This window comes from Stegodyphus dumicola, chromosome 6 (assembly GCF_044657685.1).
Source record: "Stegodyphus dumicola isolate Sdum_Otavi_A_Nest chromosome 6, ASM4465768v1".
In the NCBI taxonomy this organism is placed as follows: domain Eukaryota; kingdom Metazoa; phylum Arthropoda; class Arachnida; order Araneae; family Eresidae; genus Stegodyphus; species Stegodyphus dumicola.
The window spans coordinates 142463268-142535356 of NC_140773.1; positions in this window are offsets into that span (position 1 = coordinate 142463268).

Genomic DNA, 72089 nt, shown 5'->3' on the forward strand with positions numbered 1-72089 from the left:
CTTAGTTAATACTACTATTCGCCCACAATAGCGAAACTTCTGCCGCCTACTGCGTATGAATGGATTTATTAATTTATTTGTAAACAAACTGATATGTCCAACACATGATCTGTCGCAAGTTCCATGGAATTGACAGAATAGCAATCAGCTTCATGTAAACTATCATTTACGATTAATCGTTAGTAAATAAAATTTAATTTGTTTCAAAAATTTTATGGCTTAACAATCAAATAATTTTTAAAAGCATCATATCTTTAGAATTCTCTGACAGAGTGATGTTACCATTCACTTATTTTTACATTTCATACATTATTTGCATTTGTCTTACTCTTTCGTTAAAAATAACACATTTGGTGGCAGTACACTTTCATTTAAAAAGTAATTTGTCAGAAATGTGCAACAAACACAAAATTAAGGTTCTTAATTCAATTATATCACTGCGAGAGTTCATCTTCATAATGAACTATTCTCGTACTATTTAACGCATTTCCAAGAAAAATTTATTACTTATGAGTTTAATATACTGCTCTCAATCACATATCTATTTTAAATGCCAAATTTGAGAAGTTTTGGATTATCACGCAATATATATTTTTTACAAATTCATCGCTTCAAGTAAAATATCACTTCCTGTTTATCAGTTTCATTTAAACTTTTACATGTTGTTCTCATGGATATAAGTCTTAAATACTAAACCTGACACACTTTAATTATAATTTACTATAGTTTTTCTTTTAGGGTCTCCAAATAAAGTACTACTTCGGGTTGCACATTAAATACTGTTATGGGCTTCCTTTCATGTATAATTTTTGGTTGTTCAATTTTACCTAAAATCTAATCAAATTTTACCTAAAATCATGTGTGTTGTATGAATATAGAAAGGATAAATACGGAAAATAGAACTTTTTTGAAGTTTCATATAAAAGGTATCGTAGACAAAAAATTCCTCACACATATGCACATAAATAGACAGACATCATTGTAAAAATAATTAATACGTGTTGGACATAAACTCGAATGCAGCAGAATGTTTTTGGAATTCTACTTGCTGAAGAAAGCTTAGTATTTAGCAAGGCTCAGATAGACCTAAGGTACCCACCTGAATGCACAGGTATCGATCTTATTTCAACCTGTATCTGTAACGAGTACTTAGGGAAGAAACTTAAAAGGCATGAAGGTTGAAGCCTTCATACATATTTACACATGCTTAAAAAATAAAGGGCTTTCGGAAAAGCCAGGAATTCAGATTAAAAGAGGATCTATATATATATATATATACCGTATATTTCAGCGTATAAGGCGCATTAGTGTACAATGTGCAGCAATAATTTCAAACTATATTTTTAAATTTTTAGGTATATACGTCGTATGACGCATACCCTTTCCTTTAAGAAGGAAACTGAAAGATACATGTGTGATGTTCTTATCTTTTGAAGTCGTTCATTCGAAGATATTTCCCAGACTTTTGAATAAAAGCATACATAACTGACAAGCGATAAGGGGAACAATATATGTGTGTGAAAACTGCTTGATGGAGTAAATAATTCTGCAAAGAGGGTGAGTTGTAGTATTTATAGCAGTTGTACACAAGAACACTATAGGGTTTCCAGAAAATGGGGACGTCATTAAGGATAAGAATACACTTCCGATCCGAATGAATTCGCGGCATTAGAAGTCTGACGTTTTCTCTGAATAAATGAAAGTACAATAATTAATATGAATATGCTTTATATAATGTAAGTTATCCGAGAATGAACATTTATAATTTCTTAAGGTCTGTCATTTCTTTTAAATAAAAATCTTTTAAGAGCACGTAGCAACCTAATTTCTGTATTCTCTTCTTTTCCTTATCTTTAAATGTATCAATTTTATATCCGCTGTATAACACGCACCAGTAAATTGCGAACTTAGAACAGATAAGAACGCTGGGCACTTCTAAGATTTCCTCCATGTGTGATATTGTAAAGACATTAGGATTCTTGGAAGCAGGCAAGATGAAAAATTAGCAACCGCCTTCGCCGGGAATCGAACCACGGACCTCTAAAGTACCGGCTTAGTGTGCTGACCACTACACCACAAAGGCACGCTAGGAAGGCGGGAGAAATACCTTATAATATCAATAGGAGTTTCCTTTACAAAACTTTCCACAAAGGCATCCTTATATTTTGCGGTAATCTAAAAGTTGCTTCTTTCACCTCTGTCCCGTAGTTTATACTCATCGTATTTAACATTTTCTTTTAGCTGTTTAAAGTTTTATTTTTTTATCTAAAAATACCAACGCATATGATCGAAATTTTAGCCTTAAGCAAACTATTCTCGCATTTATTTTTGCAATATTTTAAGGTAAATTCTATGGAATCATACAATAAAATGTTATGCTTCGAAAAATATGAGAAATAACTTTAATTTCTTAAAAGAGTTTCTTTGAATGTACTAAATGCCTTACAGGAAGATACAAACCAATTTCTTTACTTTCTAATAATGCTCTGAAATTTTTCCTAAGCAAATATTTAACACTTATAATTGAATCACAACAAAAGAGTTGATATTTTCGCTTTAATAGCTTTGTACAATAAATTTGTTTAATATGTTAGAAGTAGCTAGCACTCAGAAACAGCTGGTATTGATTTTTTCCCTCCTTCTTGGAATTCAACAGCACTTGAGAACTGTGAACGATTATTTGGGTAAACTTATTCGCATCGATTTGATAATGGAAAATACTGCCGAAGTTGAAAGGTTTCCTGGTTGCTTTTAAGGATTCGAAATAAGTTTCTTTGTTCCTTTTCTGCGAGAAAATTATCTTTCAAAAATTTTCGCAGTACAAGCTGTTTCGGAAATTTTTACTATTTCTGATGAAATTTGTTCCAAAAAATATTACTAAAATACACTTATAGTGAAACTTTGTAATGAATATTAGATAATACAATGCAAAATTTTATGTAAGAATTCATGAAGTATCTTGAACTTTGTAATTTTAAGCGGTTCGACATAAATTTTGTAAAAAACCGACTAGAACTTTAAATTGAATTATTGTATGCTACTTAATAGAAGGGAAAAGACATTATTTTTTCCTATTTTTTAAATTGTTACACATTTTTTTAAAGCAATGTGGAAACTGAAGAATTTTTATATAAAATAAAGGTTTTGTTTAAAATGCAAAGTACCTTTCTTACAACCGATGGAAAATTAGTTTTTTTTTTTACTTCTCTTTCAAACTATGAAGAAAATGTTTCCTTTTATAGTTATTTATGATGAAACATTTTAGGGGGCATAAGAATTAAATTAATAAAACGGATATTAAATTTTATAATACTGAAACTGAAACAAACTCATGAATTAGCCCCTCTCCCATGCCTTACAAATACAAAATTTATCCACATCTATTGAAAAGGCAAATATCAATGAAATAATCCATTTCTTCCAAGGAACCACGTCAAAACTGATCAGAATACTTATATTATGATCGACCAGATCCACAGCAAAGTAGATAAGAACCACGGTCCAACCAAAGTATAATATGTAAATAATATATCATGGTTGATCTGAACCACGACATCAGCAATATGCTTACGAATATTTTAGAGATCAAAGGGGAATGGAGACACATTGAAAATATTTTGACAAATCTTCACAAGAGAAAGGCAACTAGGTATTAAATTTCACAAGCGCATTTTATCCACCTTCGGACAAATTTTTGTTGAAATTCTCTCAAATAGGTTTCCAGTATAAGTAGCTTTGCCTATGATGCATATGTGCAGTATACGTGCTGTTTTCAATTACCAATACTTGGACACAGCTATCGATGCATTCATGGTATCGTAGGACAGGTACTCGTACTGCAGGTTTCAAAATGATTCGGTATACTTAAGGACCCTCAGGCATTCCCGTGGTACCAAAATATTTTCCACTTGCGCCAAATGTAAAAACCATGAAGTTACTACACAACATCTACTTAGTTGTATTGTCTTGGTGCATGAATATCTGCTGAAGAGACCAGTATCGTGTTGGAAGTTATGAAGGCGAATGAAGTTATGGATCTGATCTGATTATTCATATTATTAGAGAGATTAGTAAGAAGAAGAAGGATGTATGTTTATGCTTATGTAACCACAAAACAGGACACACTGAGTATCTCGAAACTTAAAATTCATCGTATTTGTATTCGTCTAAACTCCTGAAAGGCGCTCCTATGCAGCCCCAGGGAGTTGGCGCTTTTAGCGAGAAGAGGACGTAGGACGTATACCTGCTAACTCTGTTAGAGACCAGGTGTTCCCGCCCTCCGCTACCAGCCTACTAGTATTGTACTATTTTTGCACTGTACTACTTATTTATTTTACTACATATTTACTTTTTATGTATCTTAATATTGTACTACTTTTATATTTTGCGTTCTTTGTTTTATATTCTGGCACTGCAATATGTTTCTTTCATTTTCTGTCTCCAAAATTTTAGTCATTGTATCGCCACCTAGCCATGTAGCTTACCTAAATTCTTAAATTCTTCAATAAGTGCTAGATAGTGGAGGACGAGGAGCATACACCTTATCTCTGGTGACGCCAGGTGCCTCGTCTTCCGCTGCCTGTCACCTGAGTATCAAAAGCCGCCCAGCCTATATAATAACTCCTGGCCGAGGTTTATTTCATATATCAATGCAGAAATTGCTTAACCCAGCAAATGTCAACCACTATGTACCAGACCACAGCCCAGAAGAAATGCCGACAGGTTAGGTAGCATTTATTAAATCAAATAAATACAGATTAAAACCTGAATAAGACGTAATTGGCATCATGAAATTTGCGAATACAAAATGTAAATTCCGAATCTACATACTGCGCAGAATATGCATAGGTGACCGAGTAATATAAATTCTAAGGAGACATATATAAAATTCAAGCTATATAAATAAATATACACTATTATTACTAAATATAAATACAAGTTATCTAAATACATTCACGTGAATCATCACAGGGTCATTTTACTTGAGAAACAATTATCATCATCGAGATCTGAAAATTAAAACCCTAAGTGAAAACCTCAATAAAATTAACAATAACTTCTGCAGTGCAGCAAACTGCTCCGTTGCGAACATTCCTGAAAACCTAAATTATGAAATTATTCCGGAAGATCTACATATTCGACCATTTGCAGCTCACAGAATTAAGAAAGATAATTAAACCTCGTCATTATTCCTTCCTTCCCGATGAGTAGCCCCACCTGTGTTATCCAAAAGAATATTGTGGACTCGTACATATTTCCTTAAATTTTCGACACTGTGTTTCGGATCTTTATTCATGTACACCATACAGTTTATTATTCACTGAATTTTGCTTATCGCACGAATGACGTGAATATATGTATTAAACTCCGTACCCGAAGTTCCCCTCAAGGAACACTGCCAAGAACTTAAACAGGTAAAACGTCTTACCCAGCTTTTTGATTTCACGAATCACTCCTTGAGAGTGTAAGTAAGGACCCACCACTTTCGTCACTCACCATACTAGTACTACTTCAGGTTGCAGGAAAAAGGTTTTCCAGGTAGCTGATGCCTTTGACCATCAGAGTATCTAGTTAAACAGCTTGGAATACGGAGTTTTGAAGCACTAATTTCCATTTACATACATGTGTCACATCAGTCTCTACGAAAACACGAATCCCTCTTCCAGTGATTTATTGGTGTTTTAGAGCCATCCTTGTATACACCTTCTAACCCACTGATTTGCAGTATTCTGTTAAAGTGAATGATCGCGAGAAGATTGCTTTCAGCTGAATGGCAGGGGAGATAAGGTTTATGATCCTCATAGTCTATATAAATGTAGCAATGTTCCTTAAGACTCTTCATGGCGGCTGCGGCGATATATGAGGCTTGGCTGGCTTGGCTTACTTGGCGGCTTACTCGTGCTTTTTTCGTGCCTGGATTACTGTGATTACTATGTGATTACAAGTTTTTCAGTGTGTTTTGCGAATCTACAACGTGTGATTTGTGAAATTCTGTTCACTCATCATGAGTGAAGGTGATAATTGTGTGAAAATTATGGAAAAGGCTGCTCGGCAAATTGTTAATTTCTCTGAGGATTACATCAATTACGGTAACTCGGTATTAGGTGGAAACTGGTGTGACATTCTTCATAAAGAGGATTTCGGACCTAGAGATTACATCGCCTGTGTGCAATTTCGTGACAAAATCAAAGCGGATATTAACTCACAAGGTCGATATTGTGCAAACAGCCTAAGGATTATGACGGATGATACCCAGAAACAGATTGTGGAAGAAAACTACAGAAAGACCAGAGCGATTGCCGAAGGACGTATTTCTGCATGCATAGGTAAGTGCGAGTTCTTTAGTAGTCTGGATCCTGGTTTTGTTAATTGATTTAAGGAAAATGTAATTAATAGGAATCTTGATTTATCTGATATTTCTGATGTTTTGAATATGTGTAATGTTATTGATGCTCATAATACTACTGACAATGATAACAAACTTAAGCCCAAGGCTAGAAAAAACTCGGTCAAACGAGTTAAAAGATCAATTAATGATACTAGGGATGACGAGGGTTTTATTCTCCCGAAGAATACCTCCCGCCCTGTTAAATTAGTTAAAAACAATATTGATCTTTCTTTGGCCAATAAATTTGAAAAACTGTCTTGTGCAAATAATGATGCTAATGAAAATGTACCAAATAATTGTAATGAAAATGAAGTTGAAATTATTGAAATGGACACGCAACAGGGTTCTGACAGTGTCATACCACCAGCTCTATCGCCAAAAATTCGGCCTATCATGGTTAAGCCTGATATAAAATTCAGCGACTTCATTAAGATATTAAAAACTGACAGCAAAGCTGACTTTGTAGGCAAAGTCAGTGGAGAATTCCTGAAAATCTTCCCGGCTACAGAAAATGACCACAGAATTGTTACGAGCTACCTGGACTCTAAAAAAGTGGATCACTATGTTATACTCACAAAGCATGACAGACCGATCCAGGTGGTAATCAGAGGGTTGCCAATCGACTGCCCAGTGGAAGAGATAAGCGAAGCGCTGCAAGACCAAGGATTCAAGGTTCGACGAGTCGCTCAAATGCACAGAATAAAAACCAGAGTTCCTATGCCACTCTATCAGGCCCAAATTAACAATGTACCTGGTGTTGAGCAGGTGTATGACATTGTCAAGCTCCTGGGATTTTATGTTAAAGCGACTGCTTACCAATCAAACGGAAGTGTTGTGCAGTGTCACAACTGCCAACACTTCCATCATTCTTCAGATAACTGCAAATTTAAACCAAGATGTGTAAAGTGTGCTGGGCCACACAAATCTGCCGAATGCTCTGCCAAAAGGCTTGATATTGTTAAATGCTGTAACTGCTTACAAACAGGGCATACTGCTAATTATAGGGGGTGCCCTAAGTTCCCCGTCAACAACACTATTAAAAACAAAAATGCAGGTGCCAAAGTTGGCTCTGATACCCTAAGCGCTCCCAAGCAGAGCGAAACCAATGTTCAAAATTCTCATGTGTCTAATCGTCGTACCTTTGCTGCGGCAGTTAAAAATGTTATTTTTGATAATTCTGAAAATGTTGTAAATAAGCCATCTACTAAGCCTCGTAAAAATGAAAATGTACAATCTCATGTTGATATTGCTAAAAATTGTAACCCGTCTGCTGAGGGAGGCTTTAGTGCCATTATGGACATTTTTAAGTTATTGAAAGAATTAAGCTGTGTTTTTAAAGGCCTCTCAGTAGGCAATGTTATTAGTAAAATTAGTGCCAGGCTGCCAGAGTTACAAGCAGCTAATAATGCCATTGACAAGCTATTTGTTGTCTTTAACATTTGTGAGGACATATTTGGCTCTAATAATGTAAATAATGAATAACTTGATGAATAATTGTGTACATATTTTTACATGGAATGCGAATGGACTATCCCGTAAAATTCATGAACTTCGGGATTTTGTAAATAAGTACGACCCCGATATCTTCTTCCTACAGGAACACCGCCTTGGCCCTTCATCACCTATCTTTGTGCAGAATTATGCTGTACACAGATATAACAGAGCAGCTACAGATCAGAACCCTCATGGCGGGGGCACAGCACTTCTTATTAAACGCTGCATTCCTCACAACCCTGTTCCAATTCCACGGCTTTCAGCTATTGAGGCCTCAGCCATCTCACTCATAACAAGCAATAATATAACATACATTTTTGTCTCCACATACATTCCACCCACACGTAACCCTCAACTTGTCCGTATGGACTTGCAGGTTTTACTCTCACTTGGCACACATGTTATTATTGGTGGAGACCTTAACGCTAGACATCGCGCATGGAACTGCTATAATTCAAATGACATAGGACGTGTAGTTTTCAATTTGGCCAAATCGGCGAATCTACACATAGCAGCTCCCAAAACACCAACAAGGTATACTGCCCGTTCTACTAGAATCTTGGATTTCTTCCTGCTCAAAAATACCAGCGTTCCGCTGGATATTTCTGTGCTCGACGAACTCTCTTCTGATCACAATCCGGTCAGACTGATTATGAACGTCAGCAGCTATACTCCACCAGACACAAGAGTCTTTCGCACGGACTGGCGAGCCTTCGCCAAAACTCTAAACAACATGCACTACACAACCCCCACAGTACAATCGAGGGATGACATTGATAGTTTAAACAGGACTTTCACCGATGATATCACTTATGCTTACTCTGCAGCCAGAAAGCCTGTGCCGAAGGGTCACACTTACAGAAGCCAAGAGCTCAGACTACTCATCAGACAACGCAACGCTACCAGACGTCAGTTCCAGAGGTCCCGCAACCGAGACGACAAACAAAGATTCAACAGACTCTGCGGAGAGGTCAGATCTCTACTCAATACACAGGCACAACTCAGCTGGACCAGGTACCTTCAAAACCTCTCCACAGACGATAACTCGCTATGGAGAGCCATTAAAAGGTATACGAAATGCCACAACAACATTCCGCCCCTTGAAGGGCCTCAAGGGATCCATTACACCGAAATTGAGAAAGCAGAACTTTTAGCGCAGCATCTGGAATCTCAATTTCGCACTAACAACATTCATGACTCCACCACTGAAAGCACTGTTCAATACTTTCATTCCACTCTCTCTACAAGCCCACGCACTGACAACATTATTCCAACCTTACCTTCAGAAGTCTTAGCTATTATCAAGAAACTCAAAAACAGGAAGAGCCCTGGCATTGATAACATCACAAACATCATGCTTAAGAAGCCGCCAGTCAAAGTCATCTTCATTCTCACCAAAATCTGTAACATCATCCTGGAATGGCAATACTTTCCTGAGTGTTGGAAAAAGGCTAAAGTAGTCCCTATACTGAAGCCTAAAAAACCACCAAACAAACCAGAATCATACAGGCCTATAAGCTTGCTTTCGTCCATCAGCAAAGTGTTCGAAGCAGTCCTGCTCAAAAGAGTCAACGCACACCTGGAGGACAACAACATTCTGATTCCCCATCAGTTCGGAAGCAACTCTCCACGGCAAATCAGCTCTACAGGGTTGTTGAGACCATCGCTGAAGGAATGGCTAACAAGAGGATCACTGGTGGAATTTTTCTTGATATAGCAAAGGCTTTTGATAGAGTCTGGTTGGAAGCACTCACATACAAGTTACATGTTCTGGGTTTCCCAGAATACATCATTAACATCACCAATTCCTACCTAACAGGTAGATACTTTGTCGTTCATGTAGCAGGCACAAACTCAACTTTCCACCCCATCCATGCAGGGGTCCCTCAGGGGTCCTTGCTTGGACCTACATATTTTAACATTTACGTGAACGACATTCCCACCACACATGACACAACATTAGCTATGTATGCGGACGACACTGCGATCCTGGCACAAAGTGCATTTATTGGTCCAGCAAAACAACGGCTACAGAATCACATCCATGCACTAGAGACCTGGCTCACCCAGTGGAAGATTGCAGTTAATGTCGACAAAACCAAGGCCATCCTGTTCACAAGAAAACCAAGATCAAGAAAAATCTCCAGTTCTTTGGTACCACCATTCCCTGGGCCAAGCAAGTCCTATATCTTGGGGTGATCCTCAACAATACTCTCACATGGTCCCCACACATCACTTCTATTATCCAAAGGTTCCGGGTTCGTAAAGCGCAAATCAACCCCTTAATTGCTCGGAACAGTGTGTTATCTATAGACAACAAGTTACTTATTTACAAGTCCATTCTCAGACCATTACTCTGTTATGCCAGCCCTATCTGGGCCCACACACGCAAAACTAACAGAGGCAGGCTGCAGGCTTGTCAGAATATTGTTCTAAGGCAAATTACCAACGCAGAATGGTATATCAGGAATAATAGAATACATGAAGAGCTGGGCATGATGCAGCTCAGATCATTCTACTACAGGCTGCCCAAAAGATTTCACAGTAGGCAGCAAATTATTGACAATCCCTGCATCAAAATCTGTGAATATGATTATAACGATCTTGCGAATATTGATCGTCCCCTTGCTCAGCTCAATGTGTACATTATGTAATTTATTCCTGCTTTGTGTATACTCTTTCTCACCTTTTACCTGCCTCTGATGTCATGTATGTTCTTATTTTTATTATCTTCTAATGTATCATTAATTATTGCTCATATATTTTTTGAATCATGTATCATGTACTTAATGGATCCAGACTATTGACTTACTCACTTACCATCTTACCATGTAACTTTGTAGTCACGGCTCGACAGCTTTCCTGGGCTTCCACCATAACAGCAGTTTACCCTCTAAAGACCTAAAAATTTATATTAAAAAAAAATATTATTTTGGTAATTACTTATATGCTTATATTGAATGGTTAACTGTAAATATAATATTAAATGGAACCAGACATATTCTACAAGGGGTAAGGCCTCTGGCCTAGGCACCCTGGTGTTGCAAAAACTACTGGGTAAAAGGCTCTTCATTCATTATCAGTGGGAAACATTTACTATAGTCTCTTCTCTTTCAATTATAAGTCTAGAGGAGGCGTGCCTGCCATAATCTGCAGGGTTGCTATCAAAGTAGTACTGCATGCCGAGCATATCATATGAACCGATTGTCTCTGCACCATGAGTAGTGATCTCCTTATGTCTGCTGTGAAAGCATTTTCCAAATTGGTGCTAAATATAAAACAATTCTTACTATACTACATAGTACTTCAGTAGCTTTCCCGGGATTCTCCGCCTCGTTGAGGTTGTGAAAAGCATGCTACTAGTAAGAGTATTATTCCTAAGTTTTAGTCAGAAGATATGAGGTTGACAAGAAAGACTATTATCCAGGACTGTTCCCAAGTACTTGAGATCTTTAACACATTTAATAGATCAATCCAGGAGTCTGAGGCATAGATTCCTGTCCGGCGGAGGTCCTCGACCTATGATAAGTGTCTATGCCCTGTGGAAAACTAAAATGGAATCTGAAATTAAAACGTGCTCCTGAAATTAAAACAGACTGCTGTGTACATGGGTAAAAAATCAATATGAAACAACAGATAATTTTAGTTATACCTTCTAAAAGCACATAAATAAAAAAACCTGTAAATAGCATACTACGCGACAAACGAAAACTGTGTTTTACATATTTACATACTTTCAGATAAAAATAAAAAATTTTGTAAAAGGTATTAATATCTCATTAAGGAACACAAATTCAGAAAATATGTAAAACAATCTTAATTTTTTACATGAAGATTAATTCTAATCTATACAGTTTGTCCATGAGAATGGACGTTTTGATACCTTTATGTATTATATTGTTGTGTCGTATTTATGTATTGTATTTATGTATTACGTATCTTTTGTATTTATGTATTGTATTGTTATCTTTATGTATTGTTGTGTTGTTTTTTTGCGTTCCTGCCTTAACCCGTCACTTTAGCCCCTACATTCCTATACAAAAAGTGCATGTTTTAGTACGCTCTACCACCCCTCCAAGTTTGTCCCATGATCTGTGAAACACTCAGTATATTCACTGCAGGTGTTGATTTCATAACTAAGATGTAAAGGAGTAAATATATGTTTCATTTAATCATTAAAAATTGTCGAAAATCTTTGTGTAGTATGTTTTCAAAAAGCAAAAAAATATTGATATGAACGTTAAAATTACTTAAAGAATAGTGGGATGAGTAAAGCATTTTAATAACAGGTGGCATAGTATTATCCTTATTATTCATATTTGCTGCGACAAATTGCAATCACATGTACACAGACTATGGGTTTGAAATGCATATAATTAAAATTTTAAAATGTGTGTATGTTATGAAATATCTACGCATATATTTCAGTATGTAAGTCACATGTTAATCAGATTACTGCAACTCTTTAAGTAGACCTTTCTCTAAATACTAGTTTGAAACAACCTACCCCGAAGCTATACGAAATACGTATGTATATGTTTAAAACAATTTGTACCATATAATTTAGGTTCAAATAAAGACCCACCAGCAGCCGAGCGGTAAAGTCGTTGAACACTGGTAGTTCGGTCCGTAGGTTCGAATCTCGAGAACAGGCTGGCTGCATGGGTATTTTCGTGCTTTTCCGCATGTGTAACGTATATACGAGCCAGTTTCCCTTAGAAAGTTCTCCACGAAGGCATCCCTCGAGGCTTTGCCGTAATTAAATAACATAGGAAAAAACTAACCTTAGGTTCAAATAACATGGCGAATAATGATTATTGGAGAATTCAAACAACAAGAATCAGCGTAATATTTGTAAATTTTCTAGTGGAAGTTTCTTCTTTTCAAATATTACGCTGATTCTTCTTGTTTGATTTCTCCAATATTTTGCACCCTTTAAGAATATTTTAAATTAGTTTCTATGATCGAGCTAACAAGATTTAATACACCTTTGTTTAGATAAAATTAAATAAGCATATAAAACTGCAGGTTTATTTAACTTAAAATAGTAATAAATATGTTTGTTCCCATTCCCCGTACAAATTGTTATTCCCTTTTTAGTTCACCTTCCATTTTTTTAATTCCATCACTCGCTTTCCCTTTTAAAGGCAGACTTTGGGGAGCTTGATCTAAGGTGCTAAGAAATAATTATAGTCACCGACGAGACTTAAACAGGCCGACAAGCATCTTTCCTAAGCGTACCGGCTGTTCTGCCAGCAAAGAAACGAAAGCCATAAAGTTGCATATATATATATAAAATTAAAGAATTTTTAACACTATTCTCAGCTGAATATTAAAACATGAATTCGACACTAGCACTTCGAATATTTAAAAATTTAGCTGTCATCCAAAAGAGCTCTTTAAACGTAAATATCAGTAGGAATTATTAACAGACATAGCGCAAGTGGAATAGCGAATCATTTAATAGGATTTTAGATTAATATCCATTTAGACTAATATAGTAATATTATATCGCTTGCGTATTTGAAAAATGAAAACCATGCATCTCAATTCTGTAAAAATGCTGAATGATTCTAATTAGACATATCATGAATTAAATGCATTTTTCAATCACAAGAAAAGGGCAAAAAAATAATATCCTTAAGAACTATAGCGGTTGCTTTTAAATAGCTTAATTGTTTAATCAATAACAAGTAGTTCAATGGTGTATTTAATTATGGCAAAGCACACTAGGGCTATCTGCCTAAGGGGAGGGATAGCCTTCGTGGAGGACTTTCTAAGGGAAACTGGCTGGTATACACATTACACATGGGGAAAACCACGAAACGCCCATGCAGCCAGCCCGTTCGCGAGATTCGAACCTCGAACCGAACTACCAGTGTTCAGCGACTTTACCGCTCGGCCGCTGGTGAGCTTTATCCCTTTTAGGACCTTTTCGGCTAGTCAGAATTTAACGGACCTGAAATAGATCTTTAAATGTTTAATACGGTTTATCAGTGGAGATTATCAATTTAGCTGTCTAGATAGTTGATAGTTGATAGTTGACGGGGGACGTGTGCACCATCCCTTTACCGTAATGGTTAATTGGCATATGCAACACGTCCACCTCTATCTTGAGCCAGATGGACCACACAGGCGCCTCGCACCATACACCGAAACCCAGCGACCAGGCCATCCAGGTGGCAGTCCAAAAGACCAAAGAAGCCCCCAGAAGCATGTTCACACCAACCGCCCGGGCCTAGTATTTATTGAGTCAAAGTTCAACAAATACATGGCCAGACAAGGGCTCAAAAAAAATAAATAAATAAATAAATAAATAGATAAATAAAGGGTACATTTGAAGTTTTGACAAAGCATAAGATTACAAAGGTGCAAGTGCCAGTTTTGAATAAATACTAGAATCACATAGACATAATTAGAACAAAACACATACAGATAGCGATAACAATAGAAAACCAAAGGAGTAAACACCATTACAAAACTACTACTGCTACATACTACAATACTACAAAACTACTACTAGAATACTTACAAACAGTACTACAAACTGATACAATGCTAAATATTACAAAACTGCTACTGCTGCTACATACTAGGCTGATAATAATGCTGATAGCATGATATCGATGATGTAATGATCTTAATACTGATGGTAAGTTCAATACAATAGTTAGTGTACAAAGCAAGGATACAATACATAAATACATTATGCAACTATATAAATACCAATCCAAGGTAAAGAGGATACATTATACAACTATATATACACGCATACACACATATATACATACATACACATATACAGATATATACTAATACAAGGTAAAACGATACTAATGATTCTGTACGAGATGCAAGACAAGATAGATAATTGAATATAAGATCAATAAGCCATATTGTTCAATACAATAGTTAATGCAAAGTTAATAAAACACTATTTATATTACTATACCAACTGTATATTTCCTATATTAGTGCAATTTTATACGACGCATATCTATACGATGCTCACAATTTAATATATATTACACAGTACTGTATTGCAGGGAACTTATAATTCAATTTTATACAAGATGATACATATCTATACTATGCTCACAATTTAATGTATATATTATATAATACATTATACAGTACAATATGATTTACAACTAATACGTAAGATAATGGATGCTATATCATTCAATTACAAAAGTTAATGCAAAATTATTTATATTACGATACCAACTACACATTTCCTGTATTGCAGGGGACTTATAGTGCAATTTTATTATGTATACGATGCTCACAACATTGCAATTTCATATAAGATGATACACATCCATACATAGCTCACAATTTAATATATATATTATACAATACGGTTATACGATATAATATAATGTACTGCAAATACGTAAGATATGTGATACAATAGGTAAATTAACATGCTTACAGGGTTAGCATACAAGACACAACAATAGGTACAATACAATACTAAGAGTAAATAAATAGAGTATGTGACAGTATATAGACAAATGCAATGTAGAAAAATACATATTGTCAAGTAATTGGTAATAATTCTATGCAATATGCAATACAAGACATATGATACAGTATAAAATCGATAAGCTACGTCTATGATACTATTTATAATTTAATGGAATATTTAAAGCAAAAAGAGACCAAAATACTACTTTAACTTTCATACAGTATTTTAACACAATTGCTAGTTCAGTAAAATAATTAATACAATATTTAATTCAATACGTATCTCAGGGTATAAAAAGAAGTACAATATATATATTCTTAATAGTATGATGCCTATAAGACAATGTTCTTAATAACTAAAGCGAATTAAATGCAATACTTTGTATACAATACACAAAAGCAACACTTCAGTACAATACTGAGGATAAAAAGACATATTTTGCAACAGTATATATATACAAATGCAATGTATAAAAATACCTATGATCAATTCAGTATTATTAATTCTGTGCAATATGCGATACAATGCAACAATATAGTTATACCAATATAATGTATAAAAAATACTTATGATCAATTCAATATTAATAATTCTGTACAATATGCAAAACACGACATATAATTCAATATAATCAATAAACTAAATCTGAAATCTAAAGTCTAAAATTCTGCATGTAATTCAATAAAATAGTTAATGCCAAGTTGAATCAAGACTACTTATAACGTTATGCTAATAATCCAGTTTCTGTATTGCAAAGAATTTAATTTACAGTTCCATACTAAAGCATACATAGCGATACGATGTTCATAATTTCAATATGTTGCATCACATATTCTTAGGGTAGAGCTTGTAACTCAACATAATATTACATAACTACCAACTTAATACAATAATTAATGCAAGAATTAAAGTAATAATTAAATTAAGTTAATAGACTAGTTAGAATATAATGCAGTACTTAGAGTGCAAATATTGTATATTGTAATTATAATGAAATATGATACAATGCTAATAGTTTGATACAATAGTTATTACAATGCCCGATACAATATTTTTGATATATAACCAGATTAGAATACTTAATATGTAGCTTGTAATTCAGTAAGATAGTAATACCATATGTATAGTTTGAGGTTGCGAGTATAATACTTATTGTGCAATATCTTATAGTGCATTTAAAATACAATACAATTTTTAATAATATTTGTAACAATACTGGGACTATTAAAAAGAAAGAATATAGTTATAATATGTAAATAGACAAGAATGCAACTGGAGTGTACAAAAATACAATTGTATTATGAAAACACTATGTAAACAGACAAGAATGCAACTGGAGTGTACAAGAATACAGTTGTATTATGAAAACAGGAAAAAACCATTAACATTAGACAACCTGACATAGATCAGATCCATAACTGTGGAGAATGTCCATAATTTTTGAGAGTTTTCTGATAAGGTACTTCTGCTTAATTAAAAATTTACTAAATGCTAGTTGATTATCCACAGGGAAAGGAATGTGAAATTCCTCCGTTAACGGGCATGTAGTAATATAATGTTCAGGTATGCCTAGAGTTCCGCAGACACAATATTCACTATTTGCAATTCCATGCTTGTAAAAGTAGCTTGGAAATGGACCATGCCCCGAGATATATCTTACTAGTTGATGATTTGTTATCTGACGACATTGATCCACATACGTAATATGATTGTACGTTCGTCGACCAGTTTCATCAGTATCCCATTCTAGTTGCCATTGGGATATAACTTTTAAAAGAAGAGCTCGTTTTAAGTGAGATGTTGGCCACTTAAGAATCACTTCTTCAGCCTCGGCATCGGTATTTCGGCAGCTGATTTGGCTAACTTATCTGCCAAAGTATTACCGTGATCCCCAGCATGGCCCTTAGTCCAAGCTAGCGTGATGTTATTTCCCACTTGATTACGAAGTTCACATTGGATGTCCGAGATAAGCGAAGAAGAATGTCTGGGGTTTTGAATCGCTTGAAGCGACGAAAGACTATCAGTGATAATTATTGCCTCCATAGCACCACTTGTTTTACAGTGTTGAACTGCTTTGAGGATGGCTAGAGCCTCCGCTTGAAATACACTATTATTTCCATGGAGATGACCCAGCCACTGATAAATTGACTGACCATTATGAAAGGCTACAAGGGCACAGCCTGTCTGTTGATCTATTTTAGATCCATCAGTGTAATATTGAATGCTTGGGATAGGTGGCAGTGTTACGTCCTTAAGGAAAATCCGAAGTCCTGTTCCTTGAAGGACTGGATGCACATCCAAATGTTGTGAGGGTTGTTCATAGTGCAATGGTGTGAAAAGTTCATCAAATAGGATGAAAGGTTTTTTCAAAACCTTGACGGATTGTATTGCTGCTTCCTGCAGAATACGTAAATGAAGAGGTATCAGTCCCGCCATGACATTTAATGCACTGGATGAGGTAGTACGAAACGCCCTAGTTATCTGTAAGGCAAATTGACGCTGGAGACTTTGCAAGTGGCGCACTTTGCGACCCTGCATGGGTTCAGCCCATATAGCAGCCGCATAGGTGACCATTCTCTCGATAACGGTGAGATAAAGAACCTTTTGTATATAGGGACTAATTCCCCATCCACGACCCTGCATTTGACGCAATTTACATGCAATTATAACAGTTCGTCTCTTTAGTTCCAAAACATGCGGCATCCAGTTCAGTTTCTCGTCAAAGATAACGCCGAGAAATTTGAGCTGCGGTTTGATAGGTATACGTGTACCATGAATGGTGATTCGAGGCCGTCGAACCAAAGATCCTCCTTTTTTAGGGATTAATAAAATTTGCGATTTTGGTTCGGAAATTGTTAATTTAATTCTAGAACATAAGTTATAAAAGAGATCACAGGTTTCAATAGCATTTCTTTGCAACTCTTCTCGAGTTCGTCCTTGAATGATAAAAACTGTATCATCTGCATACGCATATGCCCGGGTATGTGCTGGCCAGTTTGCGGCAATAACAGAATTAAATGTTATATTCCATAAATCAGGGCCAGCACAAGAACCCTGCGGACAGCCTCTGTTTTGTTGTCTTGTAATAATGCCATGATTAGTGGAGTAGATAATTTTTCTTTCCGACAAGTAACTTTGAAATGCAAGAAATAAATTCTGAGGACAATCAGCTTGTCGAAGTGCCTCCAGTATTGCAGGCCACCACAGTGAGTCAAAAGCATTCTTAAGATCTATACTGATGAAAGCACTGTGGTGACCATTGTTGCGATTACGATGTATATCTTCTGTAATTTTTGATAATACTTGTAGGGTAGACCTACCTGGTCTAAAGCCATATTGGTGATCACTTAAAAAGTGAATTTTGTGAAGATAATGTTTTAAACGGTAGACAATTATGCTTTCATAAACTTTCCCCAGAGCAGATAATAGACATATAGGTCGATAAGATGTGGATAATTGCGGATCTTTGCCTTTTTTGAGAAAAAGAACCACTCTTCCAGCTTTGAAGATACGAGGAAATACACCATTAAGAAATAACTTATTAAAATAATCACAGAAAAAGAAGATGTGGGAATTAATGATTACACGAATTATAGAATAGTCAATCCCGTCGGGGCCTGGGGCCCGTTTTTTTGGAATACTTCGAAGAGTGGTTTTAATTTCTGTAATTGTAATCTGTGGATCATCCTCTGTGTTAGGAATAGAAGTTTGCTGCCTAATTGACAAGTGCTCTGGGGAGTCATCTGTAATATCATCCTGAGGAAGAACTGATGCTAGAATATCATTAATAGTATTTTCTATTGGGCTAGACCCAGCAAGTGATGATTCTGAAAGATACGTTGATGCAGGCTGGAAAAGCTTATCTCGAGCGATCTTATAGGGTAAGCCAAATATTTCTCTATTTGATGTGCAGTATTTTCCCCAAGCTTCTATTTTGCTCTGCATAATCATCCGTTTATACAGAGCACGCTCTCTTTGAAAAACTTGAAGAGTATTAGATGTTATTCCATTGCGTCGTTCAGATTTTAATCGTCGCCTAAGCGCACGACACTTCCGCTGCTGTATGCGAAGATCAGAGTTCCACCAATGTAAAGTATGGAGCTGCTTGGTAGTTCGCTTTGGAAGTATTTCGTGACAAATATCTTGAAGATTTTGCATTAAGGACTCTGAAAAACGTTCAATATCTTCAGATATGGTTAAAGAGTTGATTTGGTGACGAAGACGATTAAGAGTTCCACGAACTTTTCGACTAAACTGATTAATTTTCCTGCCAGGAAGATTATAACGAGGTAAGATAGGTAAAGAACTATGTTGTGTTATTTCAAAAGTGATATATTTATGGTCAGATAATGAAATCTCATCTCTGACCGTCCAATTACTTGTTAAGTGAGAGGTATTGGCGGATGTAAAGGTCAGGTCCGGCCAACCCACAGCATATAGTCTGTCGAAAGTAGGAATTGTATTCGTGGCGTTGAGTAATACATAATTTTTAGAAGATAAGAAGTGTTCTAACAGACGGCCTTTGGGGTCTGTTGTTCGATAGCCCCAGCAACAGAGTGAGCGTTAAAATCGCCGCTGATAATCTGATGTTTATTACCAAGAACTCTTGTATAGTGTTCCAGGAAAGAGATTGTAGTGCTGATATCATCTGAGGGACTGGAGTAGATCGAAAATAATGCTATAGTAAAATTTTCTAATTCTAATAAAAGTGCTACTTGATCTTTAGTAATAGTAATAATTGATGGAGAGAATTGAGGGTTACAATTAATTATTGCTGAGCGTGGAGGATCTTCTGAATTTTCTTGATGATATACAGTCCATAATAAAGGAAAACCAACCACTTTGCCATGTCTAGTATATGGCTCTTGAACGAGAAGAAAATCAATTTTGTTGCTTAACGCAAACTCTATTGCCTGGGCAGTTGCAACTTGAGCTTTCTGAAGATTAATTTGCAAGAATTTGATGTTAGGAACAGAATTACATGAAACATTATACTGGGCATCTCTACTCATAGGTGGTGATGCTTCGGATTCTGTCAATATTACTTTGGTAGCAGTAACAGGTGTTGGAGTTTGCTGCGTGGTCAATCGGGACTTGATATCTGCTGCCGTTGTTATAATCGATGCAATTGATGCATGCTGCTGTATCGGCATCGACCGAACAGTCCTTGGTATCGTGTTGTCCAGCACACAATGCGCAATAGTGGACGCTGCGGCAGTCTTTTTGCAGGTGCCCAAAACGTTGGCACTTGAAACATCTTTTGACATTAAAGTGCTCAGTGATAAGGTGGCCTTGCCAGCCGATGTAGATGCGAGGGTTGCACATGAAGGTTTGATATGCCCTTGGGCTGCACTCGGCAACCCACTTGACATTGCGTCGCTGATTTAGACGAAATATAAGTTTAACTTCGTCACTAGTGAGGCCAAAGTCTTCTTGTATGGTAAGCTGTAAATCCTCCTGTGTCAGATCTGGGGATAAATTATGAATTGCAATAAGGGGTTTTTTTGTTGTGGGATTCTTTACGTTAACAAATGTAGCTGCGCGATCAGACGTTAAAGTAGCTGCTAATTTTTTCCGATCTTCTTCCGACTGGCAGACCACCGCCAATCCACCCCGTTGGATAGGTTTGATCCGTTTAACTTGGACTCCAAGTTTCGGCAAAGGAAATTCTCGGGAAAGTTTATCTCTAAGCTTCCTGCTAGTTGTGTTCTCTTTTGGATATATTAGTAAAGTAGGTGTAAGAACTGACGGAAGGGATTGCTGTAATGCAGATGCGTAAGAGTGTCCAGGAGCTGGAGAAGGCAAAGCAGGGGGATTTGGAACTAAAGGAACTTGCTACAGAGATGAAATAATAGGTGGGTTATGAATAACTTCACAGCAGACCACTGTTGATGTATTCACCTCAGCCTCAACTGTGGCTGGTTTCGGGTTGTAATCCGGGCCCTGAAGAGCCAATTGCCGTAACGCATCTAATGAATGGAGCAATTTTTCTCGTGGTTCGAAAGGAAGTGTATACTTTTCTCCTCGATAGAGAGTTGCAATGGCACGAATATGATCGTATAACAAATTAACTTTGTCACTATAATTGTTATCAGTTGCAAGCAATGCAGTAGGATCAAAGTTGTCATTCACTGGATCATCCGTAAACGAAACTGATTGTTGAGGCATAGCGATGCGTGAATATTACATAAGCTCACACTAGGTAATTAATTTCCCATAAGAAACAGACTGGTATAATATAATTACAAATGACGTTAATATGCTTTATATCAGTAAAACATAATGAATGTTCAATATAAACAGAGAAATAATATATTATTATATAAAATAATATATAATCAATCAAAAATATGTATACGATATGTAAAGGCACACAGAAAAGGCTCAGAAAGATATAACACAGTTAAAATAACAGTAAACTGTTTTAAAAACTATGGAGAATACACTGTAAGGAGTTTGTCGAAATTGCACTCGACGACGTGAAGGAGTTGTGTCGAAATTCACAACGTTTCGACAAAATCAAGTATCATGTTTAAACTAGTATTCCGAGCCCAATGAACAGACCCTTTGGTGTTACTAGCATATTTTATAAAGTTTCAGACAGCAATCAGAAAATTAAGTTTATTTGGGTCCAGATTTTAGCTAGGTTCCAGAAAAGGTTAGTCTTAAGATGCTAATATCGAAGATAATGCAGTTATAGCCATATTGAAAATATAATATAATAGTATATGAAGAACTTACCAATTTGCCGAAAACCCGGTAATCCTAAGTGCATTAATTACGAAGATATTGATTTTTGAAAAGAAATCACAGATTTCTGGACTTAGAATTTTTTCGACGGACTTCCTAAGCCTAGTACGGCAACCACGTGGTGGCCAGGCGGCACCCTTCCGTTACAAGGACGGCATATGAGGTGAACAAAATTATTGAACACACTTTTTCACAAATTTTTTGAAAACTACGATGCACACATACTAATGCGATGTATCCTTGGATTCAGCTCACATTCACGCACAATTTGATTTATCACACGCACTTCGCACTGTGAAACTTCCACTTGAAAAATCAAAAAATAGCAGGAGCGCAACGCAGCGTGGTCTTCACAGGTCGACTGTCCAAACCGGCTCTAGCTGTCTAGATGGATACCGAAACATTATAAAATAATAGGTGACTATATAATTTAGACTTGAATGAGAGCGTTATATATCTTCACTATATTTTAAAGGCGGAAATACATATAACGTAATTCTGCAAAGATATTTAAGGTTTTCAACTAGAGATATCAAAAATTAAATGCATTTTTATTTAAAATAATTCAACGACTTTACCGCTCGGCCGCTGGTGGGCTCAATAACAAGTAGATTAAGTACGAAAGATAAATAATATAATTATAATTTTAATACACAAATATGATTATTATTATAATTTGCTCAATAGCATCAGACTCAAATGAAAAGTGAAAGAAACGAATTTACAGTGGATGATGCAAAATTGCGTTATATCTCTTTTGGGCTAAACATTTTGTGTATATTCTATGCACTTAGCTTTTAAACATTAATTTTCCATTATTTCAAGGAAGTATTTATAGCTTATAATTAATTAGTTTTTAACGTTGTTCAATTTGATAACAACAAAACAAATAATGTGATGAACACATTCATTTTGCATTAATTGAGACTCTAACTTCGCAGTATAAACCTTCGCTAATACACTTACTTAATACTATGACAATGGAAATGTTGCCAGAATTTTTTAGCATCATTTATCAGGCACCGAATATCCTGAACGTTAGTAACTGTCTTAAGCACGTCATAGATGATTGATGATGAAATGCTCACTGTATCTTGCCTTATTTATGCATTCATAATATTTATGAGCAAAACTTAACCCTTTTGCGTCTGAAGCTTAATAGATGATGAAGAAAATGTTTTCGGAAATGATAAATGAGATATGTATTCCAAGATATAGCAACACTTTGCTACCTTATATTTTAACGAAAATTAAATGTTATTAATCATATTTACTTCAGTAGCTCATTACATCTACTTTGCAACTAATATAAGATCTCGATGCTCTAAAGAATTGGATAATGCTTTAAATTAAAATGACCAACCAGTATACCTGTGTCCTGTCCAACTTCAACCCCTGTTTAAATATCCAGAGTTTTGCAAAGCAGTTCACAGAATACAAATCATAAAATTAGATCATATTAAAAAAAAAAAAAGAAAATTCTGAAAGGTTTCAGATTTTAAATAATATATAACAATCTATTAATTGCATTGCTGAAATATTAAAATTCATTATTTCAAATAAAATTAACATCTTACCGGTTCCCCAAACTAAGTCTTCAAAAATATTTAACCAGTTCAGAAAAAGAATGGGGACAAGCAGGAAAATCTCATTTTTATGAAATCTTAACTGAAAAAAATTATCTTGGAATCATGATAGTTCATTAACTTTTCTAAATTAATAAATGCATAACGCTCCACTTAATGCTGTTCCGTTTAACGCCGTTCCGCTTAACTTTGTTCTGTTTGATACCATTCCGCTTAAAGCTGTTTCAGGATAACGTAATAGTATTGGTATTCTCCGAAATCTTCCACGCATTTTTAACAGGTTATTAAACGCTACTACAAATTTAAAAAAGTAGAACCAAAAGCTTTACTCTTATAATGCACCAAGTCATCCATCGCCTATGTTCGACTTAACAGCATGCATTCTAGTAAAAGTCGGCCTATCAGTGTTTATTCCTCATAACTTATAATTCTTTAATTATATATAGCTTATAATTCTTTTTGCATTATTAATGTCTTGTGTGTTAATTTTAATTATTACATATCAAGTTTATCACATTTATGCTACTATTAAAAATTCTAGAGATATGCTGTTTTTAAATATTTTGTGATTGTATTGTTGAATGGAATTTATCTGACATAATCGCCATGAACGAGGTTTTTAAAAAACAAAGTAAACACTCGAAGCGTTAATAATAAAAGGAATGAAAAAAAGTATTTTTAAAGCCATCTTAATAAGAAAACTGAACATTGATCTGATGAACTGAGAAAAGACTGAAAAAAAGCAAAAAAACATATACCAACGCTTAACGCTGCGTCAGGAATTCTAAATGTATACTTCTATGTAGCTTTTAAATTTTCTGTAATTTTGCTGTTGAAATGTATATGGCGTAAGTGCGAAGAAAATAATGCTTAATAATAAAGCTAAAAGTAAAATGGCTTAGTAAGAATGAATCTAAGAGCAGTCTGTAGACAAGTAGATTAGAAAACTGTAGATTAGGTCGACTGCGCGCTCAGCAAGAGAGTTAAAAACTTTAACAAATTCTTTTCGGGGACCGTTAAAATCTGCAGTGTTTCATATTTTGATCTATTTAGTTTAATAATACAGTATTATAACATTTGGTAGTAACCATTTGAAATGTGGTTCGGACGGACACAAAAGTGATATGGACAGAAATTAAGAAAGTAATACTACCTCTGGTGAAAATAAGACATAAGGGAACTTTTCCGTTTTGCCGGCGCAGGCGATAAGGTCGCCAGTAATGGTGCATTTGATGCCAAATAGAATATCCTCTCTGGTAACCTTTTACGCCTCACTATAAAAATAGGTTGCGCACACCAGCAGCCGAGTGTAAAGACGCTGAACACTAGTAGTTCGGTCCGAGGTTCGAATCCCGCGAACGGGCTGGTTGCATGGGCGTTTTCGTGGTTTTCCCCATGTGTAACGTGTATACGAGACAGTTTCCCTTAGAAAGTCCCCCACGAAGGCATCCCTTTAGGCTGATAGGCCTCGTGTGCTTTGCCATACTTAAATAATCCAATCCAAAATAAGTCGCAGCCATTTCTTATCATATTGATTGTTTCTTTCAATACTATAATAAGTAATTCTGGAACTATCTGGTACAGAAGTTTTACCAGATAGTTCAATTTTATGCTCTAAGGCCATTCGCGGTAATTAAATCAATTAAGATGCAATCACACCTCTCACCGAAGGCGAAAATATAGAAAAGGCAAAGTCAAGGATTAAATTCATCAATTCTTATGAGAATGCACTAGCGAAGTAACGCACTGCGGTTTTACATAATTTCTGAGTAAGCTATTCGTATGAACTGAAATAATTCTTTCATTTAAACGTATATTCCAAATTAAGATTTAATTGAAATTAATAAAGATAATTACTGAGAGAATTATATTGTTGTAACGTAGTTTACGTGAAATGAGATCACTTGGGATCAAGTGATATGAACCGACGAGTCAGGATGTTGAACCATGAAAGCATAGTAAATTCTTAAATCAACGTCTTTTTACAAATTTATTGTCTTTATTTATTGCATTTTTACAAAATTTTAAACAATAATAAAATGTTTATGCCTTCAAAATAAAAAATTCTTAGAACTAACATTCGTTATAAATCAAGCTTCGAAAATGAAATGAAATATTTAACGAAACTCATATGGCGAAATTTTAATCTTAAAAAGAGAAACAAACCGGAAGAAGAAAACGCCGGTACAAAATCGCACATCATGGGGAAAACTGTGGCAGAAAAAAGAAAGCTTGTCTGCAGCTAATGCAATCCGAACTGAGATAACTCGATGAACAATGATTATTGGAGAAGCTAAAGAAAGAGAAAGCTAAAGGCAAAATCAGAATATGCAGTATTGTAACTCATGTAAGCATTTGCTTCAAAATGGTTGTAGGAAATCAAGTTTCTGAATAAAAGTATATAAAATTTAAATTTTTAGTTACTTAAATGTGCCTAATCCCTTAAAATTCTTTGAGATGAGGTCCGATATACAAAGCTGTAGGCCGAAAACCACTTATAAACGTCCCTTTCTCTAATTCTTTACAACATAATAAATATTGAAATTCTAAAAAGTATTTTGTAAATAACGAGCAATTTAAGTATAACTAATACCTTATAGAGTGTTCGTGTTCTTTTTGGTAGCATACAACGTGGACTCTACGTAGAAGACGAAATAACGAATGCTCGCTATGTTTTTGAAGAATAAATACTGAAGAAGGAGGTTTTAAATAACCTTTCTATTCGAACTAAAGTAAACAGATGCACACACTTGGTGCTCACAATTCACTATCACTGGGGGCTAACTAAATTAACAGAAAATCAGAATGTAAAATGCACATTAATTTAAGAGGGCTAACGACTGGCTCCTTATCTTAACCGAACGCTAAATCGGCTGCACACAGCAAAGCCGAGCCTAGAAAAATCGGTATAAACTGAACGTGTCTGAGACAGACTAGACAGCTAATTTCAAACACGCAGCATAAACTCGGAATTAACTTCGCTACTGCACCTCACAAACTCTTGAAATGCAGCTTAAATACTGCTTCTGAAACATACTTAGATTGGCCTCTACGTCATTAAAAATTTACATTCCAGCAGGAAACTTAAATCAGAACGGAAAGGAAAGTAAAACTAAAAATAATTGGCTAGAATAAATAAAGTCTATAATTTTTATTCAAAATTCCTTAAACAGCATTTGCATTTTATCTTACTATATATTTCTTTCATTATGGGATGCCCAAAATATTGGTCTTATACAAGTTAAATTAGGATCTTGAATTTTTTCCTAGAAAAAAACTGCCAGAAAGAGAAGAAGCTGAAGAATTTTTACTTGTTTTATAATGAACCATGAAAAATGTAATTACAGAGAGAAAACCAAAATAACCGAATTAAATTTCTATAAACGAAATTTATAAATAGAAGAACTTTGCAAATTTTATTACATTTAAAATAAGTTTGTAAAATTTTAATTATAATATTACAAGTCAAATTTTATAAGAGTGTAATGTGATTAAACTTTTATCAATTTAATAATCGAGTTATAGGGTTAGACCTTGATCTCATAATGCTGCTTAAGTCGCACAGCCCTAGCAGACGTGAAGCATTTTATTGCTGTGTCTGAGATAAACGGCAAAGTCTTACGAAGTTTATAACAACTTTTTAAATCAAACAGAACTTAGAACATAAGTTCACGCTCTTATGCTACAATAACCACAACTCGTAAAGATGCAAATAAATGGAATTGTCATTTTTTAAGTTAAACGTTGAACAGTATTTAAAGATTACACAATTAAATACTAAACTAGTAGCTGGCTCAATAACTTTACTATCCCGTCAGAATTAAAGTATCGGCACCAGAGAACTGCATAGCTGAGTAGTTACAACTAATAAAGCTGTCAGCAACTAACTACGTATTGTGAACTCTATGCCAGAAACATGAATGAAACTCAATCCATAATAACTGAAACTGAAATTCATAATGATTAGTTAATTAACATAAGTATAGATCAACGTTTAATTATATGAATGAGTCATATTATCAGTTTCAAACTATTCATGTATGTGTCAGTTTTCTCGTTAAAATTCACTTTATGTTTCTTTCTGATTTATTTTCAAATATCTTCCGATTTTTACTCTCATGAAGTTTACAGGTATTCAGTGATGATACAAATGTTTCATGCTCTCATTTAGGAGATTTATAAATTTTGCTTAGAAATCAGTTGCCTCCTGTCTCAGGTTGTATTATTAAGTAGTGAAAAGTCTGTGTGCGTGTATGTTTGTGTTTCTCATATTGTAGAATCCACCAAGTTTTAGATATACCTAATCCTCCTAAACGTGTCCACTCACCAAATTTTAAACTTCGAATTGGTTTTTGATTAGTCCTTATTTTGTGTAAATTTAATGAATTGTTGATAAGCAAACTCAGGAACTTAACAGTAATACGCAACCTCTCGAAAAAACGTAAGATATTTATTTTTTCAATTTAATCAATGATTATACTTCAAAGATACGTGTTGCTACTGTCAGAAATAAGAAAAAAATAACTCTTCTGCGCCGGTATGTTGCCTTGCAGCAAAGCATATTACTTAATTTTAATTACATATTACTGATTAGCAAACTGAAAAATTTAGAAAAAAATCAACCTAGTTCTTCATCCCAGCTATTACTAATCGCTAGCTGAACCTATAAAACTGTACTAGATGGGCTCATTAAAATCATTATATATTTTTTACTTTTAACTCAACTAATCAAGTAAACTATATCAAGTATTGTATTGAGTGATATCTGCAAATACGGACAGAATAACTGACTTCCAAAGGGGATTGCAAAATGGATTTACAATAGATTCAGAAGAGATTTTTTCCGTGATGTCTATACTTACTTACTGTATGTATCTCGCATAACTCAAAAACGAGTAGACTCAGAATGTTGGCATTTTATATATTTGATTGCCATAACATTTAGTTGTGCACCTTTCTTTTGGGTTGCAACAGGCTGCACCAGTAGAAAGCGTCTAATTATACTATAAATATATATGTATATAGTATAATTAGACACTATCTGTTACCCTATTCGGTGAACTCAGTTTATTAATTCTTATATGTTGGTAAATTGTCCATTTTTAACCAATTTAATGAAATTAATTTGTGCACCAATTTCAGAATGTTTTTGCCGAGTGGGTGCAAATGTAAACTTTCAGTTTTGGGCACCGGAAAATCTGTCTTCCTGCCTGCTGATCGAATTGCTTATTTTTGCGTAAACTGTAAATTTAACTGTAAAACTTTTTTTTAAACTGTATTTAACTGTACCTGGGGTTTATTTTTCCTGCATGTTACAATTTTTAATGAAGATGCTTTGAGTTTATATCTATTTTTGCTTTGCCGCGAAGTCAGAATTGAATCAGTAGGAAATAAGTTTAAATGAAGCGCAGCAAAAATTGGGTATAATTTAATACCGTACAAAAAGTCATGTGGTATCTACATCAGATATTTAAAAATAACTAGTTTAGGCAAACGTGTAGTTCTGGCTCGGTGCAACAAAGATGATGAGTAGACGCTATTCAAAATGCAGATATATCAAGGTCAGATTTCCTTGCAGTTAGTTATCTTCATAAATTTTCCCTCATGGACCCCACACATTAGAATTATTATCCAGGAGTTTCGAACGCTTAACTGCTCGCAATATTGAATATATTGTATATTAATAATGCGTTACACATTTATAAATCTTTTCTGCGTCCCATGCTCTGTTATGACTGTCCAGTCGGGGCTTATTCTTGCAAAAACAACAGACTATAACCGGAGTCTGTCCAGAATAGTAACTGAGACTAATTACAGGTTCTTCTGGTATATTAGTAAGAACAGGATATATGAGGAACTAAGAAATGTTTAACTAAGGACTTAAAACTATCATCCAGCTAAAGGTTTCCAAGAAAACCAGGATAGAATCAATAATTTTGAAATAGAAATCTGCACCTAAATTAATAGTTCAAATAACTCCTAAAGCTCAATAGGCATCTTAAAAACCCAAATAACTGTGCAATATATATATATATATATATATATATGTTGTATTACGTTATTATTGTGTATTTTTCTAAATTATTTGTTGTGTATTTTCGGCGCTATTTGATTAACTACCTGCCGCCCAGATGGGGAAGTGGTTACAGGTGTACCGACGTACTGAATGCCGTACCGAAATGGCCCGAGTTTAATTCCCGGAGAAAGTATGGGTGTTTGTAAATGTATAGTGTCTGTGCGGGATGGGGCACTCAGAATACGCAGAAGCCAAATGTCTTCTCGAGAGGTTGGCTGTAGGGGAAGAGGGATGGGAGACACTCGGACCTATCTCCCGGGATGCTGTCCTTCAAAACTAGGGCATAACTTAGTGAAGGTGTACTGTCACCTGCGTGGTGCTCAAGGCTCTATTGCCTTGTTATTGTTTAGTCACCGGTTCTGTCAAGGTAGATATCTTTCTGTACCGTAATTTATGTTACGTAGCTGCCATTTAATTTTTTCTTTCCGTATATCTAATATAACCGTGTATCTTATAACGGCATTTGGATCATGAGTCAATATATTATCAGACAAGTTAAAACAGTCAAATTAACAGTCAAGTTAAAACAGAGGTATCTTCGATTGTGGTGCTATTTCTTTCGACTACGTTGGTGCTTCTTGAGTTATCGCTTGGACAATGCAATGGCTTTGAAAAATATTTCTGACGCTACTGTGAATTCGGATAATGATTTGGACAATGATATTCTTAAACTGCACTTTCCTGATAAAGATGAGTTACAACAAGAGTTATTGGGCAAGTATGTTTTCGAATAGGAGAGCTTTATTAATGCGGAGAAGGTTCTTCGATACATGAACGGAAAAACTGGACATATTTGTATAGCTGTGAAGCATCCTTAAACAAAATCCCTCAAATGGATCGGATTTCTCACTATATGATTCTTGAAGGTCAATCTGCCAGCTTGAAAGATAGAACTGAGGAACTTAGAGATAAGGCTGTTAGATTCATGGCCCGTAATAAGGCTATTTTAAATTCTTGTAAAAATGTTTCTCTGAAACTTATTCTGATGTTATCAAACAAGGTGTTGATAATTGTGTTTGTGCCCCTTGGTTTCTGTTAAAAAAATTTCAGGTGAGACTAAAAAGATAGTTAAAGATATTGTTGGCAAAGATGGATTTGTCTCCTCAATTTAAACTGCCAGCCCCAGTAAAATGTTAAAAAATAATGTTGATATTAATTTAAACAGATTCAGTGTATTAAGTAATACGAAGGATGATGGCAATGCTGATGTAACTAATGTTGATTCTAGTAATGTTCTTGATATGACTCAACCTGAGCGTGTTCCTCCTTCGGCGAGAATAAAACTAGTAATGATGATTCTACCGCTTAGGTTTAACGAGCTTATAAAGTAATTATGCAGTGAAACTAACTTTATATTCAAGCCAAATACTGCGGGTGAATTTATTAAGATATTTTGCATGGATAGTGATTATCATAGGTCACTGAGTAGATATTTTGAAGAAAATGGAATTCAGCACTACGTAGCGCACAATATTACTGCGAAGCCAATTAAGGTCGTTCTTAAAAGCCTTCCTTCGGACCGCACAACCGATGAAATTAAGCAAGGATTGTTAGATGACGGTTTCAGTGTGATTAAGGAATTTCCGATGTACTGATTTCGAGCCAGAGCCCTCATGCTTTTTTTTCAGGTTTATCTAGTTAACGAGCCGGGATCCGGGCTTATCTACGGTATTAAGTAATTAATTTTTCGATATTACAGTGGATGCTGACAGATTTAACAGTGGTGTGGCTCAGTGTCCAAACTGCCAGTATATTTACCACTCTTCTGAACAGTGTACGTTAGCCCGTCCATGTGTAGAGTGCTCCTTTACCGCATGAAAGTTTGGAATGTGAAGCCAAGTGGATTCCAAACCTTAGGTGTTGTAATTGTGAACAATCACGTGCTGCAAACTTTAAGAAATGCCCTCTAAATGCAGCTAATCTCAAGAAAAAATTATATGATAAGAAAAATGACTCAGCTGACATGTCGTAACCACGAGGTGAATCCCATGGCTAGAAAACTGCAAAAGGTACTAATCAGAAACAGAATTAGTCAACACAATGAGATTGCTAAAATTTCGGAAAATAACCGAAGCCTTTTTCTGAAGATCCATCCGAGGAAAAAATATCAAGAAATTGGAAATTAATAATAATAATAAAATAATAATAATAATTTCGAAAGTAACTTTCGTGCTGTTAATTATTTCGTCAAAATAATCAAGGAAGTTCCTGCCACTTTTCTCGCTGTTTTCAATTACGGATATTCTTAGTACACTTGCCGAAAAGATGAATGAAATTAGAAAAGTTCAAGAACCTATAGATAATCTGTTCGTAATGTTTAATATTTTAAAGGAAATCTTAAAAGGGAACTCTCTCACTAACTGGAATAATCAATATGAATTTCATAAATTCTTTTCTTATTCGTGGTGTATTGGTAAGCTTGGAGAAATATTGTGCTTATTTTCGGTTGCTTTGCTCGTTAATTCTCGTAAGGGTTGGCTTCAGATTTCGTATTACATTCAGAATCTTGGATTATATTTTATATTTTGGCATAACTCTTACCATACTTTTAGCCTCAATGGGAGTGAGCACGGATGGGCTCGAAACGGGATTTGGCGGCGTATTGCATTAAATATCTGAATCAATTTTCAAATTGTTGCCACGAAATATTTTCGCCGTGTATTGTTTTAAAGAAACTAAATAATGAAGAATCTGCACAAATGTGTGTATATTTTTTGCACGGAGAAAAAAAAAAAAAAAAAAACAGTAGTACCTAGGGCCATCAAATCCTCAATAACGTCATTCTCCACCCGAACATGGGCACCTGGAAAGTGAATTTTGAACTTCGAATTTTATATTTCATATTTTGTAAAACTTTAATGAATTTTTAACAAACTCAGCTATTTGAAAGTTAGGGTAGGCAAACATTGCACGGATTCAAACATTGTTATCTCCAGCGTGCGAGACTGTCTATCGGATATTCGGAAGATATGCTTTTTTTAAATATTTTGTGATATTGCTGTTGAATCGAATTTTATGAGGCGTAAGTGCCAATAACGTAAACACACAAAATTTTAATAATGAAAAAAATATAAAAAAATGTTTTGTAAATCCATCTTAATAAGAAAACTGAACACTGATAAAATTAACTGTGAAAAGACTGAAAAGAACAGAAACATTTCTGCCAGCACTTTACGCTGCATCGGGAAATAAATGAATATTTCTATCCTACTTTTTGTAATTTTGCTTTGTTAAAATGGATATGGCATAAGTGCGAAAAAATTATTCTTAATAATATGGATAAAAGGAAAATAAGAAATCGGTTGGCAGGAGAGTGCAATAATAGACTGGTAGATTGCGAGCACAGCAAGAATATAGAAAAACTTTAACAAACCCCCTTTGTATCTTACATATTTGGTGTATTTAATTATGGAAAAGCACACTAGGGCTATCTGCCTAAGAGGAGGGATGCCTTAGTGGTAGAATTTCTTCCAGTTGCTTCTGTAATTTTGAGTTTTGATGTGTACTGAAAGAACTTTTAGCAGGAACCTCATGCCATCAGCTTATTCCCGCGCATAAGACACCTGTTAAATCTTATGCGCGGGAAAATATCCTTACAATTCGTTTAATTGTGAGGCAACTACATATCATCAAAAATTATTCGTACCATACTATATTTCGTAAACATCAATCAATTTCGATTAAGGTTGGGCCTCGCTTCCATGTCCTCCTGTGCTAACACCGCTTCTTACACCTTGAAGTGTCAGCCTGTTGCTAACTATAGAAAAATCCAAGAATGAGATGCACATACAATGCTTACATTTGCTAAACTCAAGACGGGAGGCATTAAGCTCTCATGATGTCATGACTAATCAGATGACAGGCAAACAAAAGAACAGAAAGAAAAGTTTTCATTTCTCTGTGTTGTATCAGGTTCTATGATACATTGAAAACATTCTTAGTCTAGTCTATTCATTCAGGTATCGCCGGGATATCGCGCGGAGCGTGACGTATCCGGCTCAGTAACAATTTTGCCATAGGCCGATGACGTAGGGTAGTCTAAACAAATTGCAGAAAGGTCAAAGGTGAGAAGAATGGGGGTGACCCTGACCATGCATCACAAAGGCTCTAAGAGCCAACCCAGATAGAAAGCGAACAATGTGAAAACATTTCAAAACATCTCTAGTGCAAATTATGTGGTTTGCTACGTGATAGGAAGCAGCCAATGAAACACTTTGGGAGTTACCATTCAAAAAAAAAAAAAAAAAAAGGGTATTGTTCCGTTTTGAGGACTATAAAAATATTGCATCGAAAATGGCACAAAAGCGCCAAAGCAAATGCGCCCATTTAACAGCGCGCCAAGTCTAGCGTACGATTCAGATTGCGTAAGTTTATATAGTTCTATATTTCTTAAGAAGTCACTGAAATACTAGTTTAATTTTTAAATCCTTTTTTGATTTTAAACTCTTTTTTGATATTCTATGGATTTAACAATTTTGGAATCGCCCATGACGAAAAGTGCGCAATAGAATTTTGGGTAAAGTGCAGAATCACCCACTGCTTGATGCATGCGTTTTTATGAATTGCACATACTCGGTATCCATATACACATAAACCTATTTTTACTTCGGAAAAAAAGAATCCCAGAATTGCAAAAAATGGCACTGCGCACACCTTTGACTTTATCTGTGTACAAATCGACCTATTTTCTCTTAAAAAAGCAAAAGAAAATTGACAAAAATCCAATTGTCTTTATTCTTGTAAAAAGCGGCAAACAAATAAGTGGGCGATTCTGCACTTTAACCAAGAATTTTTTTCAAAGAAAGGCATCATTCCTTACAGAAAATTATGTTCGAACAACCAACGAGATGAAACTATGCTTTAGCGATAACTCGGTAGCGAGATAGCGATGCAGGCATTCATTCAGTTACGTTTAGCAATTTTTATATAAATCATAGTAATTATCTGAAATAGTTATTTACTCTTATGCTTCCATTCAGTCATGTTTAGCCTTTTTTTATAAATTATAATAATAAAAGACCTTTTATTATTATAATTACTATAATTTTAACCTTTCATCTAAATTAAAACATCGATCTTGGATAGTTATTTACTATTATACTTCCTTTCTTGCGTTAGGGTTGCCGCAATTATTTTTGGCAGCACTGGCATCAACAAAAGTTTGGCGATATTTTACGGCCCTCAAAACCGAATAGTACCACAAAAAATTTTCTCTGTCCCGTTTGTGTGTTCTAATTGACAGATGAAGATGGAGTCAGAAGGAATGCAAGTAAGTTAATTTTTGTTCATAAACTAAGGTATAGAGGTCAAATTCGCGAATCTGTAACTTGTTAATTTTGTACTTAATTATTGCCGAATAATTATTAATCCTTAATTATTTACAGCTATGCATAATTTCATCAGGTTATTCTAAAAGATAAAATCTTTTCTTTTTAAATGATATTTTTTACTTCCTTGTACGAAGTAAAAAGGAAGTATTTTGGTTGCAATCGGCCACACCAAACATATATAAATATATTTATATATATATCCACTCTGTTACCCAGCTCAGTGATCTCAGTTTCTTTACTCTTATATGTTTGTAAATTGTACATTTTTTGCTTTAAAAATGATTGAATTATGTTGTTTTTATGTTCCGGTTAAAGTTTTTATGCCATTAGTAAATCTGTATGCAATACTTTTAGAATTATCAACAATTTTAAAGTTGTTTAAGTGCCGCTAAGCTTTTTTTTTTTTTTTTCGCAACAACAAAGATAACGCCTTCATTTATTATTGCCAATTAAATCATGCTTAATGCTTTCTGGAATTTTTTCGAGGAAATAAATGTTTAAGATTTACTTCGTAATTTTTAATATAGATATTTTGAGTTTTTATGTGTTTTTGCCTTCTCGCGAAGTGAGAACTGAATTAATTGAATGAGAAATACTCAATCGTCTGTGAAAAACTGTTTCTTTTTTTGTTTTGTTTTCTTAATTTCTTTTATACATCATTCTAGCTTTATTATAGTATTTGAATAGAACATGTGGCAACGATTAGATAATTCCATTCTTTAAATGATATAAATTTGTGCATTATGAGATGCAATATGAACGAAATATAATACTGTTAAGTGAATCTAGCGCCAGAGTGTCGCTATGGTAAATAAATACTAGAGTGAATTTTAAAGAATTCATTTATTCTATTCAGGTTTATGCGCTGTCGGCGAAGTAGATTTAATTTAATCCAATAAGTTCAAATGAAACGCAAGAAAAAATGCGTATAATTTAATATTCCATACAAGGAAGTCATGTGGTGTAACACATTAGATTTTTTAATATAAAAGTGTAAGACTTACAAATTTTTATTCTATATAGTGTTGAAACTGCTCTCTTTAAAAAATCGTTGAGTTTGTTGTCTACTGTTGCCTTTACTCCCGCTGACCCTTCTTTTAAACCCAAAGGGCTGTTACAAAGAATCTCTAAGGATTCTTTGGCTGTTAGACCTAAAAGATTATTAGTCTACTAACGGCATTTTGCTGCGTTTCCCTTTCTGCGTTGGTTAAATTTTTCGTTAATAAGGTAGTCTTCCAACTGAACATGAGCACTCGAAAGCCTGAATTTCGAATTTGTTTTATTATCTATGTAAAATTTTGTAGAACTTTAATGAATTTTTGATTAACAATGTCAACAATTTCAAAGCGATCAATGGCAACACTGTACATTAAAAAAAAAAAAAAAATTATCTCCCAGGGCGCGAAACTGTGTATTGGAAATTCTACAGATATGCTGTTTCATTGCTTTTTAAAAATTTTGTGTTATTGGTGTTGAGTTGAATTCTATATGGTTTAAGTGCGAATAATAGGATGTTTAATAAATAAAGGTCACAGAGCAAATGAAAAAAAAAAAAAAAAAAAAAAAAAAAAATCTGAAATGTTTCAGATTTTAAATTACGTCCAAAGGGGCGTTTTTTTAACGTTTTGAGTGTTACCTTTATTTATTAAATATCATGTTCTTTGCACTTAAACCATAAAATTCAGTTCAAGAGCAATATCGCAAAATAATGTTAAATTAAGCATATCTTTAGAATTTCCGATATACACAGTCTCGCGAGCTGGAGATAAAAGTATTTTTTTTTCTATATAACGTTGCCATTTCTCGCTTTTAAAGCATTGGGTTTGTAAATCAAAAATTCGTTAAAGTTTTACAAAATATAAAATCTATAATAAAACAAATTCCAAATTTGGGATTTCAGATGCCCATATTCGCAGTAGGATTTCGTCATTCAAAATTCGATGGCTCTATGTACCATTGTTTTATCACAATGCGAGAAATAGACAATCGTTTATGCAGATTTTTCATTATTTAATTTCTTCAAATATAATGCAGGACTCTAACATTTTGTGGCAACAGTTTGAAAAGTGAACCGACGTTTATGAGTCCGACGCAAAATCGCAAAACGAAAACAATAGTCCTTCAGGGACAAAGCCCCTTTGGACTAAAAAACGCGCTTTTGGGAGTAATACAAAATATGAAAGCTTTCAGATTTTTTTTTTTTTTTTTTTTTGTCTTTTTAAGCTTTATTATTAAGCATTATTTTCTTCCCACTTAAGCCCTATACATTGAAACAGCAAAAAGCTCGAATTTTCACAGATTTTTTTGCTGAAAATTAATAATCCAGTAATTGCAATTAAGCTACTTACGCGGATCACTGATTTGATTTACTTTGATGCGGTGAGAGGGGGTGGGGAAATGGGGACGCTGAAGACAGAACTCTAGGCAAACATGACCCATGACCTTCGACACCGGTTCAACAGCTTATTAAGGCTGTCAAGGCCCCTGACAAGTAAGCTTCATGCATATTTTTTTAAGTTTAAAAATTAAATCAAATGCCACCTGAAAGCCGAAAACTATGTTTAAAGTGTCAATGAAAAATAAACGCAAACATCTTGCCCTCAAAAAATTTAGCAGTTGAGAAAAATAATTGGTATATTCGCTACATCATCAAAGGTGGGAAAGGCAAAGCCCGAATCCCCACACTAATCTGGATTTTCTACTCGGACTTCACCTTGAGGAGGCTGAATAAGCATCTGTGGTGTTCTGAATGTAGCCATAAATTTTTCTGTAATTGTTACAACACTGGTGACATTTGAATCCTCAGTCCTTTGACTCCGAAACCCAAAGTTTTATTTATTAGGCAACAGGAATGACTTTAAATTGATTTAAGTGAAATTGAAAATTTGGAATTTCGAAATCCATCACTATTTTCTGGCAACAATCTATTGCTTTAGATTATTATGTAAAAATTATAAACCATACATCATTTATGGTTGTAATTAAGATTTATCCTTTCTAATAAAGTTACGCATTTGTAATTATCACATGAAATTTTGATTAAGATTAGTCCTTTTGACAATAATTTTCTCTAGATGAATTCTTGAAAGTATATTCATTTATAAAGGGTGGTATAAACTGCACCTTAGAAAAATGACATCTGAAACTGGCGCGACAAGCGGCGAACATTTAAAACTGAGTTAACTCACATGGTGTCCGGTCAAAGAATGTGTACATAGACGTGTTTTGCTGGGGTCGTCCGGAAAATACTGCCTCTTTCGCTTCGGACTGGTCACCGCTTTTCGCTGGATCGCGCTTGATCGCGTTCGTGTGAACTGGCCATAACGCAGAGGTTTTTTGAAATTTCAACGCCAAGCACATCTTTCATCATTGCTAGAAGATCAGTGCCCATTCTCCATTGCAAAACTTAAAAAATGCATAAATAATTGTAAATTTAGATATTTTTTAAGTGTTTTACAAATTAAACAAGAAAAACTGTTGAAAATATTAATAAATAGTAAAACTTGAATAGAAGTTGTTTTAATGTTCATAAAATAAATCTAAATACTTAAAATAGTTAAATAACAGATTGATCGCCACCTTCTTGTCCTGAGCGTATGAAATTCTCCCTAGGGAGAAATTCCCTTCTGGTTTAAAAGCCCTGGTCTAACAGAATCTAAATGACATTTTTAGCTAATCGTACAGAAATAGGACTCTAAACTGATCAAACTATTCGACGAGTAATGTTTAATTGAAAATGAATGCAATGATGCATACATTATAGTACATATAATGTTAACAATGTAAAATGCCCATAAAGATTCTTATGATACATTATTTTTAAATGATAAAAGAGTAGCACTATTAGTTTGTCTTGCTTGCCTTATGTTAATATTCAAAGCTAATTATGCCTTGTGGAATTTCTTCTTTTTTAAGGCCTTCGAAGGTCATTCTTGTAATAATCAAAATTCGCAGCAATAATTATTCGACATGGGCTAGTACCACGTTAGCAGACATCCTGGTGCTTGTATCATACATTTCAATACATAATTTAAAATGTAAATGTCGAAAATTAGGTAAAAATGCTATAACTGCTTTTATAGGGGAGCATTTAAAGTGAAGTGCTTTTAAATGATTTCCATTAAAATATAAACATTTAAAAAAATTCAATTATTTTAGGAAGCAAGGAATGAGGAAACTGAATTCCTCACTCGTTTCCAGCTACACAGTGAATTTCTCACTCCCTTCTATACAATATGCAATAAAGCAAGATTTTTAATAAAATTATGTCAAATATTTTCTTCAAGTTTTTGATTTCCTATGAACTTAAGACCTTTGTTTATTTCGGCTTTTGCATGGAGAAAACCACGAAAACGCCCATGCAGCCACCCAGTTCGCCTGGAATTAAACCCAGTTTGGAAAAACCAATGTTCAGCGACTTTGCCGTTCGGTCACTTGTGAGCCTGAACTTCAGCCCTAAATCTTTATAAATGCACTGTGTATATAATGTAGTATTTTAAATACACTATTTCGAAGGAAATGATTTCCATTTAAGAATACAATTTAAATTAAGATGCAAGGAATCAGAAACATAGAATTTTTACCCCTTTTTATTGCATAAAGATTTATAGAAATGCGTGAAATTTAATTATGGCAAGACGACTCAGGCGAACGCAGTTCGCGTAAAAGGCCCCCCGTCTTGGTGCGCTATCCTGGGGTAACTATTATTTTGGGCGATTTTCGAATTAATTTTCTCATAACATAGACATTATGGCAAGACATAATTAGAAATGATATAATATTTAAACCATATATATAATAATTCAGATATGCTATGTACTCTAACTAAAATAAAACTCTTTTCGAAATTTCAATGAAATTTGGGAAAGAATTAACACTTTATACAGCTGATATAACTTGTATATTTTTGTAACAAAATTTCCACACTTAACACATGTATCTTGTTTAAAATTAATAGATTAAAAAAACAGAGGCTTGGGATCACGTACACAGAATTAGAAATGGCATGTTATTAATTACTTTAATAGCAGTATCTTACTCTTGATTGTGAAATAAATAAATTAATAAAAATAAAATAGCAAAGCTTTTAGCAGATTTTAGATGGTCGTCCAAAAGGGTTTGGTAAGGTTTTCTTTTACGCTTTCGCAGAGTTAGCCCTCTACCAGTCTGCTGTTATTCTCACTCCAACTAACCCATGTAAATTTTTTGTCTTTTTAGCTTTATTATTAAACTCAATTTCCTTCGCAATTACGCCAGATACAATTCAACAGCGAAATTAAAAAAAAAAATGGTTAATTTCGTTAAATATAATACAGGACGATAATATTTCGTGACATAATTTGAAAAGTTAGACGACGCATGTTTCATCGTAAAATACCGTCAACATTTCGAGACTAATATTATACCTCTTAGGTGTGTGTGATTATGGTAAAGCCTCGAGGGCTATCTGTCTAAGAGGAGGGATGCCTTCATGGAGGACTTTCTAAGGGAAACTGGCTCGTATACACGTTACACATAGGGAAAACCACGAAAACGCCCATGCAGCCAGCCCGTTCGCGGGATTCGAACCTCGCACCGAACTACCAGTGTTCAGCGACTTTACCGCTCGGCCGCTGGTGGGCTTTATCCCTTTTAGGACCTTTTCGGCTAGACAGAATTTAACGGACCTGAAATAGATCTTTAAATGTTTAATACGGTTTATCAGTGGAGATTATCAATTTAGCTGTCTGGATGGATACCGAAACATTATAAAATAATAGGTGACTATATAATTTAGACTTAAATGAGAGCGTTATATATCTTCACTATATTTTAAAGGCGGAAATACATATAACGTAATTCTGCAAAGATATTTAAGGTTTTCAACTAGAGATATCAAAAATTAAATGCATTTTTATTTAAAATAAGACTAAAATTGAACACATAGTATTCGTAGTAACTGCATGTAAAAGATTAGTTTGTTCTATTAGTAAGAGAGGGCCCACCAGCGGCCGAGCGGTAAGTCGCTGAACACTGGTAGTTCGGTACGAGGTTCGAATCCCGCGAACGGGATGGCTGCATGGGCGTTTTCGTCGTTTTCCCCATGTGTAACGTGTATACGAGCCAGTTTCCCTTAGAAAGTCCTCCGCGAAGGCATCATTCCTCTTAGGCAGATAGCCCTCGAGGCTTTGTCATAATTACACACGCACTATTAGTAAGAGAGATTAAATTTGGGTACTTGCGTATTAGCGTAACTACCTTTGTTGAAATCGCCAAATTTTCAAACTGCCTCAAACTCTGGCGATGTCGAGCGTAATACCAGTTCTATTTTAGCAAGTAACGTTGCGAATATCTCCCTATATGCGTTCTTTTTGTTGTACTCGAATGGCTTTTATAGAAAAATAGTTATTAAACTCAGCTTTAAAATTTACGCTTCTAAGATTTGCTTGATCTAGAAGAAAATGCTGTATAAAGTATTTTGCCACAAACTTCCAACAAAAATGTTCAACCACAATTTCCAGCTAATTCTTCAAATTTTTTTAATAACGAATTTCCAACTGTAGAAAAGAGCAAAAAACCTCTGTCTCTTAAAAAAAAGGAAGTATAGTGACTGACATTTGGGATAGATACCTAATTAAAGCGTATATGTATGTACTAAATGCTTGTAAAAACTTGTCGAAACTTTAAGTAACATTGTTTAAGACATTGTTGTGTCTATAAGTAATCACTGTTTTTATTCTTTAAAAAAACTGCAATTTCTGACATTTTACTTAATGCAACAGACCCGAATGAAAAATGGAACAACGCATTTATAGCGGACGAAGTGAATGAAGCCAAATTGTGTTTTGAGACCGTTTTCAGCTTTAAAGAAAAATCTTAGCAATCGCTTATGAAATCTTGAATAGTGTCTTATCCATGCATGTATTGCAGGGATGTGAAACTCATAGGTACACTTGGGCCAAACAAACAAGGTTTAACTTTAGGCGGGCCGAAAAAAAAAAAAAAAAAAAAAATCTATATTCATAGAAACGTAGATTTATTTCGAATAATACAATAATAAACATATATATATATATATATTTATATAGAAAAGAACAAGAAAAATTTAATGTTTACGTCCTGATACTTGACATCTCTTCTCTGCTATTATCTTTCCTATTTCGGGAGAAATTTTGTTTGCAGTGATAGCTTTCAACGCTGACCCAAGGTGAGTATCATTAATACGGTTTCTAATAAGAGACTTATTACCTTCCATGACTGAAAATAACTGCTCGCACCGATAAGTGCTACCAAACATGGAAATAATTTCATATGCGAATTTTTGAGTATTTTCAAACCTGTCTGGTAAATATTTGTAAAATTCAGGCACGCCCACTTCAATGAATTTTGCTTTCAAATTTGAGTTGCATTGAATCTCGATCACCTCCATTTGCATATAGCTGGATACTGAGTCAATACTTATTGAGAAAATCGAATAAAACAAAAAAAAATTTGTCTTCGAGGGAACTAAAATCATTAAACCTCGTTTCAAATTCAGTTGTTAAATTTGCAATTTTTTCTGCGTATTTTTGATACGAACAAGTACCATCTAAACTTGATTTATTCATGCTGCACGTCGGGAAGTGCGTCAAATCTTCATTTTTAAGTTGTTTTCCCAAAGAACTAATTGACATTTGAATGCTTTAATTATGTCAAACATGTTCGTAATGATATGATCTTTTTCTTGTAACGATAAATTTAAATCGGTTAAGTGTCTGGTTATATCAACCAAGAAAGATAAATCTTGTATCCATATTGGATCGTAAAACAAACTTACGTCTTGATTTTTCGCTTTTAAAAACTGACATAGTTCTTCTTTCAAATCCCAGAATTGTTAGAGAATCTTGGAGCAAGATAACCAACGTAGTAGGGCAAACCCGAATATTCACTATCTAACTCACTTAAGAAAGCAGTGAATTGACGCTGATTTAAACCTCGAGATCTTATAAAATTTATAACTTTTTTTTTATATATGACAAAATATTCTCCATATTTATTACTTTAGTGCATAGAACTTCTTGATGTATAATACAATACATATGATGAATGTTTGAACCGTGAATTTCACTAAGTTTAAAAACTAAATAAATAAATAACTGTGAAATCCGTAACAATATAAATTAAGTAATAATTAATAATAAAGCAAAGTGCATGAACATGCACTTTATATCGTACAAAACTATGATTGGAAAACTGAGACCATGAGTTCGGCCACATTCGGCTATCGGGGGATGCGTACAAGTTCTGAGTGCACGTGTCCCCCAAAAGCCGAAGGTAGCTGAACGCAAGCTACTCACACGCATTTGTAATTTAAGTAGTGTGTGTGTCAGCTCGCTGTGAGTAATCTAACAACACTGAATAAATTATCGTTAATTACTTAGCAGTAAACATTTCATTTTTTTCTTCGTCGATATGTTATTTTATTATTATATATTATTATTTGCCGATATATTGGCCGGGCCGCGAGTTTGACATCCTTGATTACTGCAAGTCATTCATAAGCACAGTGCTTCGCACTGTGAATGACTCGCAATGTGCTTGTGAATGATTGTGAGTCGCACTGTTCTTGTGAATGATTCACAAGCACAGTGCTTCGCTTATAAATAGATCTTCTAAAGATGGCATAAACACCTGCATTCGCCATTCGCACCTACTAATCCTAGTTTGCAAATTCGAAAGAAATAAAAAATATGAAATTGTCTTTGTTAAAGTCATGAAACCATTACTACTTAATGACGTAGTTCATGGTGAATTGGTTAAATTGTCAGTTTATTTTTTATTTGTGTGGATTGTAAAACGATATTAATATCGCTGTGATATAATACTTTCCTACTTCTTATCTTCGAGTATAGTTCTGTCTTTTTAGCGTATGATTTAGAAACCGCTTGCATTATTACTTCCCTTCTGCAATGCTTAGAGTTTGTCCAATGGACCTGTAACTGAGTTCTTTGTTCTAGTTAAATTTCTCAGGGTGGCATTATTTACAAACACATTTAAGAATTCTTTTGTCTTTTGTTTTCTTTGTTCTCTCCATTTTTCTGAATAAGGAACATTTTAGTTTCACCTGATCTACGAAATGTATTAATCAAATAAACTAATCTGTGATATAATATAGTATTCTTTTATTAATTTAATTTTTTCATTTTCCTACACTTTTATACGGAGAAAATCGTCAGTAGAGAAGAAAAGAAGTTTATTTATTAAAATATTTTTATATATGAGAAAAGTATATTTAATAGCCAATTCCCGTATTATTGTGATTACATTAATTATCCATGTCATATATTTATCATTGCTTGCATAATCTCAGAAACTTAGAAATTCGCCTAAAACCAAATTAAATTAAAATATACAGAGATTGAATATTTCCTTTTGACTGGCTGCCCTCTTGTCGATGATAATATCCTTTGTTTTCAACCGTTATACTTTCAGCTGTGCTCAGTAAGTTCAAGAACTATGAAATGTTATGGGCATCTGTAACTGTCACGTGTACATTATCAATGCCCAAACAATTCTAACGTACACAGACGAATCGCAGGTGGACATCAGCACCTGCGGACATCAGCACCAGCTTGATTTCACATAGCAGTGGAAACGGGCCTAACCGTCTCCCTCTCGAAGGTCACGGCCTAACCCTTTCTTCTGCATTCCTGTGAAATGGCAAGTCTTTCTTCCCTAGGGCAAAAATCTTTTCTTATACTTTCATTTTTATTAACATACCTTGAGATATCTAAAGAAGGCTCTCTTTTGTGTTCTTTGTTCTCTCCATTTTTCTGAATCAGGAACATTTTAGTTTCACCTGATCTACGAAATACATTATTGTGCTATTGTTTGATCAGGCTCTGCTGGGCGAATCTAAGACTTCTTTTTCCTTGAGATTTTTTTTTCTTGCAAGTTGTTATGTTTGTTGGAAAAGAAAATAATGCAAAGACTTTGAAATGGGAAAATGTGAATCAAAGTCAGTACACAAAGCATAGTAACTTTGAAAAGAATTTTTAAATGTGTTTGTAAATAATGCCACCCAGAGAAATTTAACTAGAACAAAGAACTCGGTTATCGGTCCATTGGGCAAACTCTAAGCATTGCAGAAGGGAAGTAATCAAATAAACTTAATCAATCGTTGTAAACTGAGTTTAACTTCTTAGTGCATTCAACCGAGTCAGTCAGATGCATCTTAATTAAATTATTTCAGCGCATCCGAATAAATGCACTCAAGAATAATTTTTAGGCCGAAAGGGGCTATTACTCTCGAAAGACAAGTTCAGTCTTAGTTCGTTATTAATGGTGTATCACTTTTTAAATTGTTGCTACCATATATTTATTGACTTGTTTTATTTTTAAAGAAATTGAATAATGAAAAATCTGCATGCATGTATTCCTCTCATTGTATGAAAAAGCGGCGGTACCTAGAACCGTAAAATTTTGAATAATGTAGTCCACTCGAAAATGTCTACATAGAAGCCCAAATTTAGAATTACGAGTTCCTTATATATATATATATATATATATATATATATATATTTAATTTATAAAACATTAATGAATTTTTATTTAACAACTCAATTATTCGAAACGGAGCAGTGGCAACACTTTTCGAAATAAAGCAGTTTTATCTGCACCGTGTGGGAATTTGACACTCGAAAAAAAAATGTAAGATATTTATCTTTCAGTCTGTACGAGTCGGCTCTGTAATGCCAGAAATTAAATCCATTTACTTCCATGCGTCAGCCATTCAGTAAAGCTTAAGACACTTTCAAATTTAACCTGGAAGTTTATTAAGTAAAAAAATAAGCAATTTAAAAGCAGCAAAGAAAATTCATAAGAATATTGTTTTTTAGTATTAAATGTGATGTATTTAAGTAAAAATGTATTAAAATAATAAGATGTATAATTACAACTATTCAGTATTTTTATTAAATGACACTAGCTGGGCTTATTAAAATCACTGCATACTTTTTCTTTTTACGATAACTATTTTAGGCTATTTATCCATATGTTTTTTAAAGGAAAATAAAGCGAATATAAAATATATATGGAAACCGAGTATCTATCGGGAATTCTGAAGATATGCTGCTTTTAAATAGTTTGTGATTTTGCTGCTGAAATAAGTTTATGAGGTACAAATGCGAACAAGATGATATGTAATAAAAAAGTTAGCATACAAAAAGATAATGATAAACAGAGGAAAAAATATTTTGTTAGTCATATTACTAAAATAACTCAGTATTAATATGATGAAATGACAAAACATTGGCAAAATTATGAAGACTTATGACAACAGTTCACACTGCATCGGGAATTCTAATCATTAACCGTTAAAAACTTTATGATTTCGTTTGTTGATCTGGTTGTGGCATAATATAAAACTATGCTTAAAAACAAAGCTTTTTTTTTTTATTTAAAAAAATTATTGTTCGAAAGAATGAGAAAGGGAGCACATTTGTAGAATGCGAAGTCAACAAGAACCTAAAAGAACCTTAACAAAACCTTTTGGGACAAAAAATCTAACACCTTCCAGATTTTTAACCTAAAGGGGCAATTTGCCCAGAAGGGCTATTAATTTCTTTTTAACATTTTGCGTTCCTTCAATGTAAACGGCGTTTCACTTTTCAAGTGCTAGCCACAAATATTAGAGCCTTGCATTATATTTAAAGTAATTAAATAATGAAGAATTCACATGACTGTATGTTATGTTTCTTGAACTGTGAAAGAACAATGGTACCTAAAGATATCAAATATTGCACAACGTAGTCCTCTTCTCGAATATGGGGATCCAGAACTGCAAAATTGAAATTTGTAATTTGTTTTATTATCTATTTCATATTTATTAAAATTTTAACGAATTCTTGGCTAACAAACTCAACGACTTCAGAGCGGGGAATGACAATGTACCGGAAATAAAAAATCTGAACGCTTTCAGGTTTTATACTACGCCCAAAGGAGCGTTTTTTAAACTTTTTGTGTGTTACCTTAATTTATTAAATATCATGTTCTTCTCACTTAAACCATGAAATTCAATTCAACAGCAATATTGCAAAATGATTTTAAAATGAGCATATCTTTAGAACTTCCGATAAACAGTCTCGCGAGCTGGATATATTTATTTTTTTCTCCCGCATAGAGTTGCCATTGCTCGCTTTGAAATCGTTGAGTTTCCTAATCAAAAATTCGTTGAAGTTTTACAAAGTATGAAATAGATAATAATAAAAATTCCAAGTTTGGGCTTCCAGATCACCATATTCTAGTGGGGGACAACTTACTGAAAATTTGTCTCTAGGTACATTTTTTTTTTTTTTTCCTCTGCGAGAGCATACATACATACATACATTCATGCAGATTCTTCATTATTTAATTTCTTTAAATATAATGCAGAGTTCTAATATGTGGTGACAACAATTTGAAAATGGAACCCACATTTATAGTGAACCAATGCAAAATGCCAAAACGAAATTAATAGCATTTTTATCTTGAGAGCGCGAGACTGTATCCGGAAATTCTAAAGATATGCTCTTTGTAAATTATTCTGCGATATTGCTGTTGAACTGCAATTTATGGTTTAAGTGCGAAGAATATGATTTTTTGCTAAGTAAATAAAGTAAAAGACAATGTTTAAAAAGGCTCCTTTCGGCGTAATTTAAAATCTGAAAGCTTCCCAGGCTTTATATATATATATTAAATGGCTTTATTCACGTAATCGTTTATAGCATTTTATTAAGATTTAGTCAATATTCAATCTATTTATTTTTGAATTTCATTTGATTTTATGATTATTACTAAGTTTATCAGGTTCAGTGTTCCGCCTTACTTGCTTGGGGAACATTCAAGAACCTGACTCGGAACAAGGAGCTTACTAAAGCTATGTTCAATAAATGTGGGAAGTAGACAAGATACACAGGAAGGGTATACGAAACCCTTTATTTTTCACTCTTTACAATAATTTCCGGACTTCGGAATACAGAGACCAACCACTTGTGGTCTGAACGTAAGAATATAAAAATATTAACTAAACTCTAACTTAACTTTGGAGTAACAAACAAGGGCCTACGTGGAAGATTGGCCGTATATTAACAGGAAGCCGTATGTAGTACAGAGAACTGTTAACACTACAATACGTTTAAAATTATTAAGAGGATTAAACCTCTGGCCTGGAAGGCAACCAGCAACCGAGTAAAAACTGCTAAGGCAAGCGGCCTGCTTCTACTAACTCCTTCCTCTCTCTCGCTTGGCAAAAAGCCACAACTTAAGTACTTGGCGTTCGCCAACAAATTTATATAAATAAGTTAAAGCTTTTAATTCTGGCCGGAAGTAGAAAATAAGAAGTGATAGTAAAGATTTAAAATAAAATAAACATTAGTAAAACTTAAGATCCTTACATACTTCCTGCCAGAGTTAATTAGTTTCAAACTGAGGTCTAAAATGACCTTATTGAAAAATTTAGCTCTAGAATCTAACGCGAGGCCAATCTTTTACAAACATTTCTCACTAGAAACTAGAAATTTAAAAAAAAAATTGTTTTTACATTATCAGCTCCATGGACAACCACTTTTCATCTGTACTTCATCTAAACAGGAGCTTTTAGTTGAAATCTGGTTCCTTCCAGAAACTAGTTTAATGAAATGTTACACAATGAAATGGCAAGTAACATGAATATTTATATTTCTCTTAACATTCTTATTTCATTCATGACTTTATTTTAATTATCACTCCCCGTGCTCTCTGACATGTGTTGTAAAAGAAAACACCAAACACGAATGTGTTTCTGTCTACGTGTTCCACACTTCCTCCTACAATCAAAACACTAACGTGTTAAAATTCAACATAACAAGACCTCTTAACACACCCTAATTTCAACTCTAAACCCTGAGGTACTGTTCTGAAAGTGGCTAACTCTGAAGTGTAGCGTCAGAGAGCCTAACTACATTCATTCAACCTTTAACACATATTCACCATAATTTGGTCTTTTTACAGTCACACGAATACGTTTAAAATTTTTGGCATTACTTTCACTTTTACCATATCACAGTATTTCTTAACATTTAAAATAACAGTTCACATTGTATATAAGAACATATTAACATGCCGTTAATTTTACGCAATTTAAAACGTACATTAGTAGTACATTGCTAACTTCTATTCTTTTCCAAGCAAGTACCAATTCTTCTACATTGAAATACTACATTTCAAAAGTCTTTCAGACTAAAACTTCTTTCTTGCCAGAATCTTTTAAATAAAATTTTATACAATAACTTTTACAATATTCAAGTATTTACACATTCCTATTATACATCAACTTTAGTTTTACTCGCGAGTAATTGAAAAACATAATACCAAAATAGGTAACAACTCATTTCTCGCCTTTTTGGCGATAAAGGTAGACCTCACATGAGGTAAAACGCCTTGAAATCTGCCACTTGCAGTAAGAATGCAAGATTAACTTAAGTTTGCAAAGTAACATAAAATTTTACTTATCTTTGTGATATTCGGACATTCTTTTCTCTGCCCAGTCCTGGAAGGTAGCAACGATTCGTGTTTGGTTTATCCTCCTTCTTGTGCGGGCTCGCCCTTCAGTTCTTTCCTCTAGGAGCTTTCTTTTTCCTCCAGTTCGGTCACCCTTGAATACCTTCTTTTTCGCCTCTGCCTGTGATCTTGGCCGTTTGATGGCACCTGGTCTTGGCGGAACCGGGACACTTCTCTCTCGTTCCTGCTTGGATCTCGTTGCTGGCCGTTCAAATTTTCCTTGTACCTTTTCCTCCGCCGGTGGTGGTCCTTCCGCAATTCGGCGACATTTGCTGCGTAGAGTCCTGTCCGATGAGTAGATCTTCCGTTTGAGAGCCGGGTTATAGTTGCCGTTATTTCTCCTGGCTCTCTTTGCATTCGTCGTACTTCTCCCTTCTTCATTCTGGAGGTGGTCGTGAGCTCTCTTTTCTGGTCGGTGGAACGGCTTCTTTTTCTTGTTACCTTCAATTTTCCAACGGGGAAACTTTCTTTTCAATTGCTCCTGCCTCCTAATGGCTTGTCCTTGTGCTTGACGTTGTTCCACCTCTGGAGCTTGCGCCTGCAGTGCCTGCCGTGCCGGATCCTGCAAAAGATCTTCAAATATTTGCATTTTATTACGGTCATAGTATGGTTTTATTTGGTCAATGTTTGCGGAGCATGTTTCACCATTCCTGGCTTTTAACACCACTACAGCGTGAGTTATTTTTTCTATGACATATGGTCCTTCAAATCGTGGAAAACATTTGGCGGTTTTATCTTCTGGTGCTGAAGAAAGTGAATGCTTAATTTTTAATACTTCATCTCCTACTTTATAAGTTACTCCCCGTCGTTTCAAATCATAATAGAGCTTCTGTTTTCTTTGTGCTACTTCAGTGTTCTTTTTTGCTTCTCTAATTAATTTTTCTATATCACCCATTTTAAATTCTGGGGCTCTTTGTTGAACATAAAATAATTTATCTAACGGCGTTATAATCTTTCTGCCTAAAAATAACTCAGCAGGAGTTTTGACCGTTGTATCATGTTTTGCGGTCCTAAGGGCGAAAGCAAATTCATTGACATAGTTATCCCAGCTTTTATGAAAATTTTTAACATAACTACGGATAATTTTCACTATATTTCTATTGACCCGCTCCGCTATATTTGATTGCGGCCGATACGGGACCATTTTTAAATGACGTATGCCCAGTTTTTGGCACATGTCTTCTAATACATTACTTACAAATTGAGGACCATTATCCGATATAACTTTTAGGGGCGCCCCGTATTTTAAAATATATTTATTTAAAATAGAATCAGTAACTAATTTCGCGGAGGCTCGTTTTAAGGGAACAATTTCGGTCCACTTACTAAAATGATCAACCATAACAAGGAGATAGCGACTTTTATTTAACTGACTTTTTGGGAAAGGGCCCAATAAATCGATGCCAATTATTTCATTTGGAAAATCGGATTTAATACTATTTAGAAACCCGGCCGGGCGGAAATTAATATAATTAACTGCCTGACATGTTGGGCAGGACTGGACATACGCCCTTGTTAACTTTTGCAGTTCAGGAAAATAGACTGCCTCGCGTACGCGTTGGATAGTTTTTCGAATACCAGCATGAGAAGCTAAAGGGCTGTCATGGAGCTCCTGCAGGATATTTAATCTAAGACTAGCTGGGATAACAGGTCGAAATTCGTTTTTGGAATTCGTAGTTTTTGTATAAAATAATAGACCATCTATTACTTCGTAATGGGCCGCCCTATTTCTTATCGCCGCAATATCTTGGTGGCTAAAATTTTCAGGATCCTTTAAATACTCATAAATGTTTCCAAACTCAGGATCCTTACCCAGTTCGGTTATTACAGTTTCTCGGGAATTTATTGTACATGCTGTGAGCATTGCCACCTTTACAGTATTAACTTCTTCATCTATTTTTATTCTGGATAGGGCATCTGCTACGATATTTTCCTTTCCGGGGGTATGCTTGATTACCAGATTATATTCTTGTAACTTGAGTGCCCATCTTATTAACCTTGGGGATAAGGTTTTCCCTGAGTACAATCTAGTTACCGCCGCATGATCAGAATACACTGTTATTGGCGCTCTTCCAAAATAGACTCGGAACTTTTGCACTGCTAACAGAACTGCAAGTGCCTCTCTCTCAGTCGCGGAATAATTTCTTTGTGTTTGATTTAAAGTTCGACTAAAAAATGCCACAGGCTGCTGATTTTGCGAAAGTACCGCTCCTACCGCATAATCCGAAGCATCCGCTGAAATTTCTAAATTCTCATCCTTTTCAGGAAATTTCAACACAGGGGCTTGCGTTAATGCTTGTTTTAATTTTTAGAAAGCACTATTGGCTTCGGCCGTCCACGAGAATCTTGCCTTTTTCCTTTTTAATTTTAACAATGGTTCAGCAATAGCTGCAAAATCTTTTATAAAGGACCTATAATATGAACAAAGTCCTAGAAAAGAAGAGAGCTTCTTCGCCGTATTTGGCGGCGGATACTTTTGCACAGCGATTATTTTTGATTCGTTTGTCTCGATTCCTTTCTGAGATATTTTGTAAACTAAATATTTTAATTCAGGGGCTGCAAATTTGCACTTTTCGACATTAACCTTCAGACCGGCCTCATTTAATAATGAAAACACCTGTCTTAAATCCTGTACATGTTGGTCCAGATTATCACTAGTAATAATGATATCGTCTAAATAGATAAATGTGGACATTCCAAGAACAGGCCTTAGCACCATGTCCATACATCGCTGAAATGTTGCCGGTGCCCCTGAAAGGCCAAACGGCATACGCAAAAATGCATAAGTGCCAGACTTGGTTATAAAAGCAGTCTTAGGCACGTACTCAGGCCTAACCCCTATTTGAAAATAACCAGTCGTTAAGTCTAAAGTCGTCATAAATTTGGTTGATTTTATGTTCCTTAGAATTTCTTCAATGATCGGTAACGCATATACCGGATATTTAGTTATGGAGTTTAATTTACGATATTCAATCGCGAAACGCCACATTTTTGGATGTGTTAATGGATAGTCATTGTTTTTCTTACATAAAACCTCCGGGCTAGCATAACTACTTGAGATGGGCGTTATGATCTTTTTACGTAGCATATCGCTAATGTGCCATTATATAATTTTTTCTTTATTCATATCATACCGGTATGCTTTGTGGCGAACTGGCATTGAATCTCCAGTGTCAATACTATGGTTAGTAACTTGAGTAAATCCTGGAATATCACTACATAACGAAGCAAATTCACTTACCACTTGTCGGATTCTTTATTGCTCTTTCTTAGACAGGTGATCAAGGTTTAACATTGGCTGTTCCGATTTTTCTTCTCGAACTGGTTTCATCGTCAGCTTAAGGGACGCTTCATTAAAATCCAGCGTTGCTTCTGCCTCTGAAAGAAAATCCATTAAGATGATATGTGCTTGCAGATTCTTTACTATAAAAAACATAATTTTTACTTGTTCGTCCTTGATACGAACGTATGGCGGTAATTTACCTATGCACTTACATCTTTCTCCCTGCGCAGCTAACACTGTCGTATTATCCGAATTATATATGCGGTATTTCCGAAAATACTTCCTAAAAAAATCTTCTGCCACACAGGAACACTGCGCGCCTGTATCCAGGAGTGCGGTGGCTGGGGTGTTATTCACCAACACTTCAATCTTCGGAAGAATCAAATTTTTCACCATTACTGTATTTAACTTGAAGGAAAAGGGGTTTTCTTGGCCTTCGGATTTCCGCACCCTCCCGTCAGCAGAAATCCGTTTTAGTTTAAATCCTTTTTTCTTTCCATGCTTTCCTTCTTTTTCCACTGGCCTTGAGACTTTTTTCCTGGATTGCTATTGAACAGTCGACGTTCGCAGGCTGTTTTTTGATGCTCGGGTTTCCTTGCCCACTGATTCGCTTTGCTTCCGTAGCCGTGTGCTTGACTTTGCTATGGTCTTGGTTCACCAAATTGGTTTCGTTGTTGATATTGGCGTCTTCTTTCAATGTCCGCCGTTCTTCTACTTTCAAACTGGATTGCTAGCTCAAATAACTTTTTCAGTGTAGTCGGATTCCTTAATTCAATAAAGTATTGTACTTCGGGAAGTAACCTCGGCAAAATCACTTGAATTATCTCAGGAACCGGACGGTTTCCATACAAGAGTTTGAAGACGTGAATTTTTCTTAAAATAAAGCTTGAGAGATTTTTGATTCTTTGCTGATATATGCTGAAAAGTTCCGTTTCTAATTTCGCACGATCCCTTACGACAGGGAAGGCTTTTACTAGGGCAGTCTTGAAATTTTCGTAAGTATAGGTGGGACTTCCTGCTTGACCCAAGAGACTTCTGCCTATACATTTGAACCAATTAAGCGCTTGGCCCATCAAAGCGCTAGTAGCTAAGGTGACTTTCTGGAACTCGTGCACGGGATACATCATGAAGTGGTCCTCCAATTTTTCCAAAAAACTGGTTACCGGTGAGTTTCCATTAAATGTTGCTTCTGGCTTAAACGAAGCGCGCATGGTCTGGACGATATAACGAAATCCTTCCAGGGCGGCAGCTGGCATTTCTGGATTCTGAGCCGCTTCTGCAGGCAGCACAGGTTCTTCTTGAAACTCGGCCATGGTTATTCTTCTTCGTCGGGCGCCACTATCAGGTTCAGTGTTCCGCCTTACTTGCTTGGGGAACATTCAAGAACCTGACTCGGAACAAGGAGCTTACTAAAGCTATGTTCAATAAATGTGGGAAGTAGACAAGATACACAGGAAGGGTATACGAAACCCTTTTTCTTTCACTCTTTACAATAATTTCCGGACTTCGGAATACAGAGACCAACCACTTGTGATCTGAACGTAAGAATATAAAAATATTAACTAAACTCTAACTTAACTTTGGAGTAACAAATAAGGGCCTACGTGGAAGATTGGCCGTATATTAACAGGAAGCCGTATGTAGTACAGAGAACTGTTAACACTACAATACGTTTAAAATTATTAAGAGGCTTAAACCTCTGGCCTGGAAGGCAACCAGCAACCGAGTAAAAACTGCTAAGGCAAGCGGCTTGCTTCTACTAACTCCTTCCTCTCTCTCGCTTGGCAAAAAGCCACAACTTAAGTACTTGGCGCTCGCCAACAAATTTGCATAAATAAGTTAAAGCTTTTAATTCTGGCCTGAAGTAGAAAATAAGAAGTGATAGTAAAGATTTAAAATAAAATAAACGTTAGTAAAACTTAAGATCCTTACAAGTTATGTACGCAATAATAAATATATATGAAATCAATACTTAATGTAAACAATATAATACGTGAATTGATTATTAAAAATATTTTCTTCGTATTTTAAAATACTTTTATAAATAAGCTTACTCTCTTTCTTACTGACGATATTATTTTATAGGTATAAAAGTGTAAGAAAATTCTAAAATACAATTTATCAAAGAACATTTTATTTTAAACATCTAATTGATATCTTTAATACCATACTCTATTATATAAATAAATAATTAAGTTGTAAGATTCGAACCTGTGTTCCTTTAAGTTGCAGTTACAATTAAAGAACCTTAAGAACCGATAAGCGAATAATCGCTAAGTCCTCCACTCGAACATGGCTACCTGGAAGCCGGAATTTTAAATTACGAGTTTGGTTTATATTTTTTTCCTAATTTGTAAAACTTCAATGAATTTGTTTTTAACAAACTCAACGATTCAAAAGCAAACAATGGCAACACTTCGAAATAAAATATTTTTATCTGCAGCGCGCGAGACTGTTGGCATTTGGAAAAAAATGTAAGATATTTATCTTTCAGTTGTAGTTAACAAACTCTCGGTACTGTCTCGGTACTTAATTTAGAACTCTTGTCAACAACATCGACTTACCTTATCGCATTAATCTTGGACTTCAATCTTATTTTTCCAGTATCATGCTCGTCAACTTTCGAAAAATAGAAAAAATGCTGTTCTTCTGAAATAGGTTTTTAACCGGGTGCCCATTTCACTGAACCTTCTGTTCACCGATGATACAGTAAATATTTACAAAATATTAAGCTTGAAGAAGATAGTTAAGAAAAGCGCTTTGAATTTTTATTAATATACGAGTATAATGCGAATACACGAAAATATGATATTTATAAAACATTGTCTCTCTTGTATTAAATATTGCGCCGTTTCCATTTACATTTTTGCTAATGTTTTCGAAACACTTTAATATTTTAGAAGAGAATTTCCAAGATAATATTACTATTTTAGTAACCTATTTTAATTGTATGAATCAGGTCTAAAGTTTCGTTTTACTTAATTATGGCAAAGCTCTTGAAAGCTATCTGCTTAAGGGGATGGATACCTTTGTGGAGGACTTTTTAAGGAAAAATGATTTGTATAGACGTTACATTACTAAAGAAATTCAGAAATTTAAAAATTCGCATTGCTTTTCAGAAGGTTTAAATATTTGTCGAAATTTCGCTGCTATTTCTTTTGAAAGTGCTATTTTATTATTGCATTCGAATCCCTTTAAAGTCGACGAAGTCCAACAGAATTTCGACAGAAGTCATTGCTATTTCGGGACTAATGTAACTATTAGTATCTTCTTCGCTTGTATTTACAATGTCACTTTCTGATTCTTGTGACATTTGAAACGATATCTGCATCACATATGCACGAAAGTTTGAGTGAGTCGAACTGCCAACGATCTATTTACGATGCTTCCACAATCGACAGTTTCGAATTTTTTTTTTTTTTTTTTTTAATATATATATTTTCAATTTGTTTTGGTATGCTATGTTAGCTATTGTTTCGGTTTCTTCACAATTAAAAGAATCTCTGATTTCTATATTAGGAACAAGCCTTCACCATCATCAAACCGGTATTAATGGTTTTATTTTCTACCAGTGTTTTACTACTCCGTATAAAGTATCCAATACCGTCGACATTTTTTAAAAGTATAGTATAAATCACCATCTTCCTGAGAAAGAATTATGAAATGATTAGCATAGGATCATTTCACTAAAGATATCTTGTTCATTTCACTGTTATATCTTGGTCAACCGGCCGAATTAAACTAGCAACATTTCGCAGTAAAAATGTAGTCATCATTAGCCCCTCCGCAGTCTTTTTACACATACTCATTCATAGCGTTGGATATGTGTGCAGCCAAGCACGGATAGACCGCAAACCAAATAAACCGACCTGGGTAATAAAGAGTACACTGTGTTTCGTATTAAAAAGTCAGGGCTCCTGTTCGGGAGCCGTGCATTCCAGCTCCGGCGCCGTACGCAAACTCAGAATCTAAAGTGTTTGCCTTCGCACGTAACAAAAAACAAATCGTCATTCAGAAAAAAGGTTTCTGATCCGAAGAAATTACATAATAAGGTATTTCTATGCATTTGAACCCGCACTGAAACTGGGGATGATAAAGGCTAAAAGAACGTGTTAAAAGATAGATGTCGCATTTACACAAAATAATTACCCTAAAAGGACGTAAATCTGAAATGGGCTGTTAGTTTCAAAACGGCATGTTGCGATGAATCACTATAAACGGAGTATCACCGTTCAAATTGTTGCCACTAAACATTATCGCCCTGTAATATATCTAAAGAAATTAAATAAGGCAGAATATGCATGAATATATAGATGTTTCTCGCACGGTACTTAGGGCCATTAAATTTTGAATAACGTAGTCCTCCACACGAACTTGAAAACCTGCAAGCAAAAATTATATAGTATGAATTTGGTTTATTACCTAGTTCGTATTTTGTAGTACTTTAAGGAAATTTTTAAAAACAAACTCAGCGATTTCAAAGCGAGCAATGTCAACACTGTACGGAGGAAAAAAACATTCTTATCTCCATTGCGCAAATCTTTCTATCAGAAATTCTAAAGATAAGCTAGTTTTAAATATTTTGTGAATTTGCTGTTGAATAGAATTTTTTGTGGCATAAGCATTAGGAATGCGATATTTAATAAATAAGATAAACGTACAAAACGTAATAATAAAAAGATAAAAAAAAAGTTTTGCAAAACCAGCATAGTAAGAAAATTGGATATTGATATGATGAACTGAGAAAAGACAGGAAAAAAAAAAAAGAAATGCAGAAAAATGTTTGCCAACACTTTACGCTGCGAAGGGAATTCTAAATATATACTGGTTTTAATTTTTTATAATTTCGTTGTTGAATTGTATATCGTGTAAGTCCGAAGAAAATGATGCTTGATATTAATGTAAAAATTTATTGCTTGATATTAAAGCTAAAAACACAAAAAATAAATCAATTAATAGGAGTGAGTATAATCGAAGACTGGTAGACTGCGAACTCAGCGAGAACGTAAAAAAACTTAAGAAACCCTTCAGGACGGCTGTTAAAATCTGAAACCTTTCATATACATTTTATCTTCAAATTTAAATTAATTAATAGTAAGCCCCCAATTCTATAATAATGCTTTAAATTAAAATAACAATTCTTTGCACGTGCAGCCTGTCCACCGTTCATCCCTTGATTTTATCTCCCATGATCTGTCTCGAATAGCTTTTGTAATATGTTATTATTTGCTAACTCGGCGAGTGCACAGAGAAAACTAAATGTTTTTAATTGATCAGTGTTGATCTTAGCTCATTGAGCAATCAAACAGAATAAAAATATCTGGAATGTTCAATGATCTCTCTCAGATTATTTTCGATTACTCTCAAATTTTGGAAAATATTACTTGTAAACTTGATCATTGATCAGCTGTGTGCTTCCACGCCACAGAAACCTTTTCCTCTTTGACTTGTCTAATTTAATACGTTTTTTATTTTGATTATGTTCCATAGGTTTTTGTGTATTTCTTTACTGTTTTAATCTTTTATCTAAATCGAAATTCTGTATTCATCAACTTTATTCATTTCGTCGACTGTCTACTCTTAGTAACGTCGAGTGTCTACTCTTATATACAGAAGCACAATATTCAGGGCTAGTCTGCCTGTAAATCTACTTATTTAGCCACTAGCTTACCGATGCAGGAAAACTTCAATTCAACATAGCATGCACGTGGCATGCTTTACAAATTGTTTCACCAAATATTATCGCCTTGTATTACATTTAAAGAAATTAAATAATGAAGAATTTGCATGAATGTAAGGATGTTTTTCGCACTGTGAAAAAACAACGGCACCTAGAGTAATCGAAATTTGGATGACGTAATCCTCCACCCAATTATGGGCACCTGGAAGACGAATTTTGAGTTTCGAATTCGTTTTATTATCTATTTGATATTTTGTAAAGGTTCTATGAATTTTCGATTAACCAACTCAACGTTTTCAAAGCCGTCACTTCAAAGCGTTTTCAAAGCCGTTTTCACTCAACGTTTTCAAAGCCGTCTGATTCAAAGCAGCACTGTAGGGAAAAACATTTTTAACTCCGGCACGCGAGACTGTCTGAAGATATGCTGTTTTTAAATATTTTGTGATTTTGCTGTTGAATTGAATTTTATGTGGTGTAAGCGCCTAAATAAAATAAACACAAAAGACGTAGAGTCATCTTTGTAAGAAAACTCAACATTGGTAAAACACTAAAAATCGTTTTTCCTTATTTTCATGCCGTTAGAGATATGACAATATTAGAGAGATTTAGTAGTTTTTTAATATAATAATGTGAAAACATAAATTTTTGCTTCATTTAAAACTCTTAAGTCATTGGAAGTGTATGTATGGCCAACGGCGCGCGAAATGAAGATCGGGTAAGGACTTTAGTGAATATGGTTTGTACAGTATCCGCCGCTTGTTAAAGTTACTGGTTAATAAAATCAGCAGATTTCGAGAAAACAAAAGAAATACATCCTAAATAATAAGAAATTCAACGTTTATTAAACTCTTGACGACTGCTTTTGAAATTCATTTTGGTAAAATATTGATTCTTCATTTCCAGAATGTCCGAACTTTTAGCTATCCAAAAGACGCAAAAATTTCGAAGAAGATAACTAAGTCGATATCTCTGCTAGAGACCATAATGGGCCATTTTAATCAATACAGGAGTTCAATCTCTTAAAACACAATTCAAAAAGTGTTTTGAAAAATAGGGCTTTTATGCGGTAGAATGCCTAAACGAATTGCAAAAAGAAGTAGATCTTTCCCAAGAAAACGAGTGCCTAAAACTCAAGGCTGCGAAATTGCAAATATGACAAGCCGTAAACAACCATCCAAGCCACGAGTTGCAAGAAGAGGGAAATAACGCAGCAACAGACCTGCGCATTTACTGGTTCTTCCCAAAAATCGGAACAGAAATCAGAAGCTCCAAGCCCTTCCAAACTTATTACGTCACCGGTCATGGCCTATATCCAGATTATTTTCTGAAAAGGAATCTATCTTATACCGACATTTGCATCTGTGGTGTCAAACCTCAAAAGAATGGTGATACCTCATCGCCACCTATATCCCCAAATCATATTAATACACCCAAAGCTCAGTGCTTTAGGACTGACCTACGCCAGATTATACATCAGGATCGAAAATGAAAACCTTTTAAGAATAATAACTAGGCTACACCCCAATAATTGATTCCCAACAACGTCAACAATTTCCATATCTGGCGTAGGTCAGTCCTAAAGCACTGAGCTTTGGGTGTATTAATATGATTTGGGGATATAGGTGGCGATGAGGATCCATAGAAATCAGGAGGCGAGCAAATAGACAGCTGCCCTAAGCTCACTCTAAATGCACTTCTGGCACTCGCATGCAGCCTACCAATGCAATAAAATATGTTCCACAGTATCGTCGCATGCGCCGAGTCCACTAGTAACAATACTGAAACGAAATAAGCATGCTACAAAATTCCCATGACTGTCAAAATCAGAGTAAGTTTATAATCCAGCTGAAAATGCCTACTTAATCCCTGAAAAATACATGAGAAAATTATGTTTGTCCGTTGGGCCATCGAAGAAACAAGATATTCAGCATTCCAATCAACCACAGTTTCTTCGATGCCACATGCTTCCAATAAGACTTGGAAGCAGACGACATTAAATCAACGTGCTTTATTTGATCTCAGATTAATATTCTCTGCTCAGTCTCACATTATGGGCATAATTATTTTAACTTCAATGCTTTTTATATATATCATGCAAACAGCTTGAAAGTTAACTATAAATGTGTGCTTGAGAATTATTTCAGTAGCTGTAACGAGAAACGATGTAATTATGTTTAAGTGCATCATACGTAACAAATTTTTCATTGATATGCTTTGAAGTTGACTGATACAGTCTAAGCCATTGGTTCTCACCCTGTTTTGCCTTCTACACAAATATGAATATATGTATGTATTTAAAACACATGTATGTATTTATTTAGATTTTCATTATTTTTAATGTGTTTTATAAATAGCATAACAAAAAGTATTGAAAATATTGATAAATACAAAGCTTGAATAAAAGGTTTTCTTTATATTCCTAAACTAAATGCTTAACAGCTAAATAAAGTGCTGGCCGCATTTTCCCTTAAAACTAAAGAATATGAATGGGAGAAAAAAGCAAGCTTTCGAAGACATAATGTAAACCAGCGTCCATAGAATAGCGTCCTGGCTAGCTTTAGGCGAGTTTCGAATTGAAACTAGTATGCGGTGAAGAAACGAGCAGGGTCTTGGCGAAATTCTTTATATCTGAAATGCTATTGAAGTACGAATTATAAACCAGTTATTTGAGAATTAGGTTTTGTTGTAACTTGCACTCGAAAGTTTTATTCTGCAGTGGGCGTTACATACGATATTTTTCATTTTACATTAAAAAAAGTTTCTTTTTACAATTAATGATTTTCGTGCTTAAATATTTGATAAATGCTTACTATTATATTAATATTTCTAACGTAAAATGTACTATATTAAAACATGCTTTAATTTTAAATATCTGTGGTACTATACTTCCACAAATAAAATTCCTAGATGTAGCACTTATTGTTATTTTAAAAAAATTAGAAAATCTAAAAGCTTTCAGATTTTACAATTACGCCCAAAGGTGCGATTTTTAACGCTTTGTGTGTTACCTTTATTTATTAAATATCATGTTCTTCGCACTTCATCCATAAATTTCAGTTCAACAGCCATATCGCAAAATAATTTTAAAATGAGCACATCTTTAGAATTTCCGATACACAGTTTCGCGAGCTGGAGATAAAAATGCTTTTTTTTCCCGTACAGTGTTGCCATTGTTCGCTTTGACATCTTCCAGCTTGTTAATCAAAAATTCGTTAAAAATTTGCAAAATATGAAATAAATAATAAAACAAATTCCAAATTCTAAATTGGGGCTTCCAGATGCCCATATTCGTTGAGATTTTAATCAAAATTTCGTTAAAGTTTTACAAAGTATAAAATAGACAACTAGCATCAAAAATAAATTTCCAAATTCGGGTTTTCAGGTGCTCATATTCGGGTTGGAGGGCTACGTTATTCAAAATTTGATGGTTCTACGTACCGTTGTTTTATCAGAATCCCAGAAACATACATACTTTTATGCAGATTCTTCATTATTTCATTTCTTTAACTATAATACAGGTCTCTAATATTTTGTGGCAACAATTTGACACTGACACTGACCAATATCACTTCTGGTGTGAACTACTTAGAGTTCTAACCAGTTCATTCATATATGCCAAAAAGCTGTTCATGGTAGTTTTTTTTAATTTATGGTGCATAGTACCCACCCGAAGGCGAAAGATGTACAAACTGTGTTCATCAGGCAATCAAAATTGGATGGAAAGTGAAGGTAAGCGTTTTGACAAACAAAGTTCAAAGTCTTTAGATACACTTAAAAGTTAATTGTCAGCATAATTTGACAAACCTCTGGGCAGGTGGAGCGTCTGAAATGCAATAAAACAAAGACCTAGCTGGAATTATAGCAGGTTGTGATGAATAAGCAATGCTAATTAGGATAATTTAGTGCTTTCGAAAGATAAACTCGAGTTCCTTTATTGTGCAAAAGAATGCGATAAAATTTTTATTGGGGTTCGTGTTTTTAATTGTTTTGGAATAAGATTTGGACAGAATAAGAATAAGAAGACGGAATAAGATAAGAGTAAATTGTGAATTGCATTTGTTAGATGTTATTTTATTCTTTTCGGGAGGAGATGTTTTAGGATTGTCTATTTTGTGGGTAGAATTATTATTGTGTTAAAAATTAAGGAATTTGATAAAGTTTGATGTTTAGAAATTCTGGGCAGCCATCGGTTCTTAAAAGTAAGGTAGATAATTTGCATTGCGTAAGAACACTTCATACTGAGATACTTCTAGGTTTCGTTAATAGAAAGGTTCCCGATTTCTTTAATAGCCTGCGTTATAATTTGTTCCAGTGAGAGTTTCCAATTCAATTGTTCCTTACATGAGACTTTTTTATTATTTTCTCATGTTATGAAATGGATTTTTAACGAAATTAGAGCTGGCAGCTTTTATGCAAATTGTCAAGGAAAAAAGCAATTTATAAATTATTATTAAAGTTATAATTTACAAAATTCTATCATTTGTTTAAGATTTGTTTTAATTTGCTATTTTCATTTTACGACTAAATAATTTTTATTGCATGTTCTAATAATTTTTTGTGGTACTTTTATTACCATATTACTTTTTAAAACGTTTAAACCAATGATGATACATTATTTTAAATCCATAGAGCTTCTAAGAACCGTTCTTCAACTGTCATGTATGGTCTTAAAAAGATGTTTTGCTCGCGTGGCAATTTGAATTTTTTTTTTAAATTCGAGTTGCATTTTGTGAGGTCTACACCTTGAACTCAGTTATTAGGAAAACAGACCGAGATCTGAAATTTGAAGACAAAAGGATAGAACATTTTTTCACATTTTTGCATAAATTATGATCTGAAAAAAAAGCAATGTTCTTACATTTACTGAGGTTTACCGAGCAAAATTATTATGAATTCATGTAGGTAGTTACAGAAATCGTATTTAATTTTTGTAAGTTCTAAATTTAATTGAATTCATTCATGTATGATGTTTTATGACATATTATTCTTTTACTTTCCAGAACCAATTTCATGATATTGCAGTTCACAGCAGTAGAATGCTGTTTGGGAAATATTACATTCCCAGATGGTAAGTGGTCATATTTAATGATTTTACTGAAAATAGCATTACAAGGTAATTTGTCCCTTCTTAACCCTTCCCTTTTTGGTGTAAAAGGATAGCACGTCGTAAAAGCCATCGGGAGGCCCAGTGTTCGAAAGCTGTCGAGGGCACTGAGAATTTCTTCAGTTTCCTGGCATAGAAGAATTCTAACAACCTCTACATGTAACACCTTAAGTCGATGGTGGTAGACTAAAATTCATCACCACCAGGATTTGGTGATTTGTTCCCTTTCTTCCGCAATTGCTGTTTAAAACGGGGATTATGCAAGGTATTTTCTTCCTCCTTATCGAGTGCCTTCGTGGTGGAGTTAAAGGCATGTCCGGCTAGCAAACGGAAGGTCCGATATTCGAACACAGGAGAGGGCAATGTAAACTTTTCATGTTTCCTGCCCTCATTTAACCTAATTAGTCTACAGCATTCTATGAAAATAATCAAACCCAAACGAACAAAATTAAAGATATGTAAATTTTAAAATTCTTCATCAAATAAAATAATCTGAAGTTTGTAGTAACAGATAAATAATAAGTCTTTATATATTTCTTTCATCTGTTCGAATAGTACTAGATATTTCCCATGTTTTTCTGTTTATACTTTTCATACACTGAGAACAAATGCAGAAACAAATCCCGGAAGTTTTAAAATTATCTTTTTATTTATTTTTTAAACAAAGATTTAATGTCATTAAACAACGCAATGAAGATTTTTAAATATCTTTAAAAGGTCAAAATGGGTGGTCTGATGATGCTCTTCATGCCATGGAGGAAATGTGCGTAAATGAGACTCTTTTTGCTGTCTGTGACCGTTATTCAAGAAACAATATAGCGTATGTTCGCTTGTTTAAGTTTCATGGAGACAAAGTAAGTAATGAAAAGAAATTTATTCATAATTTCAGTTATTTATTCTTATAGAACAGAATTTTATTTCATGTCATGTATAGATACATTTTATTTCATATTTGCTTCAATAAATATTTATTACAAAATGTTTTAAGCGCAGTGTATTCTGATAGGTCTTTCACTTCTTGTAAATGTTAGACAATTCTCAGAACATAGTGCTTCCATATCTTTCATTTTTTAAATTTATAAATTGGCTTATGACCAGCTCATCCATTCTATGAATTTACAGTTGTGTGTAAAGAGGCTGTTCGCACATTTTTTGAACATTTTTCATTGTGTTTGTAGAAATATTTTATCTAAACAGTTTGCGCTTTAAATGTTGACAGCCCATATTCTTCACTACCTTTCTACATCATAATTTCTATGACAATAAAGCTTTTTAATATCAAACAAGGTAACCGATTCCTCTTCAATAGTTTTCGAAAGTACAAGGAATGTTGTAGTCCGACGACTGTAAAAACCAAATTTTTAAAAGTCGAAAAGCCCAAGAAATCCGCGGTGAGATACATCAGGAAATTTAGTAAGGATATGAGTGAAACGTTGGGCCTTGATACCCATTTCCTCTTTCATTTTCTTCCAGGAAATTAATAGTAAATTTTGACAGATAACTCCTTGCTTTGTCTTGATGCAGTTTTACTGACTTGATGGCAATGTGGGTAACGAAAAGGGCATTCACATTCATAAATTTGGTATAAAATAGTTTCCTCATAATATTTGGAGTGGATCTTAACATTTTATAAACACTATGTTCTTAATACTCTTAACACTCTCTTCATTTTTAATTTGCCGTTCCATTCACACCTTTTTAGCAGGGCTTAAGCCATAGCCAGTCAAGGAAGAGAAAGTTGCCCATGCGTAAATGTGCAGCTGACTCAGCGAAACTATCGACTGATGTTTGCTTCGCTGTGATTGGGCGGCTCTTATACCAAGTGGAATAAACTTGAAAATTTAGAACATTAAGACTAAATCCTTAAATCAGTTTTATCGAAGTAGCAATGTCTGGCATTGTTTAGACTACTTATTATTTTAAAACCACCGCGTGGTTAAAACTCCATGGCAATAGTTCCAGATAGGAAAGCCGGTTTACGCAACCGGTAAAAGATAACATTGAAATTTCTACAATATACTCGCACTTATGGAAAGTTTATAAAAGAATAAAATAAGAGCTGCCAATTTCGAACATTTAAAAGTTAATTACAACTATAAATTTGTAGATTTGGATATCGGGATACATACACAAAACATTCAGGGATTGTTCGCCCAAATGGCGGAATAAAAGACAACGGGAGACGGTGCGATACCACTTAAATTTGTATATGGCTAATAGGCGTTGTTTTCACAAAGAAAGAGACATATTTGTTTCTGTTTTGGTTATTGTTGCAGATTTTATGCCAGCAAAATAATTGGTGGTCGTGAGATTTGACAAATTTTCGCTAACTTTTATAGCCAACTAGAAGTAAGTACCTAAGTATGAGATTATTTCTAAATATATGTGTAATATATATGCGTAATCTAATATATGCGTAATTTCTTTAACTTACTACAATAGTCTCAAAGTCTAACTTCAGGTGAATGCACAATCTGAAACAGTAAACGAGCGGGAATTCGTTTTAAAAGTAAAAAAAAAAAAAAATATTAAAACAATAAAAACTATTTAGCAATTTTTTATATTTCTAACTAAACATTTGTTAATCACAACATTACATAATCAATAATAATTGGCAGCTAAATATTAAATTCTTAGACTGGTATTTCTTTGAAATAACTGACATTTTTAATTAACCATTAAATAATTAATTTCAATTCAAATTAAAAATAAACACATTGCGAAAAGTTCCTAAGTTTTCAATGAACCTTTTCCAAGTGGAAAAAAGTATTGACACACAAGGCAGTAGTTCAACTCCTTCAAGTTGTCAACGCTTTGGATTGGATCTCGGGACTGCTTTTTGTGTAAGCGGAGCAGGTAAATTAAAGATGATTGTTTGATATACTGAAGATAATGAATCAATTTAAAAAATCAAATGCAAAACATTTTGTTTACATCGAGCAACAGCGAAATAAAACGTAAAGTTGGGAAGACAGTATTTTTCGTAAAGAGGAAGCAGATTTTAGTCATGAAATGTTAATTAAAAAACTTTATAATTTATTATGTTAAACAAATTAGAAAAATTATACGTTTTAAGATGGTAGGTTAGACAATTTTTCTCCAATTTTGTTTGAATTTCGCATGAAAAAAATTAAAATTCAAATGAGTCCGCTATATTTTTGAATATGTATTTTGATACTTCTGATGCAATTATATATTCTGACATTATATTTTTTTATTCATTTCAGACTATTTTCATCAACAGAGAATTGGTGGAGAGAGATTTGGCAAAGTGGACTAATTTGCCTAGCTCCTGAGAACAAAATATGAGAAAACGTACACTGCGAAAAAAAAAAAAAAAAAAAAAGAGAGAGAGAGAGATTGAGAGGAGCAGTTCTATATCTCCAGTTATTCTGGGTCGATTGGCAAAATTCGACTTGCGTTTCTCATGCCCCGAAAGCGTGACATAGGGATGTATTACATTTATATATACCATTGTTAACCTACCATTGTTAATATACCATTGTCTTTTAACTGAATTCCTCAGTTTGCCGACAGTCTATTATTTGCACGCATGTATTCTGCGTGAAAAGTCATTTGTATTTGATCTAGAGTTAAACATATAGCATATGAATTTCTGTAAGCTTTGTAGTTGTGTTAGAGGAATAAATTTAAACCTGTTGCTCTAGTATTCGCTGATATTTTTTTTACTTAAACATATACAGATATTTCAGTAGGCTTGAAATAATTCTTTTCGATTATGTCATTCTTTATTTCTCTTTTCTTTCATTATTTTATGTTTAATTAAGATCAAACTATGAATTTCATTAGGAAAAAAATATTACATAAAATAATTAAGTAAATTCACATTAGGTTTCATAAATTACCTAAGATAATTAATGTAATAAAGGATATACGTGTGATAATTTACGTAAAAGAATACATATGAATTTTATAGAATTTTTGATGGAAGAATTTCTTTAAGAATGCTTCGAAATTTTCTACTTATTTACCAGACTTGCACTCCTCTACAGTAAAAAGTTTCAGAATTCCGCTCCTGATGAAAATTTGCATAATTCATTAACTGAAAGTGGAAAAATGTAATACAATTGTATTCATTCTCTAATACAAATCCTAGTTTGAGAGACAGAAAGTTAATATCGACTGCTAAGTAACGTCGACAAATTTGGTGGGCATATGAAATGAAAGTTCAATGGATGGGAAGAGATGCGTTTCCTATAATGACAAAAGACTCTAATTCTTTACCAAGAGTTTGAATACGCATTCGTTAACACATTATTCAAGATAAATTTAGACGTCGGATTGATTAGGTTACATTTAAATTCAAGTAGCTATGACAAAGGCACTCGGAATATTGTGATGAGCTTCCAAATAATACTAAATCAGATAGCAATTTCCTACAAGCAAAATTATAATAGTATTTTATGCCTTGTATTAAATTTGAAAGATCATGCTATCCATTAAAAATCTGAATAGAGTTCTGAAACGAGAGCTTTAATTCTATAATGTAATTCTATCTGAAACATCTTGCTTTTCATATTTATTAAAATACACGGAATTAATGATAATTTCCTTTTTAATTTGATCCCAGAGTTAAATTTTAATTGACGTTTTTTCTTTAGAATATGTATTAGTAAAACCAATTTTTACCTCAAAAGAGGCTATCAGTTTCGAAATGGGTTTTGTGCTGGCGTATCACTTTTAAACAGCAGCCACAAAATATAATCGCCCATTATTATTTTTAAAGAAATTAAATAATGAAGAATTTTTATGTGTGTAAATATGTTCCTCGTATTGTGAAAAAAAGAAGGTACCTAGACCCATCAAATTCTAAATAACGTATTCCTCCACGATAGGATTTTAATGTTGGCATACATATTTATATTTTTTTCTCATTTCTTCATGTCAATATTTAGTTTCTTAAAAGGATGGCTAACATTTTTCTTCTCTTTTTATTATAAAATTTTTATCTCCTAATACAAATCAGCAAAATCACAAAATATTTTAAAACAGCATATACCTTTACAATTTTTGATAGAATGTTTGAAGCTGCCATACATATTTTTATATTCATTACATTATTTCTTTAAAATCAAGCCATTACCATGACTTGTTTTATATATATAATGTCCAAGATACATAAACACTAATATTACTAATTACGAATGCAAATACTAAATACAAATGCATAAAAATGAGTATAAGCTTCTATTAAATGCCAGTAGTTAACAGAGACGAACAATACACTATGCAACAAATTTAGAAGCATTGCTGAGGTAGTAATAAAGTAGTCTGCCTAAGAGTTGGAGTGAAAGCTGCAATCAGCCACAGAGGCTAATGTTTTCCAGTGGATAAAGCAAAATTAGAGACTGTTTCTTTTAGAGGCTGTTTCCCTTCACTAGGCATATTTTTTGGTGTAATTCATCTGCTGTAGCTTTTAGCTTCTACCGAGAAATCATGTTATGTTTCAGGTTCTGAAACTGGTAAAGCAAGAAACGTATGCTTGATTATTTTAGCATAGTGACACTGACTGTCGTACAGAAGGGCTTAGGTTGAAATCCTGGATAAGGCATGAATGTTTGTTTATTTAGTACAAATGCCCAGAAGATTGGCTATGACGCCATTAGATCTATAGCCCTCCAATATTTCTGAACTTGACAGTTTAAAACGGTTAATTTACTGTTAATTTTAACATGGAGTACAAAAATAATCATTTTTGCCATACTTAAATTTTTTACCTGCATAAAGACAAGAAAAGCGGCTCAGCCTCATAAAGAGATTAGGAATTTTATGGTGTTGATTGCTTAATAGAACGCGTGTGTCACAACTGGTTTCAAAAATTTCGTTCCGGAATTTTTTTACTTAAAATGACCAACATTCTGGCCTATCTTCTGAAGTTGGTAATGAAAGAATTAAAGACATAATTAAATCGAATCGTAATATAACTATGCAGAGATTTCAAAAAGTTTAATATATCACACACAACAATTGAAAATCCATAAAATGTCTTGAACTCGTTAAGAAGCTCGATATTTGGGTTTCTCAAGAACTGAAAGAAATTCCCTTAACACAACGAAACAGTATTTGAGATACGCATTTCAAACGTAATGCAATTCATCCGTCATTGAAACGAATTATCCCTGGTGGTGACGAATGGATCGCTTACAACAAAATTAATAGAAAAAGCTCATGTTCCAAGCATGATGAATCAGCACAAATCACATGGAAAGCTGAATTGCGTCAGAAAAAGATCTCGCTGTCCATTTGGTATAATTACAAAGGTTTTGTATATTTTGAGCTGCTTAAAAGCAAACAAAAGATCAACTCAGATGTGTACTCTTAAAAACTTATGAAACTGAGGAACGCAATGAAACAGAATGTCCAGGATTGGAAAATAGGAAAGGAATCGTGTTCCCCCATGACAATGCGAAGCCTTACACATGTTTGTAAGATGAACGTAATTATTGGTGATTAGTTGGAAAGTGATGTCGCTTCCCCTATATAGCCCCGACTCTGCACTACTGGATTGTCATTTTTTTCTTCAAAGTTTACAAAACTTCGTATGTGGCAAAAATTTCAGGAATGACGATGACGTCAAATCGCATTTCGTTGAGATATTTGCTGATAAAGACCAGAAGTTCTATAAGCGAAGAATCTTGAAATTACCAAAAAAGATGGTGAAAGATTATTGAAGAGTATAGAAAGAAAAACTGAGTTTTATTTCCCACTAAAAAACAAAATTAATTACTTGTCAATACGATAAATTTATTTAATGAAATTTCTGGATAAAAACATACTAAATCGGAAGGTCCTAATGTGTAGCTTACGATTCCTTGTCATGAACGCTACTCCCTTTTTTCATCTAAAGTTAGTTTCATTTTTCAAAGTAATAGAATCTGTTCGGGATTCAAATAAATTAATTTGAATTTGTTTGAAAAGTAAGCTTCTTTTCAAATGGAAGCAACCTTGAATAGAAAAGTTCTCAGAAACATTATTTACAATATAATTTAGAAAAATGATTGGAAGTTCAATAGGAATCGAATGAAACATTATTCAGAAACGAAAACTGGAATAATACATCATGATCTTAACAAAAGATGTTGTTATTAAAGGACTTGGATAAATCTTGCTTTTCTATTAATTTGAAACAGTATTTGACGCTTGCGAATATTTTAAGAATACATATATATGAATCTTGAAGTTTAGATTTTAGCCTCAAGAAATGATTGAATTTTATCCAATGAAATATACAACTGCACTAAATTTGTTGTTGTTATTATTACTACTTTCGCCTGTGTCAATTAGATCAAGCTCTCGAAATTCATCGTGGCAAGGAGTAACAATTACGCCTGTCATTGGCAACAGACTTGGGCACTATACAGGTAACAGTACGACTTTGCTCACTTCCACCCGAAACATTGAGGGCGAGCACTCCGCGCGAATGGGTCCGAGGATCATCCAAACCTCTATCGCTACCATATCTCTCGAGAGGACATTCGGCTAGCCGCATATTTGGAATGCCCACATGCCGCACAGACACTATACATTTACAGACATCCATGCCTTTTCCGTACCCTTCGGTACGGCAGTCAGCGTCGCTAACAACTATCCCGGTTGGATTGCACTGCGCTACATTTTAATGCGTAAATCTATTATAAAGTACTCATAATTATTAGTCACAATGTAAATTTTAGGACGCAGCGATTAAAGAAATATTTAATATCTAAAGTAGAAATGCATTTAAAATTTTCAAACTTTTCTCAATTTATTTTATTTTTAAATTTTATGTTCAAACTAGCTGAAGTACCCCACATTACCTGGCCTTTACGCAGAATTAAGGGTATACAACAATATTTTACCTAGCTCTAATAAAGCGACAGAACAGGGGGATAAAACGGCAGTAATAGGGAGAATTGTAATGGTTTTAGTAAGAATTAATATTTGTTTTGTTATCTGTTATGCCTACGATCCGAGATGAGCTTTTCAAATCACTATTTAATTTTGCCTGTTTCTTCATTATTTCGAAATATTCGCGAAAAAATTAAAATAGTCGCCATTATTAAATTTATTAATTATTTCAGTTTTTATTTATTAATTTATACTTAATTATTTATTATTTCAGTTTAATGACTTTTGTCATTAAACTGAAAAAGAAGAGACAGTTATCAAAAGGCTAAGAATAAACAGCCGCAATTGCGTTGCATACCTAGCACAAAAACGTTTTGAACCAAGAAAGAATTGCTATAATGTCATCTTACTTATAAGCACCAAAGGTGCTATTAGTTTCGAAACTCACTCTTTGTCCGCATCCTTTTTGCGTCCGTAATGCTTTTCAAATTATTGGCATCAAATATTGTCGCCATGTGTTATTTAAAAAACGTATTAAATAACA